The sequence below is a fragment of the Somniosus microcephalus genome, chromosome 7 (assembly GCF_052327205.1).
Source record: "Somniosus microcephalus isolate GS21.2 chromosome 7, FLI_Smic_1.0, whole genome shotgun sequence".
NCBI classification, from domain to species: domain Eukaryota; kingdom Metazoa; phylum Chordata; class Chondrichthyes; order Squaliformes; family Somniosidae; genus Somniosus; species Somniosus microcephalus.
In genome coordinates, this window is record NC_140993.1 from 221,851,713 (window position 1) to 221,923,801 (window position 72,089).

Sequence of the window (72,089 nt, forward strand, 5' to 3'; positions counted from 1 at the left end):
GCTTGTCTTCTTCCCCCGCCTACTAAAATGGCGGCTTCCCGCGCTTGGCGGTCTTTCCCGCACTCGTCTTCTTCCCCCGCCGACTACAATGGCGGATTCCCACGTTTGCCTTCTTCCCCCGCTGGCTGCAATGGCGATTGCCGTGCTGCTGCCACTCTCGCCTCCCCAGCGGTTCTCAATTCCCCGACGCTGCTTTTACTCCCCCGCGGTTCCCGTGGGCATTCACGCTTCCCCTGCTGTTGCGCCTCTCAGCCCCGCATGCAGCCCGGTCCTTTACACCGGCTGCGTTTGAGTTTTCCGCGGCTCTCGTGCCTTAAGCTGCCCCAGTCGCTGCGCCTCTTGGCCTCGATTGCAGCCCGGCCCTTTTCACCGGCCGTGGTCGAGTTCTCCGCCCTTTTTCCTCCGTTTTCCCTCCCCCACTCCACAGTCAACGCGGCCGACTTTCTGCTCGTGTCGCTGATCGGCTTACCCACCACTGTGGTAGAAGGGATGATCACTGCCTGTCGCTGATGGAGGGCTTCGTGGTCAGAATTTTTCTTTTTAACCCGGGTTCTCAATACCTCCTGTGCGATGGTGCTCAGCAGGATGATGAGGGCAGATGCCTCTTCTCGATGCCCGTTCTGAGGACGGAGCTGCCTTGGATGTAAAACTGCCGCAGGGTAAGATCGGACTCATCGCCACTGTTAAGTCTGTGTGTCCCAGTTATGCTTATTATAAATCACTGGACACAGACCACAAGAATAACTTTAACAGGTTTTTACTATTCGGAGGTCAGGGCTGAACTGCCCAGCAAATCCCTACACAACGTTTATATACCAGTGTGGTCACCACCGGTATAACAGTATACAGCAGCCAAGAGAAAGTAGTACATCTCTTAAAGTAGTTCTCTTAAGGTGGAACAGGTTACATACACCACAGGTGTGACCAGTACAAACTGGACGGTTTGCACCTGGGCAGGACCGGGACCAATATCCTAGAGGGATTGTTTCCTAGTGCTGTTGGGGAGGGTTAAAACTAAAATGGCAGGGGGTTGGGAATCTGTGCAGGGAGACAGAGGAATGGGGAACAAGGATAGAAGCAAAAGACATGAAGGAGGAAAGCAAAAGTGGCAGGCAGAGAAGACAAGGGTTTAAATCAAACATGGCCACAGTAAATAATAGTTCTAAAAGGTCTAAGAGTTTTAAATAAACAAGCCTGAAGGCTTTGTGTCTTAATGCGAGGAGCATTCGTAATAAGGTGGATGAATTAGCTGCGCAAATAGATGTAAATGGATATAATATGATTGGGATTACGGAAACATGGCTCCAGGGTGACCAAGTCTGGGAACTCAACGTCCAGGGGTATTCAATATTCAGGGAAGAGAGGCAAAAAGGAAAGGGAGGTGGGTAGCATTGCTGGTTAAAGAGGAGATTAACACAATAGTAAGGAAGGATATTAGCTCTGATGATGTGGAATCTGTATGGGTAGAGCTGAGAAATACCATGGGGCAGAAAACATTAGTGGGAATTGTATACAGACCCCAAAACAGTAATGCCGAGGTTGGGGATGGCATTAAACGGGAAATTAGAGATGCGTGCAATAAGGGCACAGCAGTTATCATGGGTGACTTTCATCTACATATAGATTGGGCTAACCAAATTAGTAACAATACTGTGGAGGAGGAATTCCTGGAGTGTATACGGGATGGTTTGCTGGACCAATATGTCAAAGAACCAACTAGAGATCAGGCCATCTTAGACTGGGTAGTATGTAATGAGAAAGGATTAATTTGCAATCTTGTTGTGCAAGGCCCCTTGGGGCAGAACGATCATAATATGATAGAATTCTTCATTAAGATGGAGAGTGAAGTACTTGACTGAGAGACTAGGGTCCTGAATTTAAATAAAGGAAACTACGATGGTATGAGGCGCAAGTTGGGTAGGATGGATTGGGGAATGTTATTAAAAGGATCGACGGTGGATAGGCAATGGCAAACTTTTAAAGATCGCATGGATGAACTACAGAATTTGTTCATCCATGTTTGGCACACAAATAAAACAAAAAAGGTGACTCAACCATGGCTAACAAGGGAAATTAGGAATAGCTTAAGATCCAAGGAGAGGACATATAAATTGGCCAGAAAAAGCAGCAATCCTGAGGATTGGGAGCAGTTTAGGATTCAGCAAAGGAGGACACAGGGTTTAATTAAGAGGGGGAAAATAGAGTATGAGAGTAAGCTTTCAGGGAACATAAAAACTGACTGTAAAAGCTTCTATAGACATGTGAAGAGAAAAAGATTGGTGAAGTCAAGCGTAGGTACCTTGCAGTCAGAATCAGGGGAATTTATAATGGGGAACAAAGAAATGGCAGACCAATTAAATACATACTTTGTTTCTGTCTTCACAAAGGAGGACACAAATAACCTCCCAGAGATGTCGGGGAACACAGGGTCAAATGAGAGGGAGAAACTGAATGAAATCAGTATTTGTAGGGAAATGGTGTAAAGGAAATTGATGGGATTGAAGGCCGATACATCCCCAGGGCCTGATAATCTACATCCTAGGGTACTTAAGGAAGTGGCCCTAGAAATACTAGATGCATTGCTGGGCATCTTCCAAAGTTCTATAGATTCTGGAACAGTTCCCATGGATTGGAGGGTAGCTAATGTTACCCCACTATTTAAAAAAGGTGGTAGAGAGAAAACAGGGAATTATTGACCGGTAAGCCTGACATCGGTAGTGGGGAAAATGCTAGAGTCCATTATAAAAGATGCAATAGCAGAGCACTTCGAAAACAGTGTCAGGATTGGACAAAGTTAACATGGATTTACAAAAGGTAATCATGCTTGACTAATCTACTTGAATTTTTTGAAGATGCAACTGGTAGAATAGATAAGGGAGAACCAGTGGATGTGGTGTATTTGGACTTTCAGAAGGCATTCAATAAGGTCCCGCCTAAGAGATTAGTGTGTAAATTTAAAGCACATGGGATTGGGGGCAAGGTACTGACTTGGATAGAGAACTGGCTGACAGACAGGAAGCAAAGAGTTAGAATAAACGGCTCTTTTTCTGAGTGGCAGGCAGTGACTAGTAGGGTACCGCAGGGATCGGTGCTAGGACCCAAGCTATTCACAATATATATTAATGATCTAGACAAGGGAACTAGATGTAATATCTCCAAGTTTGCAGACAACACAAAGCTGGGTAGGCGTGTGTGCTGTGAGGAGGATGCCGAGAAACTCCAGGATGATTTGGACAGGTTGGGTGATTGGGCAGATTTATGGCAGATGCAGTATAATGTGGATAAATGCGAGGTTACCCACTTTGGTGGCAAAAGCAGTAAGGCAGATTATTATCTGAACGGCAATAGATTGGGAGAGGGGGAAGTGCAACGAGACCTGGGTGTCCTTGTGCACCAGTCGCTGAAGGTAAGCATGCAGGTGCAGCAGGCGCTTAAGAAGGCAAATGGTATGTTGGCCTTCGTAGCGAGAGGATTCGAGTACAGGAACAAGGATGTCTTGCTGCAGTTGTACAGGGCCTTGGTGAGACCACACCTTGAGTATTGTGTGCAGTTTTGGTCGCCTTATCTGAGGAAGGATGTTCTTGCCATGGAGGGAGTGCAGCGAAGATTCACCAGACTGATACCTGGGATGGCAGGAATGACGTATGAGGAGAGATTGGGTCGATTGGGCTTATACTCGCTGGAGTTTAGAAGAATGAGAGGGGATTTCATTGAAATTTATAAAATTTTAACAGGACTAGATGCAGGAAGGATGTTCCCGATGGCGGGGGACTCCAGAATCAGGGGTCACAGTCTAAAGATAAGGGGTAAGCCATTTAGGACTGAGATGAGGAGGAATTTCTTCACCCAGAGAGTGGTGAACCTGTGGAATTCTGTACCACAAAAGGCAGTTGAGGCCAATTCATTAAATATATTCAAGAAGGAGTTAGATATATTTCTTAAGGCTAAAGGGATCAAGGGATATGGGGAGAAGGCAGGGACATGATACTGAGTTTGGATCATCAGCCATGATCTCATTGAATGGCGGAGCAGGCTCGAGGGGCCGAATGGCCTACTCCTGCTCTTATCTTCTATGTTTCTATTATGAGTACTTTTGAGATGCCCGTGATGTGTAACAATCATCCAAGACAATTATGGAACTCCCTGTGGGTAAAACAATTAGAGGGTCCACAGGGAAAATCTATCTTACAAAGACGTATGAAACGGGGAGTATTGGAAATGGCCAGAGCAGGGTATGCGGCCGGGTTAGCAACAGTTAATAGCTTGGACTTAGAAGGAGTAAATGAAGAAGTAGAAGAACTACAAGCAAAAATAGAGAAGTTACTAAAACAAGCCACTGGAAATAGCCAGCAAATGGCACTGGCAGGAAAACAAATGACGACACAATTGTTGGGGGTGGAAGGGATAGTAGACTCCCATGCAAAAACAATTAATACAATTATTGATCAGATCAGCAATGCTTCACACCAAACCCATAAGGAATTGGTATGTGCCACGTGTGGTTCATGGCTATTGTCGACTGCTCAGCATAACATGAAGCAAATAAATAATGGACAGATCCCTGATTGGATTACAAATGAGGATCTGGAACCTTGGATTGACACAAATAAAAGCCTATGCAAAGGGCGTAAAATGGGACAAGTATACTGGGCAGGCAATTGGCTGACCCCATGGACTAAGGTGATTGGTTTTGTACTGGTCATCCCACAACTCCCAGAAGAGAGACAGCCCCTATATGATGTGATTAATATAGGAGAGGTACAAAGGGAGAGTTGGGTTAAATATCATGATGTCCCTACCAAGGCAATGTGGGAAAGGGATGAAGATAATAACCAGAAGAATGGAACCTTAAGGGGGCTGGTAATGGACGGGTGCCACCACAAGGGAAGAACATGGGTGTGCACACACCCCCCCACCAAGGGAGACACAGCCGAGTGTGGATTCACAAAATCCACCAATTGCACCCTTGAGGTATACCCAAAGGGGATGCACCAGACAAGGGTAGCACCGAAGAACAACGGGACATTTTTTGTCACCACAACTGAACAGAAATATGAATATCAAGATCTGACTTGTCGCATTCCCCAACCAAACTTTTGTTTTTATCCAAAGATATGTACACAAATAGGGCACCAATATATACATCCACCAAGACCACGGGAAGAGAAAACCTGGTCACTTAATAATATGAGACTTAATAAAGAGGTTGAAGCTTATGTCATACCAGAGCCCAAGGCAATTCCTAAGTTAGAGGAAGAAAAGCTTGGAAGAAATTACAACAGGAAACAAAGGAAATTTTAAAGTATTATCATAGAATAGAAGAAGACATAAAGAAACAACAAAAATACATTAGTAAAACATTAGCAGAAACTCCTTGGTACAATAAGGTCTGGAACTGGGGGCTAAATGTTGATATACATCCCTGGATGAGGATCATATCACACATATTGGTAGTTGTGCGAGGCGCCATATTAATGATCCTGGTGTTATTACTTTGTGGATATTGCCAGTGGCGAAAGAACCGAAACCAAGCACAAGCCGTAACCAAACAAATAACGAAGGAAGGAGAGAAAGAAAGACTGTTACTAACCACTAACAAACAAGGGGTAGGGCGTGGGAAGAATTATTATGAAAACTGTGTTTAGGATTGTGGAAGTATGAGTACTAGACACCCTGGGCTGGTACCACCAGGGCGACGGGAACTCATAGCAAACAATCTTAAACTGTAGCATATTGGCCATATTGGGTCAAGGTGACCAATGGGCCATAAGGGAGGACTGTAGTAACCAAATTAATGTCATACTTTAGTTTATGTTAGAATATGTATAATGTTGCACCAGAGTACAGGGTGGAGGTAGTGAATTAATTCATACCCTGAGTTAAATAGTAGATAGGTCTGTATTTATTGTATTTATCCAACTAAACTCTAAAGACGAGTACTGAGATGATGGGAAATTAAACTTCGAAGCCAGCTCGTGGGAAGATTGGGGAGGATGCCTATTTGGCCAGGCAGGATAGCACGCATACAAGATAACATACATAAGAATTAAGTGATGAGTTGGCCTTCGCTTGTTTGTGAAGCTACAACATGGTTGTTTAAAAGGCAAAATGGCTTACTTACAATATGCTTGCCTTGCAGAAGTAACATGAGCAGGTTACAAGGTCAGAATCTGTGCTTTGCAGATAGTTCGGACTAGTAGGCCGATTGAACAAGAGCTGTTATCTTATGAAAACATATTACTGAGCAGGCTACAAGAATAGATAAGAAGAAGGGCACGATGATAGAGGAGTTGGAATAAGTCAAACAAGCAAAAAACATGATTAACTGCAGAATATGGGGAAAAGCATAAAAATGTCACGCGGTAGAAGCAATGGATATAATGGAATATTAGAGACTATGATTGATAGATTTGTACCCGCCCCTAGGGCACGATATGATTGATAAGATTATGTATAAGAATGTAACTCACTAAACTTTCGGTGGAGTCGGATCCGAGAGCGGTCTCGGAAGGTACTCCCCAGGCCTGTGAATAAAGACCGTATTCAACCTCCAATCGAAGTCTGTCATCCATACGTAGCTGAGCATCGACTTTGTATATCACTTAGTACGCTCCGCAGGGGAAAGGCTTAAGTATCGACTTGGCATATCACCAGGTCCACTTTTTGGGGTACATCACTCAACTTCTGTCCTGTAACAGTTTGAACTGACTCCCTCCACTCTCTGTCCAGTGAAAGTTTGAACTGACTCTCTTCACTCTCTGTCCTGTGATAGTTTGTACTGTCTCGCTCCACTCTCTGCCCTGTGACAGTTTGAACTGACTCTCCCATTCTCTGTCCAATGACAGTTTGAACTGACTCTCTCCACTCTCTGTCCTGACAAAGTTTGAACTGACTCTCTCCACTCTCTGTCCTGGCACAGTTTGAACTGACTCTCTGCACTCTCTGTCCAGTGACAGTTTGAACTGACTCTCTCCACTCTCGGTCCTGACACAGTTTGAACTGACTCTCTCCACTCTCTGTCCTGACACAGTTTGAACTGACTCTCTCCAATCTCTGTCCAGTGACAGTTTGAACTGTCTCTCTCCACTCTCTGTCCCATGACAGTTTGAACTGACTCTCTCCACTCTCTGTCCAGTGACAGTTTGAACTGACTCCCTCCACTCTCTGTCCTGGCACAGTTTGAACTGACTCTCTCCACTCTCTGTCCTGACAAAGTTTGAACGGACTCTGTCCACTCTCTGTCCAGTGACAGTTTGAACTGACTCTCTCCACTCTCTGTCCTGGCACAGTTTGAACTGACTCTCTCCACTCTCTGTCCTGTGACTGTTTGAACTGACTCTCTCCACTCTCTGTCCAATGACAGTTTGAACTGACTCTCTCCACTCTCTGTCCTGTGACTGTTTGAACTGACTCTCTCCACTCTCTGTCCTGTGACTGTTTGAACTGACTCTCTCCACTCTCTGTCCTGTGACTGTTTGAACTGACTCTCTCCACTCTCTGTCCAATGACAGTTTGAACTGACTCTCTCCACTCTCTGTCCAATGACAGTTTGAACTGACTCTCTCCACTCTCTGTCCTGTGACTGTTTGAACTGACTCTCTCCACTCTCTGTCCAGTGACAGTTTGAACTGTCTCTCTCCACTCTCTGTCCTGTGACTGTTTGAACTGACTCTCTCCACTCTGTCCTGTGACTGTTTTGAACTGACTCTCTCAACTCTCTGTCCTGACACAGTTTGAACTGACTCTCTCCACTTTCTGCCCTGTGACTGTTTGAACTGACTCTCTCAACTCTCGGTCCTGACACAGTTTGAACTGACACTCTCCACTCTCTGTCCTGTGACTGTTTGAACTGACTCTCTCCACTCTCTGTCCAGTGACAGTTTGAACTGACTCTCTCCACTCTGTCCAATGACAGTTTGAACTGACTCTCTCCACTCATTGTCCTGTGACACTTTGAACTGACTCTCTCCACTCTCTGTCCAGTGACAGTTTGAACTGTCTCTCTCCACTCTCTGTCCAGTTACAGTTGGGAAACTGTGCAGGGCGACAGATTAAATGAAATCTAGGATAGAAGCAAAAGACAGAAAGGAGAAAAGCAAAAGTGGCAGTCACAGTAATGAAGGGTTTAAATCAAACATGGCCACAATAAATAATAATTCTAAAATGTCTAAAAGTGTTAAATAAAACAAGCCTGAATGCTTTGTATCTTAATGCAAGGAGGATGATTTAGCTGCGCAAATAGAGGTAAACGGATATGATATGATTGTGATTATGGAAACATGGCTCCAGGGTGACCATGGCTGGGAACTCAACATCCAGGGGTATTCAAAATTCAGGAAAGACAGGCAAAAATTAAAAGGAGGTGGGGTAGGATTGCTGGTTAAAAGTACATTAACAGAAAATCTGTATGGATAGAGCTGAGAAATACCAAGGGACAGAAAACGTTAGTGGGAGTTGTATACTGACCCCCAAACAGTAAAGCGAAGGTTGGGGATGGCATTAAATGGGAAATTTGAGACGCGTGTAATAAGGGCACAGCCTTTATCATGGGTGACTTTAATCTACATATAGATTGGGCTAACCAAATTACTAACAATACTGTGGAGGAGGAATACCTGGAGTTTATACGGGATGGTTTCCTGGACCAATATGTCGAGGAACCAACTAGAGATCAGACCATTTTAGACTGGGTATTATGTAATGAGAAAGGAATAATTAGCAAGCTTTTTATGCGAGGCCCCTTGGGACCGAACAATCATAATATGATTGAATTCTTCATTAAGGTGGAGAATGAAGTATTTGACTCAGAGACTAGGGTCCTGAATTTAAATAAAGGAAACTACAATGGTATGAGGCACAAGTTGGGTAGGATGGATTGGGGAATGTTACTCAAAGGGTTGCCGGTGGATAGTGTCAGGGGTGGTCAGCTTTGCCTCTGACTCCCTGAGCGGTTCGAATCGTTCCCACTACCTTGGTTCTAGACTTTGGACTTATTTGGGGGTTGTCATGAAATTGCAACAGACAACTGAGTTGGTGAATAAACTTGGATTTTTATTTGAGACAGGAAAATATACAATACAATAACCTTATCACTCTAAAAGGGGAGAACACTTCGGAATATACGAGGGAGAATGACAATAGACAAAATACTTTAATCCTCCCAATCCCACTACACTAACTAGGTTGGATTCCAGAGGCCCAGGAAAATGCTCACCAAACGACTTTCTTGACAATTGTAGAGGTTCGCGATTTCAGGGTTCTCTTTAGGTGTGGCGGTTGGGGCCTGCCGTACCCCGGATGTGGTGGAAGACTTCACCTGCATTGGGTTTGCAGTCTTCGCGTGTCCGCTGATGTGGTCAGGTGCGTATTGCACCTATCGGGTAAGTACACAATTTCCTTTGGTTAGGTATAGGGTTTAGAGTCTTATTCATCAAATCTTACCCAGGGGTAAGTCAGGATAGCTTGTAGAGTGGAAACAAACTTGCGAATCTTCTGATTCTTCCAGGTTGGTTTCTTGTTGGTCACGGTGGCCCAATATTACCTAGTTGTTGGTAATATTGTTAGTTGTTGGTTTATTAGGGCCCTTGGTTGCCGTGGTTCCTTTATCCTTCCATTCCGTTTTCCTTTCCTCAAGTCTTCAATTCTCCGACTGCATGATGGTGAGGATGAATGTAACGATGCTGCCTGTTCTGAATGACCTGTTGAACTGACAAAGCAGGCCTCAATTATACCATTTGAGGCCTTGCTTATCTGCCCGCCAAATCTTCTCTGGCCCATTGTTAAATTTTGGGCGGGCTCGTTAACTTTAATAGTTATAAATTCTTTATCAAGTTTCGGGCTGTTCCCATCTACTTTTAATTGATTTTAAACTAGTTTTGGGATTGCTTCGAAATTGTTTTAAGTGTGTGAAGTGGTTTTGGATGTCTCTCTGAGTGGTTAAACTGTTGTGCGATTGTCTTCTCCTGCTGGGGTCAGGGTCCCTTTTGTTGATTAGTGGCATGTACTGTAGTATTCATATTCTTGATAGCTCTGTAATTTTGGAGGGGACTATCCTTCTGTAGGCCTATTGTCTTCATGTATGAATGCCTGAGACAGTCCAGAACATTCCCAGACAATCTGGCCTATGCCAATACTCAAACTGTTTGTTTTACAGGGGTCCATCCCAACTACTTTGTCGCTGCCTTCCACAGGCCTGGACATGCCTTTTTTAAATAGCCAAAATCCTGGGGTTTTGTCTTTAAGCCCCTTTTCATCCAACATTCTTTTAAGCAGTCCAAAAATGTCTTTTCTTCTTGGTTTGGGGGACTCTGTAGAATTTTGCAAACCTTACACACCCCCCTGTGATACTTTATACACTATAGTATCATCCTGGGTGAGCAAATTTCTGATACCTGAGAGCCAACCTTCTCCTGTATTATCTAAACTAACAACCCAAAAATAACAACACTCTCCCGTTCCCCTTTAGGTGAAGTGTTACACAGATATACAAGGTATGAAAAATTCGATTACATTCACATCCAAGCACGGAGGGGGTCCAACACCCCTGCACCACTTGGAAAATTACACACACGTAAAAAAAAATAACGACACACAAACTCATCAAACTTTATTTTTAATAACGGTCAAGGTTTGTTTTATACCTGTTTGTAGACTTTATTTTTATTTTTGTCCCATGCTCCCTCATGTTGAGAGTGGAGCATCCTGTCCCTTCCCTTGCACTTTGTGCACAACAAGTAGAAAACTATACCGAGCTGGCAAACCACTAAAATGTGTGAAGCCATTCGAATCCAAGAAGGGACCTGTATATTTTCGAAGATCTTGGTCCCTATCTCGACTGTCTTCTGCTCTAATGTATAGAAATGTTTCTGTGAGATGACCACTGCTTTCAATAGGGTGGTAAAATGTTTGGGTAGAGGGGGAATTTCATAGCTGAAATGTGTTACGTAATTTTGCAGGTTGGTAATGTTTTCCCTGACAGTGAGGTGAACAGTTGAGGGTTCAGGGATGGGTACAATCCGTTCCTGGGCCAATTGAACTTCTGCCTCGGGTTTAAAACAGAAACTGCCATCACTCACTGGACACCAGATGTGCTGTCCATGCTGGTAGTGAGGCGGACTTGTGGTGACACAATATGTCCCACCCCCTATGAATGCTACCTGTGGGGAAACATGGCCTTGTGCCATTACCTCCATGGTACAGTTCACAGGTTGTGCGCCAGCAGCTTTAAACCCGCACTGTAGTCTCGAATAGGCATTCAAGTGCTGGGGACACAGTATTATGTGTGCACCCCAGCTCCCACTTTATGACATAAGGTGGGACCTCTGCGAAATGGACGTGTGCACCCCCTTGAATGATCCCAATGTTCTCCACCCTGTATACCGGTGCAGGTCGGGCTGTCCCACTCATGACCGGCATCCTCACTGCTATCCCTATGATAGTATGGTTGGAACGTCCACAATCCACTGGGACAGGGTAGGCTTCAGAGGCTAGACGGAGCTGACATGGGTTCAGCGAATTACTAAATGGGTGGAAGATTGCGAGGTGCTTGTTGCTAATCCAGGAGGGGACTAAACCTTGCTTTAAATCCACCAGGTTGCTGCGGCCCTTGCCCAGCAACCATGCCCTGTATAGCATGCACACCTCATTCTGTGCAGCTTGATCCGAAACATTCCTGTCCTCCCGTATGAGTGCATTTACTGTTTTGGCATGTCTCTCCAGCTCAGCAAATATCTTTTTTAAATGGACCATCATAGCTTGCTCCTCATGTAGCTCTGAGCCTACCACTGTGTTCTCCTCTGTTAGGATTTTTCGTAATTGGGTCTTTAAACCATTTATTTGGGTTTGTAGCTCTATATTGTCTAGGCTGTTTATTACTGAGGATCCTGTACTATAAGCAGTGAAAATATCATTCCAGGTCCCCCTTCTTTGTCTCCCCGTGCTCATAGTATGCTCAGGGTTTAATCTGTGCAGTTTCACTTTGTCCACACTGGCAAAGTCAAATTCATAAAATTTCTTAAACATTTCCTTCAGCAGGGCTTGGTACAACTGTTCTGTCTCCTTAGGGCACCTCTCAGGTAAGTGTACCTCAATCAGGTTCAGGATCACTGAGGCCACTGCATAGTGTACCCCCTGGTACAATAACTTCTCAGTTGGCACTAGGACTAAGCCATTCCCTAGTCCCTTGGTGGTGGCAGGACACCTCTGTATTATAGTCCGTGATGTTGTGGTTGTGGGCAGGGGCTTTCGGGGGCGGGTTACAAGTTTGGTGGCATTGACTGGAATCGGAGAGTGTGGGATCGCGCACGTATGCAGGCTGGAATCCCACTCCATCCCCTCCCCGGCATCTTGCCATTGTCTGTGGAAGATGATGGATATGCCTGTGGGGCAGACTTTCTCTGACCCCCACATACAAACATAAACTCCCTGATCCGGCTCCTACCACTTGTCCCAGCACACACTCACTCCCCGTCGGGTCCCTGTAATCGTCCAATGGGTATTGTTCCCCAATCGTTCCCAATCAACTGCGGGGTTTCCTATATCCTTGCTCAGCTTTCTGAGCCACCACCGCCTATCCAAAGGAATCTGTCCCTTACATTTCAAACACAAACGTTTCCCCTCGGTGACACTGACCCTTGTAGCAATGACCTGTACCCTGGGGCACGGGATGGGGGCCTCCCCGTATGTAAACCCAGTCTGGCTGGAGTACTGAGTCGAGTTAGACCCCAGCCACCCTGGCCACCTTCCCTCGTGGAAGTAGATAGCGAGCTCCTCCACACCCCATCCGCCACCCCCTGTTGTAACGATCGGTGCTCTCTCCCCCGAGCACCCATAGATGTGCGAGTTCTCCACGTCTCCTCGGTCACCAATGCTCACTCCTACCAGGGTGAGCAGGAGCAGAACATTTCTCATGCTGATTTCCTTTCTGTAGGGGCACACATTCAAAATAGCCATGTCCCGAGAAGTTTCTCTGGCCTGACACAGTTACCAAAATTTTCAAAACTTAAACTTATAATAAACTAAAATTATCCGATTAAAATGCCAAACCCTAAAAAACTGTAAAACACTCTTAAACTAAAAGCTATATACATCCGCCGCCCGTCTCCGGACGGCCAGGCTAATTCCTGTTAGGCCTCTGCCTTTTATGGAATCTGGGCAGCTTGTACGCCTGGGCGTAAGGTGACCTGTGCCACCAGACCCAGAGAGTCCTTCTTAAAAGACCTGGGAGTTTTCCTGAGTCCCAGCTGACTGGAGGAGTGTGCCCTCCTGTGCTGCAGCACACTACCCCTTTCTGTGTGGCTGCCGAGTCCCTATCCTGTCCTGTGGGTTCCCCGCAGCCTGATGCCGCAGGCTGGGGACACTTGTCTCTCTCTCTACCCAATGCTACCTCTCCTGTGAGTCCCTCACCTTTGGAGGCGGCAAGCTGGGGATCTGACCTTGGTTTTTCCCTTTCTGTTAAGGGTTCTCCTGGGGCTGGACCATTTAAAATGATACTCAGGTGACCACGGTAGTTTGGCTGTGGTATGCGAGGAGACCTTCTTAAGTCTCCGGCTACTGGGGGTGTACCTGAGTCCCACTTAATTGGTGGGAGGGCCTCTCCAGTCACACACGTCACTGCCCCCACCTTTGCGGTCTGTGAGTCTGCCACAGCTGCAGGCTGATGCTCTCTAGTTTTGATATGATTCGCCCTTGCTGGCCGTTCCCGACTCTCAGTTGTGAACAGCTTGCACTGATTAACATACGAACATAAGAAATAGGAGCAGGAGTAGGCCAATCGGCCCCTCGAGCCTGCTCCGCCATTCAATAAGATCATGGCTGATCTGATCCTAACCTCAAATCTACTTTCACTCTCCATCCCACCTGAACCCATGTGATCTCCCGGGAGAGGCGAAAAACCAGATAAAAAACCCAATGGCCAATTTGGGAGAAAAAATCTGGGAAATTCCTCTCCGACCCATCTAAGCGATCGAAACTCATCCAGGAGATCACTGTCCCTGTATTTCCTGCAGTACTTACCTTTTGTAAGAGGCGATCTCCACCCCAGCCAGGAACAGGCCCAATTTAATCTTGAAGGACTCCTAGCTGGCAGCCTGTTCCCGAGGTCTCCACTAATCCCGAGGTCTCCACTAATCCCTGTGAATAGAACCATCTCCTGAAATCTAAAACAGAATTAGAACACAAGAGGTAGGAGCAGAACCAGGCTACACGGCCCCTGGGCCCGCTCCGCCACCCACAGGCTCATGACCAATCCGAACCTAGACTCATGTCCGATTTCCTGCCCGCTCCCCGCAACCACTAATTCCCTTTACTTCTAGGAAACTGTCTATTTCTGTTTTAAATTTATTTAATGATGTAGCTTCCACAGCTCTCTGGGGCAGCAAATTCCACAGACCTACCACCCGCTGAGTGAAGAAGTTACTCCTCATCTCAGTTTTGAAAGAGCAGCCCCTTATTCTAAGGTTCTAGTTTCACCCATCATTGGGAACATCCTCACCGCATCCACCCGATCAAGCCCCTTCACAATCTCAAATGTTTAAATAAGATTGCCTCTCATTCTTCTGAACTCCAATGAGTAGAGTCCCAATCTACTCAACCTCTCCTCATATGTCAACCCCCTTATCCCCGGGATTAACCGAGTCAACCTTCTTTGTACTGACTCGAGAGCAAGTATGTATTTTCTTAAGTATGCACACCAAAACTGTATGCAGTATTCCAGGTGTGGTCTCACCAATACCTTGTACAACTGCAGCAATACCTCCCTGTTTTTATATTCCATCCCCCTAGCAATAAAAGCCAACATTCCATTGGCCTTCTTGATCACCTGCTGCACCTGCATACTAACCTTTTGTGTTTCGTGCACCAGGACCCCCAGATCCCTTTGTACTGCAGTACTTTCCAGTTTCTTGCCATTAAGAAAATAACTTGCTCTATGATTTTTCCTGCCAAAGTGCATAACCTCACACTTTCCAGTATTATATTCCATCTGCCAAATCTCTGCCCACTTACTTAGCCTGTCTATGTCCCTTTGCACGTTTTTTATGTCCTCCTCACTCACTACTTTCCCTCCCATCTTTGTATCATCTGCAAAATTGGATATTTTACACTCGGTCCCTTCCTCCAAATCGTTAAAATAGATTGTAAAGATTTGGGGTCCCAGCACTGACCCCTGCAGAACACCACTAGTTACTGATTGCTAGTCTGAGAATGAACCATTTATCCCAACTCTCTGCTTTCTGTTAGATAGCCAATCCTCCACCAATGCCAGAATATTACTCCCAATCCCGTGATTTTTTATCTTGAGCAATAATCTTTTGTGTGGCACCTTGTCAAATGCCTTTTGGAAGTCTAAATACACTACGTCCACTGGTTCCCCTTTATCCACCCTGTATGTTACGTCCTCAAAGAACTCAAGCAAATTTGTCAAACAAGACTTCCCCTTCGTAAAACCATGCTGACTTTGTCCTATTAAATTATGTTTATCCAAATGTCCTGTTACTGTCTCCTTAATAATGGACTCTAAAATTTTACCAGCCGCAGATGTTAGTCTAACTGGTCTATAGTTTCCAGCCTTCTGTCTACTACCCTTTTTAAATAAGGGTGTTACATTAGCAGTTTTCCAATCTGCTGGGACCTTTGCTGAGTCCAGAGAGTTTTGGAAAATTATTACCAATTCATCCACAATCCCTACCGCCAATTCCCTCAAGACCCTAGGATGTAAGCCATCAGGTCCAGAGGAATTATCCGCCTTAAGTCCCATTATTTTACCGAGTACCACTTCCTTAGTGATTTTAATCGTATTTAGCTCCTCCCCCCCCTAGAGCCCCCTGTTTGTTCAGTGTTGGGATATTCTTAGTGTCCTCTACTGTAAAGACTGATACAAAATATTTGTTCAGCGTTTTTGCCATCTCCATGTTTCCCAGCATTAATTTCCCGGTCTCATCCTCTCACCATCCTTTTTCTTTTTATATAACTATAGAAACCCTTGCTATCTGTTTATATATTTTTTGCTAATTTACTTTCTTAATATATCTTCCCTTTCTTAATCAATCTTTTAGTTATTTTTTGCTGTCTTTTAAAGACATCCCAATCTTCTATCCTCCCACTAGATTTGGCTACCTTATATGCCCTTGGTTTTAGTCGGATACTATCCTCTATTACTTTACTTAGCCACGGATGGCTGTCTTTTCTTTTACACCCTTTTTTCCTCAGTGGAATATGTTTTTTTGAAAGTTGTAAAATAACTCCTTGAATGTACACCACTGATCATGTACCGTCTTACACTTTAATCTATTTTCCCAGTCCACTCTAATCAATTCCGCTCTCATACCATCATAGTCTCCTTTATTCAAGCTCAGTACATTTGTTTGAGATCCAACCTTCTCACCCCCTAATTGAATATGGAAGTCAACCATGTTATGGTCACTCATTCCAAGGGGATCCTTTACTAGGACATTTTTAATTAATCCTGTCTCATTACACAGGACCAGATCTGAGGTTTCTTGCTCCCTGGTCGGTTCAGTTACATACTGCTCAAGAAACCCATCCCTAATACACTCAATGAACTCTTCATCAAGGCTGCCCTGCCCAATTTGATTTGTCCTGTTAATATGAAAGTTACAGTACCCCATCATTATAGCTGTTCCCTTATTACAAGCCCCAACTATTTCCTGATTAATACTCTGTCCAACAGAGTTGCAACTGTTAGGAGGCCTATAGACTATGCCCACCAGTGTTTTTTCCCCCTTATTATTCCTTATCTCCACCCAAACTGTTTCACTATCCTGATCCTTTGACCCAATATCATTTCTCTGTATTGCAGTGATTCCTTCCTTTATTAACATAGCCACCCCACCTCCCCTTCCTTCCTGCCTGTCCTTCCTGATTGTTAAATACCCTCGTATGTTTAATTCCCAGTCATGGTCACCCTGCAGCCATGTTTCTGTAATGGCCAGAAGATCATACCCATATGTAGTTATTTGTGCCGTCAACTCGTCCATTTTGTTACGAATGCTACACGCATTCAGATAAAGAACTTTCAAATATGTTTTGTGACACTTAGTTCCTGCTTTTTCCCCTTTTACTACTTTAACTTTTACTCCATACATTCTGTCCCTTCCTGACACTCCCTGGTTTTTAATTCCCCCACTGCTACCCAGGTCTGTGACCTTCTCTGTTGTCATTTTTATTATTTGCTCTCTAGAAGCCTCCCCCCCACTAATTATTTTAAAGCCCTCTCTTCAGCCCTAGTTATATGATTAACCAGGATTCTAGTCCCAGCACTGGCCAAGTGAAGTCTGTCCCAACAGAACAGCTCTCTCCTGTCCCAGTACTGGTGCCAGTGTCCCAAGAAGCAAAACCCATTTCTCCCACACCAGTCTTTGAGCCACGCATTTAACACTCTAATTTTATTTATCCTAGCCAAATTCGCTCGTGGCTCAGGTAATAAGCCAAAGATTATTACCCTTGAGGTTCTGTTTTTTAATTTAACCCCTAGCTGCTCATACTCCTTTAACAGAACCTTCTTCCTTGTCCTATCTGCATCGTTGGTACCAACATGAACCATGACGACTGGATCCTCCCCCTCCAAGTTTCTCTCCAGCCCAGAAGAGATGTCCTTAACCCTGGCACCGGGCAGGCAACACAGACTTCGGGACTCCCGCTCTCGACTGCAGAGAACCCTATATATCCCCCTAATGATACTATCCCCTACCACTACAGCATTTCTAGTTACTCCCCCCTCTTGAATGGCCCCCCATTCCACGGTGCTGTGGCCAGATTGCTCATCCTCCCTGCAGTCCCTGCTCCCGCCCCCACAGGGAGTAAGAACCTCGAACCTGTTTGACAAGAGCAAGGGCTGTGGCTCCTCCAACACTACCTCCTGGATCCCCGCACCTGCCTCACTCATTAATGTGAAACCACTTTGTGCGTCGGAGCTTCTTTATCTCATAGACGATGGGGCTTGCCTTATCCACAATGCTGTACGGCCCCATATACAATGGTTTGAAACTTCCCAACCGGGCAAAGTTCCTCACCATGACCTGATCCCTTATCTCCCACTTGTGGTGCTTGTTGGGTTCTAGCAGCAATCGGTTACTCCGATGCTGCTTTCCCATGTTGCTAGCAGCCTGCCAGTGAATCTGTTTAAGGTGCTCAAACAGATTCCTGACGAAGCTGTAGTGTATGTACCTTTAAGAGAGAACTACTTTTACAGCTCCTGTATACTGTAGTACCAGCAGTGACCACACCTGTATATAAGCCTTGAGCAGGCTGTACTGTTAGTCTTTAGACTACCCTCCTCCAGTAAACACCTGTTGATTGTTAATCTACAGCCTTCGTCTAGTTATTGACGAACACCATACCTTAGGATTTACGGATTCAACAGTGGCGACGAGGTCGATTCGAATCTACCTGCAACTCTGCATTTCCTTCCACGGATTCGCTCCGGGAGGACGGTGGAAGAAAGTTGAGGCCAGAAGCACGGGCATCGACCACGAGCAACTGCCCAGTCATCCGGCAGAGAGAGTGAACATCGCAGGGGAGGCTGTTGAGAGCTGGGTTTGGTTCTCCAGCCACGACGATCCAGCAACAGACTGGCAACAGGTACAGCGCAGACCCTTCCCGGACAGCGGCGACTGGAGCCGACCGACGGCACAGAAAAGGCCGAGCAGCGTCGACGGGGTAAGAGAGATGGTAGAGCGCACAGGGCGCAGCCGGGGGTTGAAGACCGAGTGGCGTCGATGGAAAACAAAAAGAGAGAGAGGGTAAAGCACAGCCGGGGTTCAGGACCGAGCGGCGGCAATGAGAGAGGCGCACAGGAGAACGCGCAGAGCACAGCCAGGGCTCAAGGGTGGAGCAGCATCCACGGGGAATGAAAGGGAGCACGGGAGATGCCATTTGAGCCGTGGAGAAGAAGGGAGAGCGCGCCATTTGAGCTGCGGAGAAGAAGGGAGAGCGCGGGAGACGCCATTTTTGAAGCCGCAGCGGAGAAGAAGGGCGAGCGCGGGAAGAAAGGAAATTGCCGAAGACGCCATTTTGAGCCAGCGGAGAAGAAGGGAGAGAGCGGGAGACGCCATTTTAGAAAGTCTAACCACACCCAGGGATGCCGAAGAGTGGCAGTGTCACTGCGTTCGACAATGAAGTTGAAGATTGGGCGACATATGTGGAACACATGGAGGTGTACTGCAAGGCAAATGAAGTGCCAGATGCCAGGAAAGCACTGGTTTTGTTGAATTCCATGGGTGCAAAAACGTATGGCTTACTGCGAAACCTAATAACCCCAGAGAAGCCAGTGGATAAGGATTTCAAAAGCATAGTGGAAATCCTACAGGACCACTTAAACCCCACACCACTGCTGATAGCAGAAAGATTTAGGTTCCACAAAAGGAGCCAGCAGAAAGACGAAAGTAATGCTGAGTATTTAACGGAACTGCGCAAGCTATCAAAACACTGCCAGTTTGGAATGGGACTAGCAGATACGTTAAGGGACAAGTTTGTGTGTGGGCTTCAAAGTGAAGGAACCCAGAAGCGGCTTCTATCAGAAAAGGATCTGACGCTGGACAAGGCTTTCTGCATGGCAGTATCACATGAAGCAGCTGCACGGGGCGCTGCAGAGATACAATGGAGACCGCAAGAATATGGCACCAATGAAATGTCATATGGAGCAGGGAAGTGTTATCGCTGCGGCAGAACAACACACAACCAGAAGGATTGTTGGTTCAAAGGCCAAGTGTGCAGACAGTGTGGAAAAGCAGGGCACATAGCAAGAGTCTGCAGGTCAGGGAAGAAAACCAGCAGCAAGAAATCTCCACAGGAGAAGTACAAGAAGGTACATAATGTGACGGAGAGTAGTTCAGACGACCAGAAAAGTGATACAGACTCCGGAAGCAAGGAGCTGGGTTGTCTGAAACTACATAATGTAATCAAAATGGAGGATCACCAGACTATCTGGGTCACGCTCAAGATAGACGGAGTCCAAGTGAAAATGGAATTGGACACAGGATCAGCCCTAACAGTCATAAACCGAAGGGACTACAAGCAGCTATTCTCACATATAACCTTGAAAGCTACAGAGATTGTCTTGAAGATGTACACGGGGCAAAAAGTCTACCCCAAAGGAAAAATAAGGGTGAACGTGATATACAAAGGCCAGGAAATACCAAAAATGGACCTATATGTATTGCCAGATGGAGGACCACCACTACTAGGACGTGAATGGATCCGGAAGATACAATTAGATTGGCATTCCATACAGGCACTGAAGGTTGAGGCCAAAAAGGATGACGACGTCACACCTGGACGACTGTCGAAAATGCTAACTGATGCACAAGAAGTGTTCCAGGAGGGACTCGGAACACTAAAAGGCATAACAGCGACGATTAAAATAGAGGAAAATGCAAGCCCAAAGTTTTTTAAGGCCAGACCGGTGCCTTATGCGATCCGACCAGCCGTCGAAGCAGAGCTGGAAGGTTTGGAATGTTCAGGAGTACTGTCCAAAGTGGACTGGAGCGAGTGGGCTACACCCATCGTTCCTGTAATGAAGAGGTCATTGAGTAATATGCTTGGGGAACCAAAGAAGGTCCGCATCTGTGGGGATTTTAAGGTGACAGTGAACCCAGTCCTTCACACGGTACAATATCCGCTTCCACGGATTGAAGATATTTTTGCCTCGCTATCTGGAGGTAAACGCTTCACTAAGATTAATCTGGCCCAGGCGTACCTGCAAATGGAGGTAGAAGAAGCCTCGAAACAATACCTCACGATCAACACTCATAAAGGTCTCTACCAATACAACCGGCTGGTGTTCAGGGTAGCATCGGCTCCAGCTATTTGGCAAAGGGCAATGGATCAAGTCCTGCAAGGGATTTCAGGGACCCAGTGTTATTTGGATGACATCCTGCTCATGGGTGAAAATGACAGTGATCACCTCGCCAACTTGGAGAAGGTGCTCACTAGATTAAAGGAATATGGGCTACGAGCTAATCGCCACAAGTGCGAGTTTTTCCAGAAGCCGATCTCGTATTGTTGCCACGTTATTGATGAAGAGGGGTTACATAAGTTCCCTGAAAAGATTGAGGCAGTAGTCAAGGCTCCAGCACCGGAAAATGTGTCACAACTGAGGTCATTCCTTGGGCTGATGAACTACAACCATAAGTTCTTACCAAATTTGTCTACAGTATTACACCCACTGAACACCCTACTGCAACAGGGGGTACCATGGAAGTGGAATGACGAATGTAAACGAGCTTTCCAGAAGTGCAAAGAATTGATCACATCAAAAGAGGTGTTGGCCCATTTCAACCCAGCACTACCAATTCGGTTGGCGTGTGATGCATCACCCTATGGTATTGGAGCGGTGCTGTCGCACAAATTCCCAGATGGGTTGGAGAGGCCAGCAGCCTTTGCATCTCGGTCATTTACCTCAGCCGAGCGCAACTATGCCCAGATTGACAGGGAGGCCCTCAGCCTAGTATGGGGAGTAAAAAAATTCAACCACTATCTGCATGGGCAGAAGTTCACCTTGCTGACTGACCACCAACCACTTGTCTCCATCTTTAAGCCAAGGAAGGACGTTCCGGTAATGACTGCACAACGGCTACAAAGATGGTCCCTTTTTCTCGGGGCGAACCAATATGAAATCGAGTATAAGGGCATGAAACAGCATGGAAACGCTGATGGGCTATCACGCCTGCCACTGCCTACTGTGGAGGAAGCACCAGCAGTGGACCTTATCGAAATATTTTATTCGTCGATAATTGAACGCTTGCCAGTAACTAATGCGGATATAGAGAAGGAGATCCGAAATGATCTGACACTGTCTCGGGTATATGATTTGACGGTGAAGGGATGGCCAACACATGGCGACTCATTGTTGCCAGCATTCTCATCCAGAAGAGAACAGCTGTCAGTATGCCAGGGGACAGTGATGTGTGGATCCCGAGTGGTAATTCCACCCAAGTTAAGGGAGAGAATGCTCAATGAGCTTCACGAAGGCCATCTGGGAGGGTTGAAAATGAAAAGCCTTGCTAGGGCTTATGTGTGGTGGCCGGGGATCGATCAACAAATCGAGGACCGAACAAAGAGCTGCTCAGGATGCCAGAAGGTCCAAAATGCACCACCACATGCCCTTCTACACCCATGGAAGTGGCCCTCCTCTCCATGGCAATGGGTACATATTGATTTTGCTGGTCCATTCATGGACTCAATGTTCTTAATAGCAGTGGATGTGCACTCAAAATGGCCTGAGGTGATCAAAATGTCCTCCACCACTACAGAGAAAACGATTGCAGTCCTACGGACCATATTTGCCAGGAACGGCTTGCCAGAGCAGATTTGCTCTGATAACGGACCACAGTTTGTGTCCGAAGAGTTTCGGAAATTTATGAGATGGAATGGGGTAAGGCATTACACATCCGCCCCGTATCATCCAGCCACAAATGGATTGGCTGAGAGGTTCGTACAAACCTTTAAAAAGGCAATAAGGGCCATGTGCGATGATGACATTCCACTACAGCATAAGGTGGACGATTTCCTGTTAGCCTACAGAAATGCGACACATGCAGTTACCAACCAGACCCCGGCCATGATGTTCTTTAACCGAAGGATTTGCTCAGACCAAATGTGCGAAGAAATGTTGAGGATAAGCAATTCCAGCACATCAATGAGAAGCCGACAAGAAGCTTCAATGTAGGACAACCAGTCTTGGCCCGCGACTACCGAACAGAGAAATGGCAACCCGGAACGATATGCACACGGCAGGGGCCACTAATGTACACAGTGGATGTCGGGGAGAACATTGTGAGATGCCACGTCAACCAGATCCTCGCGTCACAGGAACGAGTCAACCCCATGTCTCGCGTACCTGGGGATGAACCCGACATACCGGTAGCATCTACCCCAGAAACAGTAGCAGCGGAAACTGATGAACTAACCGACGAAAGGGGGCCAGAATCGCCTCCGCACCAAGAACAAGACACTCAGGAAAGGCGCTATCCAGAAAGGATCAGGAAGCCGCCCCAAAGACTGAATCTATAAATGGACTATTTCAGTTAAATGTGCATGTTAAAGTGTTAACTGTTATTTGAATGTTATGGGTACTGTTAATCTAAAAGGGGAGGAATTGTAGTGTATGTACCTTTAAGAGAGAACTACTTTTACAGCTCCTGTATACTGTAGTACCGGCAGTGACCACACCTGTATATAAACCTTGAGCAGGCATCTGTACTGTTAGTCTTTAGACTACCCTCCTCCAGTAAACACCTGTTCATTGTTAATCTACAGCCTCCGTCTAGTTATTGAAGAACACCATACCTTAAGATTTACGGATTCAACAGAAGCTGTCCCAGTTCAACTCTCTGAGCTGACCTTCCATGAGCACCGGGGCTAGTACATCGGTGGGGACCGCATAACCCTGCAAGTCATGAGCTTGTGTGGGGAAAACCCCGTGCTTTTTGACTTGCTGGCTCGGGTCCTCATTAGGATCAATGGGAGGACTTCTATCCACTTCTTGGGTGAGTCTCCCGTCTCCTTGCGCAGCCTTTCTTTTATGGTGCGGTTTAAACGCTCTACAGGACCCGACAACTGTGGCTTGTAGGCGACGTGCCATTTCCCCTCAATGCCGAGTACCATGAGGGTCTCTTGCATGACCTGTCCGGTAAAGTGACTCCCTTGGTGAGACTCCATATACTGTGGCAGTCCCCATCATGAGAACACTTCCCTGACCAGGATCTTAGCTGTACCCAATGCAGTAGCTGTTCAGCAGGGAAAAGCTTCCACCCACTTTGAAAACACATCCACCAGGACTAGGCAGTACTTGTAGCCTCCCTGGGCGGTGGGTAGGGGCCCGATATAATCGATCTGGATTGACTGCCATGTTCCCACTACCCTCCTGGTGTGTTCCAAAGATACCTTCTGTTCTGGGGGTCAGGGTTATTGGCAGCACACACCAGACAGCCGGCACAGAACTTGCGGACCTGTTCCCTCAGTCCTGGCCATCATCCTGCCTGTTCCACCCACTGCCAGGTAGCCTAAGGCCCAGGAAGCCCCGCTCCTGGACCCTCATGGGCCAGTTGGAGGAATTCCCTTTGATGCTGCTGCGGCACTACCCATTGCTCCCCACTGAACAGCATGCCTTCCTTGATGGTGATGGCTGCTGTACCGTACGGGCCCTCTACTTTCTCCCCTTTTTGAGCGCGTTCAGGATGCCTCTGAGCACGGGATTCCGTACCTTTGCCTGCTTTAGGTCCGGAACCAAAGCTATCCCTTGTGTACCTCCCTTGTCCCGGATTGCAGCTACTGGACCTGTCTGGTAGGGGTCCCAAAACTCTCCTTCTCTAGCTCCCTGCTTGGCCAATTCATCTGCCCTTTGGTTACCCTCTCTCATGAGTTCTGTCTTCGAATGGGCCTTAACCTTATGGATATAGACCTTCCCTTCTTTCCCTACGTCTGTCATGATTTTCTCCAGCAGAGGCTTGATTGCCAGGGGTCTCCCGTCGGTGGAGGTGTATCCCCGACGAGGCCAGATGGCCAGGTACTCCGTACACGAATTGCATGTGAACATGCTGTCCGAGCAAATCGTGTACGGGTTTTGGAATTTCTCTGGGTGTGTAACCACGTACACTACCGCGGACAGCTCAGCCTGCTGGGCGATCATGGTGCTGTGGAGTTTAATTGCCAGGGCAATGTCTGCCCCGGGTCATGAACTCCACACCCTGTGAGTCGTTCTCCAGCAGATACTGTGCTTGAACCGTCCACATAGATTTCGCGGCCTGTGGGGTATATCCCAGCACGAAAACCTATGTTGACTTCCCATACTCCTTCAACGGAACACCGGTGGGTCATCCCTGGATAAATCATGTTGGCTGCGAGCTTCAGCTGGCAGAGACGTTTCATCCTTAGGTTCATCTGGGAGAGAAGCAGGGTCCAGCGAGCAATGCGGGCACTGCTCACTTTCCCATCTTTAATTCTCCGATCTAGGAGCTTTTGGGTAGGTGTCTGATGGGTGAGGAGTGTGATGGGCGAGTTGCCTGTGAAGATCAATGATCTTTTCACAGCCCAGTGAGTGGCGAGGAAGTGCCTCTCACAGTTGTAATAGCCTTCTCCACATCCGTGAGTATCCTGGAGGAGTAAACGACCAGTCTCAGCTGTCTGTGCTGCTCCTGGAGCAGCACTGCACTCAGACTGTCCCCGCTGGATGCTACCTCCAAGAAAAACATCTGTTCCCCATCAATGGCCCCTAGAGCCGGCGCGGTCTGCAGATTTTGCTTGAGTTTTACAAATGATGCCTCGCAACCCTCTTCCCAATCCCACTCCACTCCCTTGTGTATGAGTCAGAGCAGAGGGGCTGCTGTGGCCGCGTAATCCTCAATAAAATCTCGGCAGTACCCGGTTAGCCCTAGAAAAGATCTCAGTCCTGCCACTGTATTGGGGGCTGGTATCTCCTGCACTGCTTCCCTTCTGGCTTTATCGATGGCCCTTTCCCCTGTGCGCCCAGCCAGCCCTAGGAATTTTACATCCTGTTGGCCGATCTGCACCTTCTTGGGGTTTACTTTAAAGGCTTCCTGCCTGAGCAACTCCAGCAGTTCAGCCAGTAGTGGACTGTGTTCCTCTCCTTCATCGGTGAATAGGAGCAGGTCATCCACATACTGAACTAACTGTCGGGGCCGGCTAAAGCCTTTTAAACAATCTGCCATACACTGGTGGAAAATGCTGGGGCTATTGTGGAACCCCTGTGGTAGGCAGCTCCAGGTGTACTGTTGGCCTTTAAACGTGAAGGCGAACTTGTACTGGTCCTCTCTCCATAGAGGGATGGACCAAAACCCGTTGGAAATATCCAGCTCCATGAAGGTGGTCGCGGAAGCTGGAATACTTTCAATGAGGTCGGCGACAGCTGCGACCGTGGTTGCACAGACGGAGATGTTTCTATTGAGTACCCGATAGTCCAATGTGGCTCTCCAGGAGTTGTCAGGTTTCTTAACCGGCCACAGTGGAGAGTTTACGTGGGTGGCTATTGGTCTCAATATCCCCTGTTTGACCAGAGAGGTCATGGCTGTTTCCATGTCCTTCTCTGCCTCTTTGGGGAAATTATACTGCTTTGGTGGTTAGGTCATGGGGTCCCCATCTACACTCACTTCTACGCCGTTCACCCTCCCACAATCATGCTTGTGAGTGGCAAATGCGTCGAGATGTGCTCGCACAAATGCCTGGTACTCCACTGGAGTTTTACTGACCATTTGTTTGAGGTCGTAACCCTCCTTGGGTTTTAGGGTACTCAAGGTCCCCTTGCCCTGTTTCTCTGGGATAACTGCCACTTCACTTTCTTTGTCGGTGCATGCTCCCCACAGACAGTGGTTCCTAAGATCCACTAGAATCCTGTGGCCTATAATAAAATTAGCCCCCAGGATCCCTTTCCCTTCCTGCTCCCACTTCATTAAAACACAAGTCCACTTGGTATGGAATGCTCCTAAATGAATGGACAGCGGGATAGAGAACGAGCCAGCCTGCTCGTTACCTGTAAACCCCACTAAGCTCTACGGGACCCCGTTAGACAGAGGTGAAGCAGCGGGTTTATCTGAATAGGCTATGGTGCTCGATGCTCCCATGTCCAACAGATAGGATCCTTTCACCTTTTCCACCTCCATCTTAACAAGCGGTCTCTTACATACATCGTACTCAAGGGGACACAGATAGGCAGGCTGTGCTGGCTCTAGTCATAAGGCTGTGTTAGCTGGTGTAAGGGGTTTTCGATCACCGAGGTTTCTCTCACTCTCTCGCTCTAGAGGCCTCGCTCTCTTGCACAGTAATTTACTGAGTGGTTCGACCCACTCACCCCTTAGGTTCTATACACTGGACTTTGAAGCAGGAACTGCAATGCAGAGAATACTCTATAGACCAAGTATAATGAAACAAAATTAAATTTTATTACATAAAGGAAAAATTGAATATAAGCCAATAAGGTACATGGGAGGGAAAAACAAATCATAATATAGTACTAACCAACATATCTACAGGCATATTATGCTTTACAAGGTTCATCATGAAATAGGGAAACACACGGAACATCGAGGGACAACAACTCATTGTTACTTATCCCCAAAATGCCCACCCCTAAGCCTAACTAGATTAGATTATGAGGGGCCAGAAACATGCTCACCAATCCAAACTGCGGTTGGGTTGGGGTTCTTTACTTGGTGCTCTCTCTCTCGGGCCTGCCGTCGTCACGTGGTCATTGGGCTGTAGGCGCAGCGGGCTGCCCAGGCTAATGGCGTCTCGGCCACCTTAATTCAGCAGGACTCGCCGTCCATCGTTTCGCCCACCGGCTGTCTTCTCGGTGCTCCTGCATACAACGATGGTGATCACAGTCTCGATTTTTCCGTGCTCCTGCATACAACACTGGCTACCCATTCTGTAGGGCGTTTCGTCTCCTCTTCTTCTCGTCAACTTTCTTCTCGTCTCGTCAACGGCCCGGGGTTTTTGGCAATGACCTCCCGATAACTACCCCGGGTCTCGTCTTCTTCTTCCGAGTCCGAAAAGGCCTTCTTCGGACCCCCGAGCAATCTCTCGAAATGATCTGCACTGGTCTCTCCCTTTGCTGAGGCTCCTCAAAAAGCCACCAAGCTACCGATGGCTACCCCGGGACTCCAGTTATACTTTTCCATGGAGGCCCTTATCTCCCGCCAAATCAAGGTTAGTCTTTGTTTAACTTTTGGTGGGCTTGTAGCACAGCGGGGTAGCCTTTGTGTTTGAAGTATCTTCTGGATGGTCGGTAACTGCCATCTCTGGTCTGGAATGACCTTGTATTGTCTTTAATGTCCCCCTTCGAACTTGAATCTGTTCCCATTTGTCTGGGTAAACATTTAGATGGCCTTTATCTACAGGCCGATCTGATCGGATCTGCATCCAATCTATATGTATGGGGCTCTGTCTGGTTTCGTTTTCTCCGAAACTGCCTTCCAGAACTTACTGTGGGCTGAATCCACAAAAGCTGTCTGGGGACTGCAGGAACCATTTTAAAATGTCCCAAAATCTGGTCACAGGGTCTGGCGGCCATTTTGTGTGCCCCTTTCCCTGGGCTTCTTTTAAAACAGTCTATAAAATCAAGGCCTTTTCTGCCAATAGACCCTTATAGGACAATGTTCAAATTTTGCGAATCTTACACTGGGGCAGATGGAGTTAAAGCACCCGTGGCGGTGGCTACACTCCCTGGGCCAGCCAACAAAACTAGAAGTGCAGCTACTAATGAATCAACTGTGGGGGGAGCGGTCGGTGTTTCTGTCTTTGGGGCAGGAGCTGGGGAGTTTTTCCCTACACTTTCCTTCCAAGGATTTCTACAGTCCCTTCTCCAATGCCCAATCTTCCTGTACCCAAAGCAGTTAAGCCTCATATCGGAAGGGTTACCCCCTTCCTGGTGCCATTCCTTCTTACTTTGGTTTGGTTATAACTCTTGAACCTTTCCTTTAGTGTGTGGTTCTTCTACCCCTCTACCGTTGCGGTAAGCCAGGGTCAGTTGTCTGACCACTGTCTCCTCGGTGACTTGGGGGCCCTTTGGGTCGAACCACAGCTCGGCCTTGGCTCTGATCCGTGGCAAGCTGTTTGCCACCAGACTTCGGAGCCAGTGAGCCAGCTCGTCCTGGTTCAAGGTAGTCTGATTGAGATCCCCATTACAGGCACTCCTGTACACAGGCCACAGCCAATCTGCGAAAGCCTGTGGGTTCTCCCCTGCTAACTGTGTAGTCTTCTCCACCCGGGAGAAAGGACTACTATTGTTAATCCCCATCGCCTCCAGAACGTACTCCCGGATGGCAGCGTACCCGCCCTGTCCCTTTTTGCTCTCAGCAGAGAGGGACTGGTACAGCTTATCATCCAGGGAGAACAGAAGCATTTTGGCCATTTCTGAGTCATCGCACTCATTAATGCCTGCTGCTTGTTCCACTTCCATGAAGTGGACTGAAAGGTTTCCCTTTTGGGTGAGTTTGTTCAGTTGGCTTACCATAGCCCTAAGCTGTTGGGTACTGTGTGGAATCAGGAATTGGCTTTCAAGGGGCCCCTGTCCCCCACCATCCCCGGGTGGGCCAATCATTTGCTGCCGAGCCAGGCACATCGGCCCCGGCTCTGACCTTTCCTGCATTGGCTTGCCCCCTGCAGCCTGCTGCCAAACCGAGTCAAAACCCGGCACCACAGGTGGTGGTGGTGTGCACTCCTCCCTGCCCTCCCTACAGATTGCTTGACCCTCCTGCTGCCCAACCGGGTTATTTCCCGGCACCACAGGAGATGTCTGAACAGTTTCCCCTTCTACTTCCAGGTCCACCTGGGCCACACCCGGGCTCACTAGGCATACCATGCCTTTTGCCCTGGACAGAGCAAGTTCGATCTGCTTTTGGCAGGGGCCGTGACCTCCTGCTTCAAAATCCCCAGTGCCTGCTACTTTATAAGCTGCCTGCATGTCTCTTAACCTTTCCTCCTGTTCTTTTAACCATCTGGTTAGGCGAGCGTTCTCCTCTCTTAACACTAACTCAATGCTTTTGTGCTCGGTGAATTGACACCGAAAATACTCATGTCGGTTCCTGTGTTTCTCCGCTATCTGTAGCTTCTCCTGACATTGGGCCTGTAATTCCTGCAGTAATCCCTCCCCTGCTGTAGCTCTTGCTTGAGACAGTTTGGCTGCCTCCTGCAGCTCTTCTGTTAACATTTTGATGTGCTGATCTAGAAGCTGGATCTGTCGCAGGGCACAGACCAACCAGATGGCCATTTCCACCGACTTCTTTTGATCCTTGCTCTCAGTCCATTTGGCTGCAGCGTCCATGGGACGCTCAGCACATAACAGACTGATCACCCATTTCTTTGGGTATTCAAACACATAAGAGGAAATCCTCTCTTCCATCTTCGTTCTTTCATCAAACACAGGGTCTATTGCATTACATCCCTTTTGCCAAAGTCCTGCCATGGTCGCCATTTTCTGTAAGGGGTGGTGTGTGTGGTCAGCTTTGCCTCTGACTTCCTGAGCGGTTCGAATCGCTCCCACTCCCTTGGTTCTAGACTTTGGACTTATTTCAGGGGTTGTAATGCAATTGCAACAGACAACTGAGTTGGTGAAATAAGTTGGATTTTTATTTGAGACAGGAAAATATACAATACAATAATCTTATCACTCTAAAAGGGGGAACACTTCAGAATATATGAGGGAGAATGACAATAGATAAAATACTTTACCCCTCCCAATCCCACTACACTAACTAGGTTGGATTTCAGAGGACCAGGGAAATGCTCATCCAACGACGTTCTTGACAGTTGTAGAGGTTCGCGATTTCAGGGTTCTCTTTAGGTGTGGTGGTTGGGGCCTGCCGTACCCTGGATGTGGTGGAAGACTTCACCTGCGTTGGTTTTTCAGTCTTTGCGTGTCTGCTGATGCGGTCGGGTGCGTATTGGATCTATCGGGTAAGTACCCAATTTCCTTTGGTTAGGTATAACGTTTTGAGTCTTTTTCATCAAATCTTACCCAGGGGTAAGTCAGGATAGCTTGTAGAGTGGAAACAAATTGCGAATCTTCAGTTTCTTCCAGGTTGGTTTCTTGTTGGTCGCGGTGGCCCAATATTTCCTAGTTGTTGGTAATATTGTTAGTTGTTGGTTTCTTGGGGGGGCCCTTGGTTGCCGCGGTTCCTTTCTCCTTCCATTCCATTCTGCTTTCCTCAAGTCTCCAATTCTCTGACTGCGTGATGATGAGGATGAATGTAACGATGCTGCCTGTTCCGAATGACATGTTGAACTGACAAAGCAGGCCTCAATTATACCGTTTGAGGCCTTGCTTACCTGCCCGCCAAATCTTCTCTGGCCCATTGGTAAATTTTGGGCGGGCTCGTTAACTTTAACAATTTTAAATTCTTTATCGAGTTTCGGGCTGGTCCCATCTACTGTTAATTGATTTTAAACTAGTTTTGGGATTGCTTCGAAATTGTTTTAAGTGTGTGAAGTGGATTTTGATGTCTCTCTCAGTGGTTAAACTGTTGTGCGATTGTCTTCTCCTGCTGGGGTGAGCGTCCCTTTTGTTGATTAGTGGCATGTACTGTATTATTCATATTCTTGATAGCTCTGTAATTTTGGCAGGGACTGTCCTTCTGTAGGCCTATTGCCTTCACGTATGAACGCCTGAGACAGTCCAGAACATTCCCAGAAAATCTGGCCTATGCCAATACTCAAACTGTTTGTTTTACAGGGGGTTTACAGTGAGAGGGTTCGAATGCAGGAATAAGGATATCTTGCGGCAGTTGTACAGGGCCTTGGTGAGACCACACCTTGAGTATTGTGTGCACTTTTGGTCGCCTTATCTGAGGAAGGATTTTCTTGCCATGGAGGGAGTGCAGCGAAGATTCACCAGACTGACACCTGGAATGGCAGGAATGACGTATGAGGAGAGATTGGGTCAATTAGGCTTATACTCGCTGGAGTTTAGAAGAATGAGAGGGGATCTCATTGAAACATTTAAAATTCATCAGGATTAGACAGACTAGATGCAGGAAGGATGTTCCCGATGGTTGGGGAGTCCAGAACCAGGGGTCACAGTCTAAGGATAAGGGGTAAGCCATTTAGGAAAGAGATGAGGAGGAATTGCTTCACCCAAAGATTGGTGAACCTGTGGAATTCTCTACCACAGAAGGCAGTTGAGGCCAATTCATTAAATATATTCAAGAAGGAGTTAGATATATTTCTTAAGGCTAAAGGGATCAAGGGATATGGGGAGAAGGCAGGGACAGGGTGCTGAATTTGGATGATGAGCCATGATCTCGTTGAATGGCGGAGCAGGCTCGAGGGGCCGAATGGCCTACTCCTGCTCCTATCTTCTATGTTACTATGTTTCTCCACTCTCTGTCCTGTGACAGTTTGAACTGACTCTCTCCACTCTCTGTACTGTGACAGTTTGAACTGACTCTCTCCACTTTCTGTCTAGTGACAGTTTGAACTGTCTCTCTACACTCTCTGTCCAGTGACAGTTTGAACTGTCTCTCTCCATTCTCTGTCCAGTGACAGTTTGAACTAACTTTCTCCACCTCTGTCCTGTGACAGTTTGAACTGTCTCTCTCCACTTTCTGTCTAGTGACAGTTTGAACTGTCTCTCTCCACTCTCTGTCCAGTGACAATTTGAACTAACTCTCTCCACTCTCTGTCCAGTGACAATTTGAACTAACTCTCTCCACTCTCTCTCCTGTGACAGTTTGAACTGACTCTCTCCACTCTCTATCCTGTGACAGTTTGAACTTACTCTCTCAACTTCTGTCCAGTGACAGTTTGAAATGACTCTCTCCACTCTCTGTCCTGTAACAGTTTTAACTGACTCTCTGCACTCTCTGTCCTGTGACAGTTTGAACTGACTCTCTCATCTCTCTGTCCTGTGACAGTTTGAACTCTCTGGCCCCTATTTTCGGCTTGTGTGGGAAATGGTCGGGTTTCCCCAAATATGGGGTTTCTGACACACATAAAAAAGTGTCAGCCAGCTCCACGCAATTTTCCCTCAAGTGGCCAATTAATTCCCAGCATGTGGGAAGCCTTGCTAATTGTCCAATTCGAGTCAGAAATCCCCACAGTATGATTTCATCATTCGTGGTGCTTTCAAGGTCCACAGCAAGCACTGCATCCTCTGAAGGCATCCAAACGAACCATGCAGGATGGCAGAGGAGCCTGCAGCAGCTGTGGCTAGTGCCAGACCCCGAGCTGCCTTCAAATTCGACGAGGCTTCACTGCAGGCATTATTGGATGGGGTTAGGGCCCACAGGGAGGTCCTCTTCCCTAGGTCAGGGAGGAAGAGGCCTCCCACTGAGACCAATGCTGCATGGATGCAGGTGTCAGCAGATGCCAACTCGCTGGGAGTCACGAGAAGAACCTTCGCATTACATCTCTAACTCCTTCCTTAACTCCCCCGCAGTACCATCCAGAGCCCCCGTCCTCACTGTGGAGGAGGAAGAGGCTGTGCAGCCAGACTCCTCAGAGGAAGCTCCAATCTCTGAGGGTGCAGCATCAGCACCCAGCACCAGCGCAGACACTCACACCTCAGGGGGACCTTCGGGACATAGAATAGTGTTGTCACCTGGTGTTTCACAGCTCACAAGTGAGCCTCAGCATATTCTGGAGACAGGGACAGCAGTGCAGAGTCCTTGTCGGAGGGCGCAGGACTCTGCCAGCTCAGCTCAGCTGCGCTGCATGTCGACCCTTTGCCTTTGGGTCCATCCGCAAGAGAAGAGGTGATGGATCTCCATGCACAGATGCAGGAGTCTCTGGCAGGTTTTGTCACCAGGGTCGCTGCAAGTGTGGAGTGAATGGAGGAGTCTATAGCGACCATGAGCAGAGCATTTGTGGAGTCATTGGCGCATGAACGCATCACCATGGAAAGGTTGGCAACCTCCACGGAGGAGATAACTCGCCAGGGTACGGAAAACATGGTGAGTGCTCATAAGAGAATGACATCTCTTGAGGAGCGTTGGCCATCAGTTGAACAGAGAAACCAGATCTTCATGGAAGTCCTTCTGAGTAGGACTACCAGTGCAGAAACGGGTCCCCATGGCCCCCTAAAGCGCAGCAAGGTGCTCTCAAGCCACTTCCAAGCGCTGGCCCCTTCTGGCCTGCGCAGCTCCAGGTGAGTGAGCAGCAGCCTGGTGCTCCTGGTGCTCATCCTGCTGTTCCTGGTTCTGCTGCTGCCGCCTCTGCTGCTGGAGATCCTCTAATGGCAAGAAGGGAAGGAAAAAAAGGCGTCCCATGATTCTCGTAGATGCCGCCGCTGAGGAAGCGCTGAGTGAGGGTGGCGAGAGGGACTTCCCAGGAGATCACATTGGAGAAGTGTGTGAGGCTCCAACCATCCACAGCTGTGCCTAAGCCTTGAGGAAGTAGACCCAAGCCTTCAGCAACAAGGCTCTTCAACATACAAATGCTGTCCCTTTAAATTGCAGCTTCTCCGTTGGCCTGCAGCTGACAGCTAACAAGCCGGCAAGCTTCACGCCAGCTCTCAGCAGCGGGGTTCCCCGCAGGCGGGTTTGATGTGGGGAAAGCCCAAAAGTCGCAACGGCCCCGGAAAATCTACCTCAACGAGGTAATTATTGGTAATTAGTGTGCCGATGACCAGACATGCCAGCGACGGCCGAGACTGAAGCGGGATGCGGGGAAATGGCGGTCCGAAAGTCGGACAGGGCGGGGAATCAGGCAGGGGGGTTCCCGACCCACTTTTTCACCGATCTTCGGCCCCCAGCTGCATGAAAAGCCGCCTGACGGTGGCCAGAAAATCGGGGCCTCTCTCTGCACTTTCTGTCCTGTAACAGTCATGGCAGCACAGCTCGGCCCCGTGACATGCTCCTCCTGCACTATGTGGGAAATCTTTTACACTTCCTGTGTCCCTGACGACCATGTATGCGGGAAGTGTATCCAGCTGCAGCTACTGGCAGACCGCATTACGGTGCTGGAGCTGCGATTGGATACATACTGGAGCATTCGCGATGCTGAGGACGTCGTGGATAGCACGCTAATGAGTTGGTCACACCGCTGGTAAAGTCTGCACAGGGAGGAAGGGAATGGGTGACCACCAGGCAGAGTAGGCACAGGCAGGTAATTCAGTGGTCCCCTGTGGCCATCCCCCTCTCAAACAGATATACCGCTTTGGATATTGTTGAGGGAGATGGCTTATTGGGGGAAGGCAACAGCAGCCAACTTCCTGGCACCATGGATCGTTCTGCTGCACAGGACAGGAGAGCTATAGTGATAGGGGATTCTATTGTAAGGGGAATAGATAGGCTTTTCTGTGGCCGCAAACAAGACTCCAGGATGGTATGTTGCCTCCCTGTTGCAAGGGTCAAGGATGTCTCGAAGTGGCTGCAGGGCATTCTGGAGGGGGAGGGTGAACAGCCAGTTGCCGTGGTGCATATGGGTACCAACAATATAGGTAAAAAACAGGATGAGGTCCTAAAAGCTGAATATAGGAAGTTAGGAGGTAAATTAAAAAATAGGACATCAAAGGTAGTAATCGCAGGATTGCTACCAGTGTCACATGCTAGTCAGAGTAGAAATAGAAGGATATTTCAGATGAATACATAGCTAGAGGAATGGTGCAAGGGGGAGGGATTCAAATTCCTGGGACATTGGAACCGGTTCTAGGGGAGGTGGGACCAGTAAAAACTGAAAGGTTTGCACCTGGGCAGGACCGGTACCAATGTCCTAGGGAGCGTGTTTGTTAGTGCTATTGGGGAGGGTTTAAACTAAAATGGCAGGGGGTTGGCAACTTGTGCAGGGAGACAGAGGAAAGGGAAACAAGGATAGAAGCAAAAGACAGGAAGGAGAAAAGCAAAAGTGTCAGTCAGAGAAATCAAGTGTGTAAATCAAACATGGTCACCGTAAGTATTAATTCTAAAAGGTCTACAAGCCTGAAGGCTTGTGTCTTAATGCAAGGAGCATTTGTAATATGGTGGATGAATTAGCTGCGCAAATAGATGTAAACAGCTATAACATAATTGGGATTATGGAGACATGGCTCCAGGGTGACCAAGGCTGGGAATTCAACATGCAGGGATATTCAATATTCATGAAAGGCAGGCAAAAAGGAAAAGGAGGTGGGGTAGCATTGCTGGTTAAAGAGGAGATTAACACAATAGTAAGGAAGGATATTAGCTCTGATGATGTGGAATCTGTATGGGTAGAGCTGAGAAATACCAAGGAACAGAAAACATTAGTAGGCATTGTATACAGACCCTCAAACAGTACTGCAGAGGTTGGGGATGGCATTAAATGGGAAATTAGAGACGCGTGCAATAAGGGCACAGCAGTTATCATGGGTGACTTTAATCTACATATAGATTGAGCTAACCAAATTAGTAACAATACGGTGGAGGAGGAATTCCTAGAGTGTATACGGGATGGTTTCCTGGACCAATATGTCGAGGAACCAACTAGAGATCAGGTCATCTTAGACTGGGTATTACGTAAGGAGAAAGGATTAAATAACAATTGTTTTGTGCGAGGCCCCTTGGGGAGGAGCGATCATAATATGATAGAATTCTTCATTAAGATGGAGAGTGAAGTATTTGAATCAGAGACTAGGGTCCTGAATTTAAATAAAGGAAACTATGATGGTATGAGGAGCGAGTTGGCTAGGATGGATTGGGGAACATTACTTAAAGGGTTGACGGCGGATAGGCAATGGCAAACATTTAAAGATCGCATGGATGAACTACAGAATTTGTTCATTCCTGTTTGGCATAAAAATAAAACAAAAAAGGTGACTCAACCATGGCTAACAAGGGAAATTGGATAGCATAAGATCCAAGGAGAGGACATATAAATTGCCCAGAAAAAGCAGCAAACCTGAGGATTGGGAGCAGTTTAGGATACAGCAAAGGAGGAAAAAGGTATTAATTAAGAGGGGGTAAATAGAGTATGAGAGTAAGCTTTCAGGGAACATAAAAACTGATTGTAAAAGCTTCTATAGATATGTGAAGAGAAAAACATTGGTGAAGTCAAGCGCAGGTCCCTTGCAGTCAGAATCAGGGGTATTTATAATGGGGAACAAATAAATGGCAGACCAATTAAATACATACTTTGGTTCTGTCTTCACAAAGGAGGACACAAATAACCTCCCAGAGATGTTGGGGAACATAGGGTCTAATGAGAGGGAGGAACTGAATGAAATCAGTATTTGTAGAGAAATGGAGTTAGGGAAATTGACGGGATTGAATGCCGATAAATCCCCAGGGTCTGCTAATCTACATCCTAGGGTACCTAAGGAAGTGGCCCTAGAAATAATAGATGCATTGCTGGCCATCTTCCAAAATTCTATAGACTCTGGAACAGTTCCCATGGATTGGAGGGTAGCTAATGTAAACCCACTATTTCAAAAAGGTGGTAGAGAGAAAACAGGGAATTATAGGCCGGTAAGCCTGACATCGGTAGTGGGGGAAATCCATTATAAAAGATGTAATAGCAGAGCACTTGGAAAACAGTGACAGGATCGGACAAAGTCAACATGGATTTATAAAAGGTAAATCATGCTTGCCTAATATACTTGAATTTTTTGAACATGTAACTTGTAGAACAGATCAGAGAGAACTAGTGGGTGTGGTGTATTTGGACTTTGAGAAGGTCCCGCATAAGAGATTAGCATGCAAAGTTAAAGCACGTGGGATTGGGAGTAAGGTACTGACTTAGATAGAGAACTGTTTGGCAGACAGGAAGCAAAGAGTTGGGATAAAAGGGTCTTTTTCCAAGTGGCAGATAGTGACTAGTGGGGTACCGCAGAGATCGGTGCTAGTACCCCAGTTATTCACATCATATATTAATGATCAAGATGAGGGAACTAGATGTAATATCTCCAAGTTTGCAGACGACACAAAGCTGGGTGGGCGTGTGTGCTGTGAGGAGGATGATTTGGACAGGTTGGGTGATTGGGCAGATGCATGGCAGATGCAGTATAATATGGATAAATGCAAGGTTATTCACTTTGGTGGCAAAAACAGGAAGGCAGATTATTATCTGAATTGCAATAGATTGGGAAAAAGGGAAGTGCAACGAGACCTGAGTGTCCTTGTGCACCAGTCGCTGAAGGTCAGCATGCAGGTGCAGCAGGCGGTTAAGAAGGCAAATGGTATGTTGGGCTTCATAGCGAGAGGATTCGCGTACAGGAGCAAGGATGTCTTGCTGCAGTTGTACAGGGCCTTGGTGAGACTACACCTTGAGTATTGTGTGCAGTTTTGGTCGCCTTATCAGAGGAAGAATGTTCTTGCCATGGAGGGAGTGCAGCGAAGATTCACCAGACTGATACCTGGGATGGCAGGAATAACGTATGAAGAGAGATTGGGTTGAATGGGCTTGTATTCGCTAAAGTTTAGAAGAATGAGAGGGGATTTCAATTAAACTTATAAAATTCTAACTGGACTAGTGTAGGATTCGCAAAATTGAACTTTATATTATAAAGGGTCGAATGGCAGAAGAGGCCATGATTTTTAAAGATGGTTTTAAAGGAAGCCTAGGAAAAAGGGGCATTCAAAATGGCCACCAGACCCTATGACCAACTTATTGGGACACTTTAAAATGGTTCCTGCAGTCCTCAGACAGCTTTGTAGATTCAGCCCACAGTAAGTTCTGGAAGCCGTTTCTGAGAGAACGAAACCAGACACCCACATATACATATAGATTGGATGCAGATCCAGTCAAGATCGACCTGTAGATAAAGGCCATCTAAATGTTTACCCAGACAAAAAGGAACAGTTTCATATTCATGAGAAGAGCATCAAGGACCCGTTAAGGACATCACCAGGACATTAAAAACAATGAAGGTCATTCCAGACCAGAAATGGCCTGTTACCGGCCATCCAAGAACAGTTTAAAATATAATAACTACCCCGTTGTGCTCCCAGCCCGCCAAAATTAAAACAAAAGACTAACCTGATTTGGCGCGAGATAAGTGCTTCTGATGAGAAGTATATCTGGGAACCCAGGGGTAGAAAGGAAAGCGGTCATCGTGGTGCTACCATCGTATCGGTGGCATCATCGCTAGAAGAAGGAGAAGACGACGGTTCAAGCCGGCGTCCCGCCCCAGGGTAAAACATCGGGAGATCATCGACCAACCCCGGGCTGTTGACAAAATGGGAGGCCATCGACCCACTCCGGCTCGGGAGAAGAGACAATAAAAAATGACAGAAGAAACGATGGGTGCCAGCCCGAGGCTCCTCTGACCGGGGTCGAGCAGACGATCCCCGACCCTGCCGACATCCAGACCAGCCGGTGTCCAGTCATCCCCGACCCCCACCTCAGGAGAGAGGTGTGGCGCAGCTCGCTGGGGCTCCACCAACCACGTGGAGACAGGACGCCTGAAAGGATCAAACACAGACCTGTTTCAAAACCTTACACTTCCTAGTTGGATTGGTGAGCATGTTTCTGGCCCTTCATAATCAGATCTAGATAGGTTTAAGGGGGTGGACATTTAAGGGTATAATTAACATGAGTTGTTCTCCCTCGATGTTCCATGTGTTTTCCCCATTTCATGATGATTTTTGTAGAGTATAATATGCCTGTATTTGCCTTAGTTAGTATTGTGTCGTTATGATTTGTTTGTGTTTTTCCCTCCCATGTACCCTCTTATTTGCTTGCATTTGATTTGTTCTACATTATGCACTAAAATTTCATTTTGTTTCATCAAACTTGATCTATAAGAGTTTTCTCTACATTGTAGTTCCTGCCCCAAGGTCCAGAGTACAGAATCTAAGGGGCGAGTGGGTCGAACCACTCACGGTTTTACTGTGCAAGAGAGAGAGGCCTCTAGAGAGAGAAACCTCTGCGATCTAAAACCCCTTACACTAGACAGGCAGGAAGGATGTTCCCGATGCTGGGGAAGTCCAGAACCAGAGGTCAAAGCCTAAGGATAAGAGGTACGCCATTTAGGACTGAGATGAGGAGGAATTTCTTCTCCCAGAGAGTGGTGAACCTATGGAATTCTCTACCACAGAAGGCAGTTGAGGCCAATTCATTAAATATATTCAAGAAGGAGTTAGATATATTTCTTAAGGCTAAAGGGATCAAGGAATATGGGGAGAAAGCAGGGACAGGGTACTGAATTTGGATGATCAGCCATGATCTCATTAAATGGCCTACTCCTGCTCCTATCTTCTATATTTCTATGTTTCACTGTAAACAATTAGTTGCACAAAACTGATGTTAAATATACCTCCCAGAATCGCCTCTCGATCCTTGTGCTTTGAGGACCATATTTGCCAGCAGTAAGACTTCTTTGTACTGGATAAGAAATATGTAATTGGTGGACAAAGGACTACCCAGTAGAAAAATAATGGCATAGAAATTGGACAATGCCCAAAAGCAGAAGGGGGCACTGGCCAACATTATTTGCCTGCACCCATTCTAAGTAGTGCAGGCAGCATGCAAAATTTGTGCTGGCTGCTCATTAACATGATTGTAGCGCTGATCTCAACGCTAAACACGCTGCTGGTTAGTTTAGCGCTCAACGGGGGGGGGGGCAATATCAGGTGTAGTCCAATGGCCAGTAAAATTTGGCCGAGGCACTCTGCACTACTTATAGGGGAGGTGCTTTGTTGCAGAAGCACCTCATTGTCAGGTGAGAAGAAACAATGGCCAAGAGCAAGGGCCAGACGTTTTTTCGATGCTATGCTGGAGGCCTTGGTCCTGGGGGTGGAACAACAGTGGGCTATCCTTTACCCACAGGGAAGAAAGAAGCCATCGAAGCTCATCACCAGAAGGATTTGGGAGTAGATCGCACAATCCATCACGGCCACCAATGTTGCCCCAAGGACATGGATCCAGTGCCGCAAAAAGTTTAATGACCTCACACGGCTGGTCAAGGTGAGTAAAGGCTTCAGCAAATGCCATATCCCATCATCTGCACCACTATTCTCACATACTGCTCAATGCACCATACCCCATCACTCACCTACCAGCAATCTCTAGCTATCACCACTCATACCTCACAATCATGGATTCACTTCACCTTAACACACTTACCACCGCTGCAACACTCACACCCACATCTCACACCTTGCACACACTGACAGCTGTACAACCATGACAGGTACATCGCCCAAACACATTGCACCACACTCACTGACACACTTCCCTTTCTCCTCCAGGCAAAGGTGGCACACAACAAATGTGAGCAACAACAGACCAGAGGCGACCAAGCCAGGATTGAGACACTGGTCGACCTCGAGGAATCCATCTTTGAAATTATTGGAGTGGGAGTAACAGAGTCCGTGGCCAGCGGAGAAGTTGGAACCGCTGCTGCTGATGATGGTATGGTCATATCTAATTCTTCTCATATTCCACTTCCCCCTCATCCCACAATCCCTTCTCACTTACAAGCAGCTGATGGTGGATGCATGGATATCTTGCTTTCTTACCCCCTCACCTCATCACATCCCAACCCTTGTGCCTTTCTGCTTTCAGATACCCAAGAACTGCCACCAGCACAGCCAGTCCATCATCATCTTCAGCAAACTGACAGAGGACAAGAAGAAGAAGAGGAGGAAGAGGAGACACTAGCACTGCATCTGACACTCGCAGACACCAACTAAGAGAATGGCACTGTATGGACTTTAGAGGGTAGTATAGAGGCAGGGTCTGCACATAGTGACTCACCAAGCATGAGTGGGCTGCAGCCTGGCCAGGGGGAAAGGGTAGCTTGGGTGCTAGCTCCCTGGAGGGCGAGTTCGTGCTCGAGTTCTGCTGCACAGGACTCAGATGAGGACCTCGATGGGGCAACCTTCAGAAGAAGGGTGATGGGCATGCACACTGAAATGCAATGGCAAGCCTCTTGTCAGTATCAAGGAGCATGCAGGAGTCTGGCTCCAACATTGCACTGGGCTTTGCATAGAGCTTGGAGCCCATGATTTCCAGGATGGAAATCATGGACAACTCAAGGAGGTACCTTGTGGATCCACGATGATGCTGGGTGTGATGGCTGATATTGAAGCTTCTTGTACAGGTGGAAGCAACCCAAAGTTTCACTGCTGCAGTGGAGGCTCAGACTGCTGCCATCATCACTGGGTTTACGAGTCTCAAAAGGGGCTGGCAGGGTGTTGGAGCAGGCCAGCAATCTGTCCTCCAACAGAGTGCTAGGAATGTTGAGGCACCGCCCCAGTGGAGTGGCAGTGGTTCAGTGGAGCACGAATCTGCTCTCCTCTCTCAAAATGACAGCATTCCTACTCCCTCCACTGCCACTCAGCCAGGGCCCTTACTACTGTTGCCTGTCAGCCAGCCAACCCGGACTGCTGTCGCCCATTTCGAGGTGGTGCTGTCTACAGCCAGGCCTTCTCGGCCCAGAACTGCTTGAGGTCCTCCTGCAAGGTCATCTGTAGTTTCCTCCATGGAAACGCAGCAGCCTTCCTCCAGTCATGCTGCAGCCACTGGGGAAGCACTGTGGATGAGCATTAGAGTAGGTAAAGGAACATGAAAGACAGACACTAAGGGAATGCACAAGAGTGAATAGTTGAGATTGCCAGTGTGATTGGATTATGATAAAATTATAAATTTTGTTTGGAATGTGTGTTTTGTGGTGGCTCTCATTTCAGCTTTGTGCCCAGGAGGATGCTATGATATTCCGTGACAAAGGGATGGTATGATTGGAAAATGGTGAGCAACGGGGATCTGGGGTTTCATTCAGTTGCATCAGAGTCTGTAAAGACGCTCACAGACAGCTCATCCAGAATGGGATTTGCTGCCAGCCTCCTCCCTTCCTCCTCCTCCTCCTCCTACTCCTCTTCCTCTTTCTCCTCCTCTTCCTCCTCCTTCTCCTCCTGCTGAAGTGGCCCCGCAACCCCTGGCAGTAAGGGCTGCACCCTCATGATGGCCAAGTTGTGAAGTATGCAGCTGTCGAACACAAAATGGGACACCCACTCTGGTGTGTACTGGAGGGCTTCTCCCAAGCAGTCAAGGCAGTGGAACCATTGCTTGAGCACCCGATGGTCTGCTTGATGATGTTCCTGGTTCTCATTATGGCCATGAGTGGTGGAGTTGCACAGGAGAATCATCAGCCAGGTGCAGAGTGGGTAGCCCTTGTCTCTGAGCAGCCACCCTCGGGTTCGATGTGGTTGGGTGGAAGATTGCTGGCACACCAGACTGATAGAGGATGAAGGCACCATGACTGCTATTAGGATACCGGGCATTCTCCATTATGATGCATTGGGCATGTTCCCACAACAATTACACATTAAGTGAGTGGTATCCTTTGTGGTTACAGAACATCCAAGCATTGTTACATGGTGCTCGTAAAACCACGTGTGTGCAATCGATGGTGCCCTGCACCATGGGGAAGCCCGATATCCTAGCACAGCCATATGCGCACTCATCCTTCTTCTCTCTGTTCAGAGAGAAGAAAATGAAATCCCTTCTCCTGGAGTACAGAGCCTCCGTGATCTCCCAAATGCAGCGATGGACAGCAAACTGGGAGAGATTAGCTATGTCTCCTGATCCAGGCTGGAAGGATCCACTGGCGAAGAAATTGAGGGCCACGGTGACCTTGATAGCCACTGGGAGAGCCATGGTCGCCTTGCTCTGAAGCTGCAGGTCTGGTTGCAGGAGGTGGCAGAGTTCTGTGACCACCTCCTTAGTGAAGTGGAGCCTTCTAATACACTGCTCCTGGTTTAAGTGGAGGCAGGAGGAGTGCTCTCGGAAGACCTTAGGTGGGTAAGGCCTCCTGCTGAGAGCCCCCTTGCTCCTCCTCCCCCTCCCTCTGCGAGCATCTTGTCTTCTTCTTCGCTGCCTCTGCTCCCTCTCCCGAAGATACTCAGGCCTGAGGGGGACTGCCAGTAGAATCCCCATGACTGGGAGCAAGTGGTGTGAGCAGAAACCTTCAAATGAGAAGCAAGGCCTTCTCCACTTGTAGCAACACTCCCTCTGACCTCAGCAACTTTAACCAACTCTAGAAAGCTCCATGGGTTGGAGAAACTTAGACAGAGCCAGTAGAACTGAAAAAGCATGTCATCTGCAAGGTGCTGATGATGATCCCTTTAAATAGCACTGTTGGGGGCTCCTTCCTGCTGCTGAACACTTGCTTAGCTGCTCGTGATTAGGAGAGGGCGGTAGGTGGAGCGGCGACAGCGATAAAGACAGATTGTGCGTCAAATCAGTGTTGCATACGCATTGATGTCACGATCTGCTTCATTTCCATTTCTGCACCAGATGCAGGCAACAGCAACGCTGCCGACCTGTCCAAAATGGCGGCCGCTGCGGGACCTGCTAGAAATGGGCGGGAGCGAGTCAAACGCCATTTTTTCTTCAAAATGCACCTTACCGGCTGGCACTGAACCCCTGAATTTTGAGGCCAATGTTTGCTGTAATAACATTTTTTTTTAAAGATTTTGCAATAATGAAGCCACAATCTGTTCAGTATCGCTAATATTAACAACCTTCAAAACAATAAGTGCACACGCAAAGGCAGGTGACCCAAACCCAGGACCAGGCATTCTCCAGGCCCTAAACAGTAATATTCTTTGATAATGTGAGGCATCAACAGTGATCACAACCTCCATATTTACAAACAAGGGTGAGGGTAGCTTGCGTTACCGGGGCAACCTTTGGGAGGGATGAGGGAGACATATTTTTGCATGGGTTATGGGCCCTTTTACCTTTTTTAAATCCCAAAATACATCTAATGCCTCTCTCAGTTCTTGATATGTGGTGGTGCCTCTGGCTGGAGTCTATGTATTATGGGTGAACGTTCCACCACATACAATAAGGTGGCAGATATAATGGTGCCTGGGCTTTGGGTATGCCCAACCTCTGCATATCGGATCATTGAGATTCATTACATACACAGAACAAGCTCCCAGTGTAAATGGAGCCTATTGCTGGGAGCTTTGACAGTGGAGAGAGGGAGGGGTAAGTGTTAAGTCTGTGTGTCCCAGTTATGCTTATTATAAATCACTGGACACAGACCACAAGAATAACTTTAACAGGTCTTTACTATTCGGAGGTCGGGGCTGAATTGCCCAGCAAATCCCTACATAACGTTTATATACCGGTGTGGTCACCACCGGTATTACAGTATACAGCAGCCAAGAGAAAATAGTACATCTCTTAAGGTAGTTCTCTTAAGGTGGAACAGGTTACATACACCACAGTAAGGATTTGTTTTGCACTGTTAAGCTGCAATTTAAAGGGCTGCAGCAAGCAATTACAGGTAAGTAAACTTTAACCAGAAATTAAGGTGAAAATCAAGCTGAAATTGTGATGGAGCAAAGGCAAAAAATATGCTCAATTTTTAAACTCAGATGTGGAGCTGCTGCTGCATAAATGGCACCAAAAGATGATTTGTCACTTGTTTATTACTGCAGGCCACCCTCCCACATGAAATGCAGAGTACCTCAGAGGAGCTGCCAACCAGAGTTAATGCCAACAGCATTGTACACTACACATAGAGCTAGATGAGTAAGAAGCTTTCAGGCATCAACAAATCTGCCCGGGCAAGGCTCCCAAACTTCTCTATATCAATCAGATGGCCAAAGTTTGCATGCCACAAAGAATTTCTTCTTTACCTGTTACAGTGACTGTGGCTGCATACAAAGCACTCAGATGACTTTGCAGTTCTTTCATTGCTCAGCAGTTATGCTCAAACTGTAGCAGGGTACAAATCAAAGCTGAAAATTACAAATGGAAACCCTGTTGCATTTACATTTTTAAAGTAGAGGAACATAGGAACAGGAGTAGGCCATTCAGCCCCTCGATCCTGACCCACCCTTCAATGAGATCATGGTTGATCTGCGACCTAACTCCATATACCTTTGCCGCACATCCCTTAATACCTTTGGTTAACAAAAATCTATCAATCTCCAATTTAAAATTAACAATTGATCTAGCATTAATTGCCATTTGCGGAAGAGAGTTCCAAACTTCTACCACCCTTTGTGTGTAGAAGTGTTTCCTAATTTCACTCCTGAAAGGTCTGGCTCTAATTTTTAGACTATGCCCCCTAGTCCTAGAATCCCCAACCAGCGGAAATACTTTCTCCCTATGTACCCTATCTGGTCCCCTTAATTGTAATGATATGAGCAAATAGTGATGATATTTGTCTGTGTTTGATTACTTATGCCTTACAGCATATTTGTCTGTGTTTTTGATTACTTGTGCCTGACCAGCAGAGGTCATGTGAGAGACAAGCAGTCCAGAGGAGTTTTACTTTCAGTTTCATTCTAGATGCATCACAGCATAGTGTGTTCTGTAAAAAGCTGTAGAAAGTCTTGAACAAGACTTTAGATTAAACAACATTCTCTTTCAGAAATGAGTCTTTATTGAACCCAAAAAGAAATCAAAACATGATGTCAGAAGTGGCTGAAAGAGAAAAAATCTGAAGTTAGCAACTTGATGGGACAGTGAAAGCAGTTGTGGCAAGTAAGCGAAATCAGCTCTCCACATATTAGCAAGCCAAAAGAGAACATCGTTGCTTACCATTAGAGAATAGCTAACGAAGTGAAAGAATGGAAGGTTTACACCCACCGGCGATGCTTCAATTGACAGGTAATGTGGCTGAAAATTGGAGGAGATTCAAACAACGTGTAGGGTTGTATTTATCAGCAATTGGAGCTGACGAGAAAAGTAATAAACAGAAATCGTCAGTGTTCTTACATGTCGTGGGTGATGAAGCGCTTGAGGTGTATAATAACTTCACATTTGATGTTGATGGAGACAAAATGAAGCTAGATAAAATAATGGAACAGTTTGAGGCCTACTGCATACCTAAATGCAACGTGACCTTTGAGAGGCACAAATTTTTCACATGTGTACAGAAAATCGGCGAGACTATTGATCAGTATGTGACTGAACTGAGAAACCGGAGCAAATTGTGTGAATTTGGGGGACTCAGAGACTCGCTGATAAAAGACAGACTGGTGTGTGGTATTCGAGATAATGGTCTAAGGGAAAGACTGCTAAGAGAGCAAGATCTAGACCTGGGAAAAGCCATAGCACTGTGTAGGGTTACAGAGACTGTGAAGTTGCAGGCAAAGGAGCTGTTCAGTGACAGTAGCTGCAACGTGGATGCAGTGAGAAAGAACGGATACAAACCGTTTAACAAAGAGAGCGCCAATGTGAAAAAAGAGATGTGGCCAGCAAACGAAAATGAAAGGGACAATCGGAAGTCATGTAGTCGATGCGGTACACAGCATCCACCAAGAAAGTGTCCAACATATGGTAAAACTTGCAATAGTTGCAACAAGAACAACGATTATGCCCGTTGCTGCAAGAACCAAGTGCAACAAAGCAAGGTCCATGCAGTAGATGAAAGCGACATAGAGGAATTCTATGTAGATGTTGTGTCTGAAAACAAAAGAGAAGAAAGAGACTGGATGTTGACACTAAAAGTGAACGACATACACATTCCATTTAAATTGGATACTGGAGCACAAGTTAATGTGATATCAGAGACCGATTTTAAGAGAATTAGACCCAGACCAAAGTTACATGGAATACAAGTGAAAGTGACCGGATACTCAGGTACTGATATACCAGTGAAAGGAAAATGCATTGTCAAAGTAACACACAAGGACAGAGAGCACACGCTAGCATTAATCGTGGTGCCAAAGGATGTGCAAGCCATACTAGGGGTAAAAGCCTGTGAGAGACTGAACCTGGTAAAGAGAGTCCTCGTTGTGGAAAGTGAAAGAGAGACAGTCTATGATGAACTGAATGTTGCGTACACACCGGGTAAGCTGATGTATACAGCAGACACGTTGTCCAGAGCTGTTGACCCAAGTGAGCCCGCAAACACCACAATGGATGACAAAGTGAACGCCTACGTGGACATGATCACAAGTGCACTGCCCATAGCAGATGCAAAAATGGAGCTCATAAAGACTGAGACAAACAAAGATGAAACAATGAGACGACTGAGAAAAAGCATCTTGGATGGATGGCCCAACATGAAGTAAGACTGCTCACCTGATATAGCAGAGTACTGGAACTGCAGGGCGGAACTATCAGTGGTCGAAGACATCATCTACAAAGGAAGTGAAATAGTTATCCCAAAGAGTCTGAGAAGAGAGATGCTAAAAAAGATCCATGGAGGACATCTGGGAATCGAAAAGTGTAAGAAAAGAGCACGAGAGGTGGTGTACTGGCCACGAATCAACCAAGATGTGACAAATGAGGTGTCAAACTGCACAATATGCCTGAAATATCGAGCAAGCAATCCGGTAGAACCACTAAAGCCACACCCAGCACCAGACAGACCTTACCAGAAGGTAGGCGCTGACCTATTCGTATGTCAAGGGAAGGACTATCTTGTCATCACAGACTATTACTCCCTGTATCCAGAGGTTTGTAGACTGTACACCACCACTGCAGAAGCTGTGATAAGAAGTATGAAAGCCATATTCTCCAGACATGGCGTGGCAAGCGAGGTCTTTACAGACAACGGACCCCAGTTTAACAATGCAAATTTCCGACACTTTGCCAAAGAGTGGGACTTTGTCCACACAACGTCCAGTCCTCACTATCCACAGTCCAATGGACTAGTGGAAAAATCGGTCCAGACAGTGAAAAGACTGATGTACAAGGCAAAAGACAGTGGAACCGACTTCTACCAAAGCATGCTTGTATACCGCACAATGCCGCTCGAGTGTGGTATGTCACCAGCCCAACTCCTGATGGGACGTCGGCTAAGGTCAAACCTACCCATCCCGGAGAACCTCCTGAAAACAAAAGAGGGGGAGAAAGTGAGGAAGTTCAAAGAGCAACAGAAAGAAAAGCAAAAGTACTATTATGACAGAGGAACACAAAACCTACCTGAACTCCACACTGGTGACCAAGTAAGGTTGAAAGACAAAACAAACACATGGACTCAGAAGGGAACTGTCCTGAGTGAAGTTCAACCAAGATCATACACCATTCAGACAGATGAGGGTGCTGTTCTGAGAAGAAATCGTCGAGATCTTCGCATGGGACCAGCCACAGCAGGTCAAGAGACTGATACTGGTGAACAACCTGATCACACAGCTGAGAACCAATCATCTGAGGCAACAACTCAGATTCAAGGACAATCAATCAGAAAATCCTCAAGACACGTGAAGCCTCCTGAGAGACTCATTGAGCAAATTTAAGGACTATTGTTAAAGAAGGAAGTAATGTTATCTTATTCTTTCTTCAAGTTCTAGTGTATTGACATATTTCACGTGAACACACAAAGCAAGGGTAAAAAACCTTGATCATGATAATGATAATGTAAGTTCATTAAATGTTGTTAGTTAAAAGTAAAATACTTTTGTTTTAAGAAAGGCAGATGTAATGATATCAGCAAATAGTGATGATATTTGTCTGTGTTTGATTACTTATGCCTTACAACATATTTGTCTGTGTTTTTGATTACTTGTGCCTGACCAGCAGAGGTCATGTGAGAGACAAGCAGTCCAGAGGAGTTTTACTTTCAGTTTCATTCTAGATGCATCACAGCATAGTGTGTTCTGTAAAAAGCTGTAGAAAGTCTTGAACAAGACTTTAGATTAAACAACATTCTCTTTCAGAAATGAGTCTTTATTGAACCCAAAAAGAAATCAAAACATTAATATCTTGACAATCTAGGGAATAAAACCCTAAATTCTAGGGAATGTGCCCTGAAAAATGCCTCCCAGCGGAAGCGATCTGTATGAAGCATGTGCTTTTACTCACACATGAGCAGGAGCACCCCTCCTCCCAGCTCCACATTGAGGTAAGTATTTTTTACAAACTTATCTTTTTAGTGCTGGCGTGCAGCTGTCCTTTTAAGGACTGCCTGTAGACCTGGTTTTCCTGAATGCAGCCAATGCCGACACCGGCTGCCTCAGGGCAAAGCAATATTGCAGAGGGAGGCACAAATAGGCATTAAGCTCCTTATTAGCATATGCAAAAGATCTAACGCCTGTTTCAGGTGCAGGCCCATAACGCTTTTTTTGCCTACACCAATATGGCAGGCGGCATACATCCAGCTCGTATTGTGTGTGCGCTTCCTGCACGCCACTATGGAGGCTTAGGCATCTGCTTGGCACCTGAAAATGGGCATGGACCATTTAATTTTATAGGCTCAGGAGTTTAACCAGATAAACTGTGCAGCTTACAAGTACAGGGCACTGGCAGGCTTTGCCTTGTTTGTCCAGCTAGGACCAAACATTAGGGCATTGACTTCCAGGGTTAACTTGGAGCCAAGTGGCAAGAATCCGGCCACCAGTAACAGGTCTACCTCCCCAATTAGCAACTGGTGAATCACCAAAGCTGCCATGAAGTGCTGTGGCCTGAAAAATGCCTCCCATGTTGGAGGTGGACTGCTCCATGCTCCTTGTGCGCAAACTTTCTGGCAGGCTTCCCAATGCATCAAGAATTTTATTGTGTATGTCCATCAACCATATTCTGATGAAAGGTCATCGACCTGAAACGTTAACTCTGTTTCTCTCTCTACAGATGCTGCCTGACCTGCTGAGTATTTCCAGTATTTTCTGTTAAGAAAAAATAAGAACAAGATTATATATCAGGTGAGAAACAATCTTAAGGCCAGCTTGCCTGTTTCTTCTCTAAGCTCTGCTGGTGTTACCAGCTGACCCGATCGGGAATTGGCTCCTATAAAAAAAAGAGACTAAAAATGTAATACATCTCAAAACCTAAACTTATGCTAACAGCAATATCAAATTACCAACAAAAATGCCAAGCCATGCAGTTCTGCAAAATGCAGTTATTAAGTTTAAATCACAAAGGATTACCCAGCAGTTTTATAAATTATTCTCATTCCTTGGTGACTCTTGGAAGAAACAATTGCTTGCAGATGCATGAATTGTAAACGAGAATGTTGCCAAAGAACTATATCGCTGCAGTTTGTCAAGATCTACTGCCAGTGATATCAAATTTGTCTTATTATTGATTACCTGACCTAACCAACATTCTCTGCTGCCAGACTAGAAAGGTAAGGTGAGAGAATGAGAGACAACGCATCAACAAGCTTTGACAGCACAGATGATGTGTGAGCAGTCCTAGTTAAACATAACATTTGCCTGGGACATCTGTGCCATGTAATTTCACAGGGCCGCTTATGCCGAGTTTGCGGCACTGAGCCAAGACTTGCATACACCGATGCTTTGCAATGCTGACCCCATCAGAATTACCGGGGTCACTTCCTATTGCTATCTGTTGGTGGTTCTCTAGCCTAAAGTTTGGTGTAAAATGAGAGTACTGTACTGGGAGTACTTGGAAATTAGAGTGCAGCCTTGAAAAAACCAAGCATGGGAAAGTGCTTGGCTTTAATGAGTTGACTGTCACGTTGCTGGACTGATAGCACATGTGTGATTTTGTGCCACTTTTAAAACATGTCTTCCCCTGGAGGATCAGGCAGAGGGGCAGCTGTAGAAGGATAAAGAGCATTGCAATGAGGCAGAACAGAAGAGTTTAGGCTTCTAGATGTATTACTTTTTTAGTCTGTTGTTGTATAGGAGACAATTCCTGAACGGTCAGCTGGTAGCACCTGGAGAAGAAATGGGCAAGCCGGCCTTAAGCTGGTTTATAAGAACATAAGAACATAAGAAATAGGAGCAGGAGTAGGCTAATCGGCCCCTCGGGCCTGCTCCGCCATTCAATAAGATCATGGCTGATCTGATCCTAACCGCCAATGTACTATCACAGAACCATCTCCTGAATCTAACAGAATTAGACACACGAAATAGAAGCAGGATCAGGCTACACGGCCCCTGGGCCCGCTCCGCTGCTCACAGGGCCATGTCCGATCCGAGCCTAGACTCATGTCCAAATTCCTGCCCGCTCCCCGTAACCCTTAATTCCCTTTACTTCTAGGAAACTGTCTATTTCTGTTTTAAATTTATGGAATGATGTAGCTTCTACAGCTTTTTGGGGCAGCATATTCCATGGACCTACCACTCTCTGAGTGAAGTAGTTCCTCCTCATCTCAGTTTTGAAAGAGCAGCCCCTTATTCTAAGACTATGCCCCTTAATTCTAGTTTCACCCATCATCGGGAACATCCTTCCCGCATCCACCCGATCCAACCCCTTCACAATCTTATATGTTTCAATAAGATCGCCTCTCATTCTTCTGAACTCCAATGAGTAGAGTCCCAATCTACTCAACCTCTCCTCATATGTCCATCCCCTCATCCCTGGGATTAACCGAGTGAACCTTCTTTGTACTGACTCGAGAGCAAGTATGTCTTTTCTTAAGTATGGACACCAAAACTGAATGCAGTATTCCAGGTGCGGTCTCACCAATACCTTGTACAACTGAAGCAATACCTCCCTATTTTTATATTCTATCCCCCAGCAATGAAAGCCAACACTCCATTGGCCTTCTTAATCACTTGCTGCACCTGCATACTAACCTTTTGAGTTTCGTGCACCAGGACCCCCAGATCCCTTTGTACTTCAGTACTTTCAAGTTTCTTGCCATTAAGATAATAACTTGCTCGACGATTTTTCCTGCCAAAGTGCATAACCTCACACTTTCCAGTATTGTATTCCATCTGCCAAATCTCTGCCCATTTATTTAGCCTGTCTATGTCCCCTTGCAGGTTTTTTATGTCCTCCTCACTCACTACTTTCCCTCCCATCTTAGTATCATCTGCAAACTTTGATATGTTACACTCGGTCCCCTCCTCCAAATCGTTAACATAGATTGTAAAGAGTTGGGGACCCAGCACTGACCCCTGCGGAACACCACTAGTTACTGATTGCCAGTCTGAGAATGAACCATTTATCCCAACTCTCTGCCTTCTGTTAGATAGCCAATCCTCTATCCATGCCAGAATATTACCCCCAATCCTGTGATTTTTTATCTTAAGCAATAATCATTTGTGTGGCACCTTGTCAAATGCCTTTTGTAAGTCTAAATACACTACGTCCACTGGTTCCCCTTTATCCACCCTATATGTTACTTCCTCAAAGAACTCCAGCAAATTTGTCAAACATGACTTCCCCTTCATAAAACCATGCTGACTTTGTCCTATTAAATTATGATTATCCAAATGTCCTGTTACTGTCTCCTTAACAATGGACTCCAACATTTTACCTACCACAGATGTTAGGCTAACCGGTCTATAGTTTCCAGCCTTCTGTCTACTGCCATTTTTAAATAAGGGTGTTACATTAGCAGTTTTCCAGTCTGCCGGGACCTTTGCTGAGTCCAGGGAGTTTTGGAAAATTATTACCAATGCATCCACAATCCCTATCGCCACTTCCCTCAAGACCCTAGGATGTAAGCCATCAGGTCCAGGTGATTTATCTGCCTTGAGTCCCATTATTTTACTGAGTACCACTTCCTTAGTGAATTTGATCGTGTTTAGCTCCTCCCCCCCTATAGCCCCCTGTTTGTCCAGTGTTGGGATATTCTTAGTGTCCTCTACTGTAAAGACTGATACAAAATATTCATTCAGTGTTTTTGCCATCTCCATATTTCCCACCATTAATTTCCTGGTCTCATCCTCTAAGGGATCAACATTTACTTTAGCCACCCTTTTTTGTTTTATATAACTATAAAAACTCTTAATATCTGTTTTTATATTTTTTGCTAATTTACTTTCATAATCTATCTTCCCTTTCTTAATCAATCTTTTTGTTATTTTTTGCTGTCTTTTAAAGTTTTCCCAATCCTCTATCCTCCCACTAGATTTCGGGGGAGAGCAGCAGCGGAGGAGGAGCCCAGCTTGAAAACCGGCAGCAGCTACAAGGCCCGACCCGTTCGGGGGAGAGCAGCAGCGGAGGAGGAGCACGGCTTGAAAACCAACGGCAGCTACAAGGCCCGACCAGTTCGGGGGAGAGCAGCAGCGGAGGAGGAGCCCGGCTTGAAAACCGGTGGCAGCTACAAGGCCCGACCAGTTCGGGGGAGAGCAGCAGCGGTGGAGGAGCCCGGCTTGAAAACCGGCGGCAGCTACAAGGCCCGACCAGTTCGGGGGAGAGCAGCAGCGGAGGAGGAGCCCGGCTTGAAAACCGACGGCAGCTACAAGGCATACCAACTCAGCAGCGGGGAGAGAGGTATGATGTGCCTCAATAAATCCGAGACTCGATGTTAGCGAAACAAAACAAGGCTTTTATTGACTTAGAAGGTAACACACAGAGGAGAATGTATCTTCCATCCAGAGGTCTGCCGTACTGGATGTGCTGCAGGCTGGGCCAGCTTACATAGAAGCCAGGTATGGGTGGAGCCCTACACACAGTACAATACAATGGAAATGAAACTGAAACCAACCACAGTCACAGGCAGAGAAATACTGATGAGTGATGAATGGGATATTTCATCACAAGGTAAAAAGTAATCAGTTTGTGACGTCACCAGGGAGCAGGTAAGTGATTGGTTGGTGAGTATTTCTCTTTTTTAAACTTTAACTCTGTAGTTTATAGTTACTAGGGTCTTTTCTGGTGTAGCAGGGACTGTGGTAGACTATACAAGCGCCTTAGAGATATCTTAAATTGGTGATCGTAAATTAATTTAAATTAATTAAAGGGTAAGTCGTGCCAGGAGAGCCCAGCCCCGTGATGTGCTCCTCTTGCTCCATGTGGGAATTCAGGGACACTGCCCCTGATGACCATGTGTGCAGGAAATGCATCCATCTGCAGCTACTAGCAGACCGCATTGAGGCGTTGGAGATGCGGGTGGATGGGTTGTGGAGCATTCACGATGCTGAGAAGTTCGTGGATAGCACGTTTAGTGAGTTGGTCACACCACAGGGAAGGGTTGCACAGGAAGAAAGGAAAGGGGTGACCATCAGGCGGAGCAATAGAAGTAGGCAGGTAGTGCAGAAAACCCCTGTGACCATTCCCCTCTCAAACAGGTATACCGATTTGGATACTGTTGAGGGGGATGACTCACCAGGGGAAGGCAGCAGCAGCCAGCTTCCTGGCACTGGGGGTGCTCCTGCTGCCCAGGAAGGGAGGAAAAAGAGTGGGAGAGCAATAGTGGTAGGGGATTCTATAGTCAGGGGAACAGATAGGCGTTTCTGTGGCCGTAGACGTGAATCCCGGATGGTTTGTTGCCTCCCTGGTGCCAGGGTCAAGGATGTCACTGAGCGGCTGCAGGGCATTCTGGAGGGGGAGGGTGAACAGCCAGAGGTCGTGGTCCACATTGGTACCAACGACATAGGTAAAAAGAGGGATGAGGTCCTGCAGCAAGAATTTAGGGGGCTAGGGGCAAGATTAAGGAGCAGGACCTCAAAGGTTGTAATCTCTGGATTACTCCCGGTGCCACGTGCTAGTGAGTATAGGAATAGGAGGATAGAACAGATGAATGCGTGGCTAAAGGGATGGTGCAGGAGGGAGGGCTTTAGTTTCCTGGATCACTGGGTCTGCTTCTGGGAAAGGTGGGACTTGTACAAGTCGGACGGTTTACACCTGAAGCAGAGGGGAACCAATATCCTTGCGGGGAGGTTTGCTAGCACTGCTGGGGGGGGTTTAAACTAACTCGGCAGGGGGATGGGATACAGAGTGGAGCTATAGTAGGGGGTGATGTAAAGCCAACTACGGAGGTTAAAACAAGTCAGCAGGGAAGGCAGAGCAAATATGTGAAGGCAAAAGGGAATATGGCAGGGCTGGAAGGCATTTATTTTAATGCAAGGAGTCTTGCAAATAAGGTGGATGAACTGAAGTTGTTGTTGAACACATGGGAGTACGATATTGTTGCTATCACGGAGACATGGTTGAGGGAGGGTCAGGACTGGCAGCTCAATATTCCGGGGTATAGAATCTTCAGGCGAGACAGAGGGGGGTGTAAAAGGGGAGGGGGTGTTGCAATATTAATTAAGGAGTCAATTACTGCTGTAAGGAGGGATGATATATTAGCGGGTTCCTCTAATGAGGCCATATGGGTAGAACTTAAAAACAAAAAGGGGGCAAGCACTTTGCTGGGAGTGTACTATAGGCCCCCAAACAGTCAGGGGGAGATAGAGGAACAGATATGTAGGCAAATCTCAGAAAAGTGTGAAAATAATAGGGTAATAATAGTGGGGGATTTCAACTTCCCCAATATAAATTGGGATAGTCAGAGTGTGAAAGGCTTAGAGGGTGCAAAATTCTTAAAGTGCATCCAGGAGAGCTTTTTGAGCCAACATGTAGAAAGTCCTACAAGAGAGGGGGCGGTACTGGACCTAATTCTAGGGAATGTAGCCGGGCGGGTGGTGGAAGTGTCTGTAGGAGAGCATTTTGGCGATAGTGACCATAATTCGGTGAGATTTAAGGTGGTCATGGAAAAAGACAAAGACGGCCCGGAAATAAGGGTTCTAAATTGGGGGAAGGCCGATTTTAATAAGATAAGGCAGGATCTGGCCAAAGTGGACTGGGAGCAGCTACTTATAGGAAAATCCACATCAAAACAGTGGGAGGCTTTCAGAAGGGAAATAGAGAGAGTACAACACCAACATGTTCCTGTAAAGGTCAAGGGTGGGACCAACAAGCAAAGGGAACCTTGGATGACAAGGGATATACAAAAATGCATTAGGAAAAAAAGGGGGGCTTTTGGCAGTTACAAAAGACAAAAGACGGAGGAAGCCCTAGAGGAGTATAAAAGGTGCAGGGGCATACTTAAAAAGGAAATTAGGAGGGCGAGGAGGGGCCATGAAATAACACTGGCGAGCAAAATAAAGGAAAATCCTAAGATGTTTTATAAGTATGTTAAGGGCAAGAGGATAACCAGGGAAAGGGTAGAGCCCATTAGGGACCAAAGTGGCAAGCTGTGTGTAGAGCCAGATGAAGTAGGTGGGGTTTTAAATGAATTTTTTGCCTCTGTGTTCACTATGGAGAAAGACGATGTAGACATAGAAGTCGGGCAAGGGGACTGTGACATACTTGAACATATTAGCATCAAGAGGGAGGAGGTACTAGCAGTTTTAGCAGGCCAAAAAGTGGATAAATCCCCAGGCCCGGACGAGATGTATCCCAGGCTGTTGTGTGAGGCAAAGGAGGAGATTGCAGGGGCTCTGACACAAATTTTCAGAACCTCTCTGGCCACAGGGGATGTACCAGAGGACTGGAGAACAGCTAACGTAGTACCATTATTCAAGAAGGGTAGCAGGGATAAACCAGGGAATTACAGGCCAGTGAGCCTAACATCTGTGGTAGGGAAATTATTGGAAAAAATTCTGAGGGACAAAATTAGTCTCCACTTGGAGAGGCAAGGATTAATCGGGAATAGTCAGCATGGCTTTGTCAAGGGCAAATCATGTCTGACCAATCTGATTGAATTTTTCGAGGGGGTGACTAGGTGTGTAGATGAGGGAAATGCTGTGGATGTGGTTTACATGGACTTCAGTAAAGCTTTTGACAAAGTCCCGCATAGGAGACTGGTCAAGAAGGTAAGAGCCCATGGGATCCAGGGGGCCTTGGCGCGTTGTATCCTAAACTGACTGAGTGGCAGGAGGCAGAGGGTGATGGTCGAAGGTTGCTTTTGTGACTGGAAGCCTGTGTCCAGTGGGGTACCTCAGGGATCGGTGCTGGGTCCCTTGCTGTTTGTGATCTACATTAATGATTTGGATGAGAATGTAAAAGGTATGATCAGTAAGTTCGCGGATGACACGAAAATTGGTGGGGTGGTAAATTGCGAGGAGGAAAGCCTCAGGCTACAGGACGATATTAACGGGTTGGTCAGATGGGCGGAAAAGTGGCAAATGGAATTTAACCCTGAAAAGTGCGAGGTGATGCATTTTGGACGGACAAATAAGGCAAGGGAATACACAATGAGTGGTAGGACCCTAGGAAGTACAGAGGGTCAGAGGGACCTTGGTGTACATGTACCTAGGTCCCTGAAGGCAGCGGAACAGGTAGATAAGGTGGCTAAAAAGCCATATGGGATACTTGCCTTCATTAGCAGAGGCATAGAATATAAGAGCAGGGAGGTTATGATGGAGCCGTACAAAACGCTGGTGAGGCCACAGCTGGAGTGCTGTGTGCAGTTCCGGTCGCCTCACTATAGGAAGGATGTGATTGCTTTGGAGAGGGTGCAGAGAAGATTCACCAGGATGTTACCTGGGATGGAGCACCTCAGCTATGAAGAAAGACTAAACAGGCTGGGGTTGTTTTCCTTGGAGCAAAGGAGGCTGAGGGGGGACCTGATTGAGGTGTACAAAATGATGAGGGGCATAGATAGGGTAGATAAAGAGGAACTTTTCCCCTTAGTCGGGGAGTCAATAACAAGGGGGCATAGATTCAGGGTAAGGGGCAGGAGATTTAGAGGGGATTTGAGGAGGAACTTTTTCACCCAGAGGGTGGTTGGAAGCTGGAACTCACTGCCTGAAAGGGTGGTAGAGGCAGGAACCCTCACAACATTCAAGAAGCATTTGGATGGGCACTTGAAATGCCATTGCATACAAGGCTATGGACCAAATGCTGGAAAATGGGATTAGACTGGACAGGGATTGATGGACGGCGCAGACACGATGGGCCGAAGGGCCTCTTTCTGCGCTGTAACACTCTATGACTCTATGACTCTATTTGGCTACCTTATATGCCCTTGTTTTTAGTCAAATACTATCCTTAATTTCTTTACTTAGCCACGCATGGCTGTCTTTTCTTTTACACCCTTTTCTTCTCAGTGGAATATATATTTTTTGGAAGTTGTAAAATACCTCCTTAAATGTACACCACTGATCATGTATCGTCTTACCCTTTAATCTATTTTCCCAATCCACTCTACTCAATTCCACTCTCATACCTTCATAGTCTCCTTTATTCAAGCTTAGCACGCTTGTTTGAGCTCCAACCTTCTCACCGTCTAATTGAATATGGAATTCAACCATGTTATGGTCACTCATTCCAAGGGGATCCTTTACAAGGACATTTTTAATCAATCCTGTCTCGTTACACAGGACCAGATCTAAGCTTGCTTGCCCCCTGGTCGGTTCTGTTACATACTGCTCAAGAAACCCATCCCTAATACACTCAATGAACTCATCCTCAAGGCAGCCCTGCCCAATTTGATTTGTCCAATTAATATGATAGTTAAAATCCCCCATAATTATAGATGTTCCCTTATTACAAGCCTCAACTATTTCCTGATTGATACTCTGTCCAACAGAGTTGCAACTGTTCGGAGGCCTATAGACTACGCCCACTAGTGTTTTTTTCCCCTTATTATTCCTTACCTCCACCCAAACTGTTTCATTATCCTGATCTTTTGACCCAATATCATTTCTCTGTATTACAGTGATTCCTTCCTTTATTAACATAGCCACCCCACCTCCCCGTCCTTCCTGCCTGTCCTTCCTGATCGTTAAATAACCTGGTATGTTTAATTCCCAGGCATTGTCACCCTGCAGCCATGTTTCTGTAATGGTCACAAAATCATACCCATATGTAGTTATTTGTGCCATTAACTCGTCTATTTTGTTACGAATGCTACGTGCATTCAGATAGAGAACTTTCAAATATGTTTTGTGACACTTAGTTCCTGCTTTTGCCCTTTTTATTACTTTACCTTTTACTCCATACCTTCTGCCCCTTCCTGACACGCTCTGGTTTTTAATTTCCCCACTGCTACCACTGCTACCCACTTCTCGTGTGATGTACAGAGAAAGTGCCTTTTTACACCCAGGCCCTGCTTTATTGTAGGAAATTAGCTCACGTCATTAAGGCCCAGGAACTATTCTACTGCATGTACAAAATTTGGTTTCATCATTTCTCAGGCTTTTCTGTGGAAATGCACTGAAGTCAGTGAGCATCCATTGCTGCTTGATTCTTTGAAGCAGCAGTAGGGGATATGTGCCAAATATTAAAAACTGGGCACTGGAAAGGACAGCGCAGCCATTTTGAACAGTGCACATTTATAGGTGAGTGCCTTTCGCACCTTCAGATGTTCGTTTTCCTTAAGTCATTGGATTTGTATTGCAGATGTTTCATTTCATGGAGATCTGGGTTAGCATTAAATCTAATTTGCATTTTTCCAATTTTTGGGGGTAATCGTGTATTTGAGATTTGTTGGCAGCTACAATTAAGAAGTGGCTGCAACCACAGTTAAGAATGTAGGAAACCTACCGCTAGTGTTCTGCCTGTGTACTTGCTCATTCTGGAAGAAAGGAGGGCTGTGTGTTTGCACCTGAGGCGGACTGCCTGCACTTGTCCTTACTCAATCACCCACGTCTACACAGTACGACAAAGACATGTCTAATAATGAGAACCACCTTCAGGGCCTACACTTCACCAAGGTAGCAATCACAGAATTACACTGTCTCTTTGAGTCAGACCTTCCTGCTAGTTCCATGATGGGGTTGGGTTTACAGGTGGCTGTCAAAGTGATTACTGCCTTGAACTTTTATGCTGCTGGATTTTCCCTAGAAGCAGCAGGGGATATATCTATCTATCTATATCTATATATATAAACGGATCGTTCTTTCTGTCTGTCTGTCTATCTGTCTGTCCTTCTGTCTGTCTGTCTGTCCTCACATGTGCATCTGTCCGGCTATGCGCTCGAAAGTTACAGAGCGTACATACGCGTGCGTTACGTCGAAAGAAAGCTCACCGTTCCAAAACGATGGTAAGCGTATTTACGTTTCAGCCGGACAAAAATTGCACCCGCGGTATCCGAAAAACCTTCAACATTCCGCTCATTATCCACTCATTACCATAGAGTGACATTGAGGTCGACCAATCGTACGGTCGAGCAACCCAATGGTCGACCAATCAATGCGTGGCGGGGGCGGGTTCGTCGCATGTGCGGCCGGGCCCTCCTAGAGTCGAGTGACAGGACGATTGACCAATCCTACGCTTCGGTGACATGACGATCGACCAATCAGTGCTTGTGTGGGCGGGCCTTATCATTCTGAACTGAGGTGAGTGGCCGCCATCTTTATTCTCAGCTTCTGTGTGTTTATTGTCTGGGTGGGGCCTAATCCTTCAGAGACTATAAATACATTAGCTTAGCCTTCTTTCATCAACAAAGAGACGGACACTGGCCTGAGTACACGTGAGTCACTTGGAGGATGAGAAGTGAGTTAAATTTCTGTTCTTTTGTTAGGAGCGATTCTTTTTTTTAAAAATTGTGTAAAACGTTAAAACACAATCAAAACACAATGAAGATGGTGTCCCATCTTCTTCACAGCCGTTTAAAAAAAAAACTTTTGGTCTTTTCAGCAAGAATGCACGTTCTCTCTCCGTGGCAGCTTTTTAAAAACTTAAAAAAACATTCAAAATAGCCTCCCATCTTCTTAACACCCGTTTTAAAAAATATTAAAAATAATTTTTTTTGGTTTTTTTCACAAAGACTACATGCGCGTTCGTTCTCCGTGGCAGCTTTTTAAAAACTTTAAAAAACTTTCAAGATGGCCTCCCATCTTCTTAACACCTGTTTTTAAATATAAAAAAACATTTGGTGTTTTCATTCTCCGTGTTTTTGTTCTCTGTGGCAGCTTTTAAAAAACTTTCAAGATGGCCTCCCACCTTCTTAACACCCATTTAGAAAAAAATTTAAAACATTTTTTTTCCTTTTTTTCACAAACACTGGTTCCTTCTCCGTGGCAGGTTTTTAAAAACTTTAAAAAACTTTCAAAATAGCCTCCCATCTTCTTAACACCCGTTTTTAAATATAAAAAAATTTTTGGTATTTTCATTCTCTGTGTTTTCGTTCTCCGTGGCAGCTTTTTAAAAACTTTCAAGATGGCCTCCCATCTTCTTAACACCCATTTTTAAATATAAAAAAAACATTTGGTGTTTTTATTCTCCGTGTTTTCGTTCTCCGTGGCAGCTTTTTAATAACTTAAAAACACATTCCAGATCGCCTCCCATCTTCTCAACACCCATTTAAAAAAAATTTTTTTTTAGTCTTTTCACAAAGTTCTCCATGGCACCTTTTTAAAAACTTAAAAAAACATTCAAAATAGCCTCCCATCTTCTTAACACCCATTAATTTTTTTTTTTTCGGTGTTTCCCTTACCCCCTCAAAACACTCCTCCCCTCCTCCCTCTCCCTTCTCCCCCCCCACTCTACCTCCTCCCCCTCCCTGACCCCCCCTCCCTGATCCTCCTCTCCCTGACTCCCACTCCCCTCTCCCTCCCCCCCACCCCCTCTCTCTCCCTCCCCCCTACCCCCTCTCTCTCCCTCCCCCCCTACCCCCTCTCTCTCCCTCCCCCCTCCCCGCTCTCTCTCCCTGCCTCCCTCCCCCCTCTCTCTCCCTGCCCTCCCCCTCTCCCTGCTCCCCCTCTCTCCCTGCCCCCCTCTCCCTGCCCCCTCCTCTCTCCCTGCCCCCCTCTACCCCTGCCCCCTCTCTCCCTGCCCCCCCTCTCTACCTGCCCCCCCTCTCCCTGCCTCACTCTCTCCCTGCCCCCCCTCCCTGCCCCCCCTCTCTCCCTGCCCCCCTCTCTCCCTGCCCCCCATCTCCCTGCCCCCCCCCACTCTCCCTGCCCCTCTCTCTCCCTGCCCCCCTCTCCCTGCCCCCCTCTCTCCCTGCCACCCCTTCTCTCCCTGTCACCCCCTCTCTCCCTGCCACCCACTCTCTCCCTGCCAACCCCCTCTCTCCCTGCCATCCCCCTCTCTCCCTGCCACCCCCCTCTCTCCCTGCCACCCCCTCTCTCCCTGCCACCCCCTCTCTCCCTGCCACCCCCTCTCTCCCTGCCACCCCTCTCTCCCTGCCACCCCCTCTCTCCCTGCCCCACCTCTCTCCCTGCCACCCCCTCTCTCCCTGCCACCCCCCTCTCACCCTGCCCCCCCTCTCTCCCTGCCCCCCTCTCTCCCTGCCCCCCTCTCTCCCTGCCCCCCCTCTCTCCCTGCCACCCCCTCTCCCCCTGCCACCCCCTCTCTCCCTGCCACCCCCTCTCTCCCTGCCACCCCCTCTCTCCCTGCCACCCCCCTCTCTCCCTGCCACCCCCCTCTCTCCCTGCCACCCACCTCTCTACCTGCCACCCCCTCTCTCCCTGCCACACCCCTCTCTCCCTGCCACCCCCTCTCTCCCTGCCACCCCCTCTCTCCCTGCCACCCCCTCTCTCCCTGCCACCCCCTCTCTCCCTGCCACCCACCTCTCTACCTGCCACCACCCTCTCTCCCTGCCACACCCCTCTCTCCCTGCCACCCCCCTCTCTCCCTGCCACCCCGTCTCTCCCTGCCACCCCTCTCTCCCTGCCACCCCTCTCTCCCTGCCACCCCCTCTCTCCCTGCCACCCCCTCTCTCCCTGCCACCCCCTCTCTCCCTGCCACCCCCTCTCTCCCTGCCACCCACTCTCTCCCTGCCACCCCCTCTCTCCCTGCCACCCCCCTCCTGCCTTCCCCTCCTTCCTCTCCCCCTCTCCCCCTCCCTCCCTCCCCCCTCTCTGTCTCCCCCCTCCCTCCCCCAGCCCTCCCTCTCCCCCCTCACTCCTCCCCTCCCCCCTCTACCCCCCTCCCCGCTCTCTCTCCCTGCCTCCCTCTCTCCCTGCCACCCCCCCTCCTGCCTTCCCCTCCTTCCTTTCCACCCCTCCCCCCATCTCTCTCCCCCCCATCTCTCTCCCCCATCTCTCTTCCCCCTCCTCTCTCCCCCCTCCTCTCTCCCCCTCCCCCCCTGAAGCCCCCTCCCTGATCCTCCTCTCCCTGACTCCCACTCCCCTCTCCCTCCCCCCTCCCCACTCTCTCTCCCTGCCCCCCTCCCCCCCTCCCCCCCTCTCTGCCCCCCTCCTCTTTCCCCCTCCCCCTCCCTGACCCCCCCTCCCTGATCCTCCTCTCCCTGACTCCCACTCCCCTCCTCCCCCCCTCTCTGCCCCCCTCCTCTTTCCCCCTCCCCCTCCCTGACCCCCCCTCCCTGATCCTCCTCTCCCTGACTCCCACTCCCCTCCTCCCCCCTCCCTGCTCTCTCTCCCTGCCTCGCTCCCCACTCTCTCCCCCTGCCACCCTCTCTCCCTGCCACCCCCCCTCCTGCATTCCCCTCCTTCCTCTCCACCTCCCTCCCCCCCTCTCCCCACCCCCACTCCTCTCCCCCCTCCTCTCTCCCCCCTCCTCTACCCCCCTCCTCTCTCCCCCTCCTCTCTCCCCCCTCCTCTCTCCCCCCCTCCTCTCTCCCCCCTCCTCTCTCCCCCCCTCCTTTCTCCTCCCCCTCCTCTCTCCCCACCCCTCCTCCTCCTCTCCCCCCCTCCCCCTCCTCTCTCCCCCCTCCTCTTTCCCCCCCTCTCTCCCCCCCCTCCTCTCTCCCCCCCTCCTCTCTCCCCCCCTCCTCCCCCCCCCTCTCCCCCTCCTCTCTCCCCCCTCCTCTCTCCCCCCCTCCTCTCTCCCCCCCTCCTCTCTCTCCCCCCTCCTCTCTCCCCCCTCTCTCCCCCCTCCTCTCTTCCCCCCTCTTCCCCCTCCTCTCTCCCCCCTCCTCTCTCTCTCCCCCCCTCCTCCCTCCCCCCCACCTCCTCCCTCCCCCTCTCCCCCCACCGCCCCCCCCCAGGTCTCTCCCTTTCTCCCACCCCCCCACAGACAGACACACACACACACTCATTTCTATATAGAAAACTTATTTTTTCTTTTTTCATAACAGAATGCCCCCAAGAAAACGTATAAGACTTGGATGCAAACCTTCCGATGCTTCCTGGAAAACGGAACAGAGAGCTGCTGAAACTGAGCAGCAGACACAGGCTCGCCTTCACGCTGATCAGGCCAGACATGCTGCTGCTAGATCAGCTGAGACTTCTGAACATTCTGAGGGATGCCTTACTGCTGACAGACAAAGACATGCTGAAGCCACTGCCTCCGAGACTCCTCAGCAGAGTCAGGCATGTCAAGCTACTAATCGGGCAGCCCATGCCCGAGCCAGAGCCTCCGAGAGTCCTCAGCAGAGTCAGGGACGCCAAGATTCTGATCAGGCCGCCCATACCCGAGCCAGAGCCTCTGAGAGTCCTCAGCAGAGTCAGGCACGTCAACATTCTGATCGGGCGGCCCCTACCCGAGCCAGAGCCTCTGAGACTCCTCAGCAGAGTCAGGCACATCAAGCTGCTAATCGGGCGGCCCATACCCGAGCCAGAGCCTCCAAGACTCCTCAGCAGAGTCAGGCACGTCAACATTCTGATCGGGCAGCCCATACCCAAGCCAGAGCCTCCGAGACTCCTCAGCAGAGTCAGGCACGTCAACATTCTGATCGGGCAGCCCGTACCCAAGCCAGAGCCTCCGAGACTCCTCAGCAGAGTCAGGCACATCAACATTCTGATCGGGCGGCCCATACCCAAGCCAGAGCCTCCGAGACTCCTCAGCAGAGTCAGGCACGTCAACATTCTGATCGGGCAGCCCGTACCCAAGCCAGAGCCTCCGAGACTCCTCAGCAGAGTCAGGCACGCCGCCAATCCGATAGTAGATGCAGGGCTATTGCCACATCTGACATTTGGAATCATTGGGTTGAAGCAGCCTTCTCCTATACACCCACCATCGATTATGAAGCAGACCACACAGTCATCATTGGCAACATGAGCGTCATTTGCCGTCACTGTGGCGCTCTGAAGTGGGAAGGAGAAATTGCTGGGATATGCTGCAATGGAGGAAAGGTTAAACTTCCAACACTAACAGCTCCGCCTGAACCCCTACACTCACTTCTGTTCGGCCGAAATCCAGCTTCAACACATTTCCTCACTCACGTCAGAAAGTACAACAACTGCTTTGCAATGAACTCTTTTGTTGCAAACAGAGTGCGTGAAGCAGGATTTTCCCCAACTTTTAAAGTTCATGGACAGGTGTACCATACAGTTGGCTCACTACTTCCTCTCCCAAACGAAAGACCTCAGTTTCTGCAAATCTACTTCTTGGGTGACGACGAAGAGCAAGCCAATCGCTGCAGGGAAGCTGCTGTTCTCCCCGCACAACAACACCAAATCAAGCTTGAAACTTTGATTGAGTTACAGCACATGCTTCATGACCAAAACCCATATGTTAAGACTTTCAAAACAGCCATCGAAGAAACAGCAAATGAAGACCTTAAAGTTGTCATCAAAGCTGACAAGACTCCTGCAGGTGAACATGAGCGGCGCTTCAATGCTCCGACCACCAATGAGGTAGCCATTATCATTGTGAGCCATGAATTTGACCAACGGGACATTGTCTTGCATATTAGGGGTGGTCCACTCAAGAGAATTTCTGAGCTTCACAGGTCATATGATCCTCTGCAATACCCGCTTTTGTTTTGCCATGGGGAAGATGGATACGATGTCTATAACAAGATCCCACATGTTGACCCCAAAACTGGTGTGCCACCTACAGCCCAAAGGCAAAAGATGGTTTCTGCCATGGAATTCTATTCATACAGGCTGATGGAATGACAAACTGCTTCAAACCACCTGCTTCAGTGTGGACGACTTCTGCAGCAGTTCCTCACTGACATGTATGCGAAAATAGGAGAGCGGCTCAATTGGTTCCGGCATAACCAAAATCATTTGAGAGTCACAGACTATATACACTTACGAGATGCTGTGGCCAATGATGGCAACACTGAGGACATTGGTCAACTGGTCATCCTACCATCCACCTTCGTTGGAGGTCCTAGGTACATGCATGAGCACACGCAAGATGCCATGACCTATGTCAGAAGCTATGGCAGACCTGACCTCTTCATCACCATGACTTGCAATCCCCAATGGCAGGAGTTCCCACCCAAAGCTGGTACTGAAAGGCATGACCTCACAGCACGGGTCTTCAACCTCAAAGTTAAAAAACTGCTCAAACTGCTGACTGCGGCCAAACTTTTTGGTGCACACAATTGCTACATTTACAGCATTGAGTGGCAGAAGAGAGGACTTCCTCATATTCATCTGTTACTCTGGCTTCAGGCAAAGATTCACCCCAATCAAGTTGATTCCTTTATTTCTGCAGAGCTACCCGATAAGGACCAGGATCCAGTCCTGTTTGATGTTGTTGTAAAACATATGATTCACGGTCCTTGTGGGCGACACAACCCTTTTTCTCCCTGCATGAAAAACAATGCATGTACAAAACGGTACCCAAAGCCACTCCGCGAAGAAACGCAGCATGGGGATGATGGCTATCCTTTGTACAGGAGAAGGGGCAAAGAGAGTGGAGGTTTCAGCACTGAGATAAGAATGCAAACTAAAAAATCTAGCCACTTGAGTCAACCTGGTCGATCAACTCAGACAACACAGCAAAGACAGACATTAGAAGTTGACAAACGTTGGATTGTTCCTTACTGTCCACTCCTATCCAGGCTCTTCAAATGTCACATCAATTTGGAGTACTGCCACTCAGTTAAGTCTATCAAATATGTGTGCAAGTACCTCCATAAGGGCAGTGACCAAACTGTCTTTGATCTTGAAGTGGCTGGACAGCAGAATCAAAATGATGAGATCACCACACATCTGATGGGCCGTTACATCTGCAGCAATGAGGCAGCCTGGCGAACTTTTGGATTTGACATCCACAACCGTTACCCCACTGTCACTAAATTGGATGTTCACTTGGAAAATGGAGAAAGGGTTTTATTCCGACCTGAAAATGCCAGCCAACGTGCTGAGCAACCTCCAAAGACAAAACTTACAGCATTCTTTCAGTTGTGCCAAACGAATGACTTTGCTAAGACACTTCTCTATCATCAGGTGCTGAAGTACTACACATGGCAGACAAACAAAACATGGCGGCCTCGGCGCCCTGGAGCAGGTCAGAAGGAAGTTCCTGGTCATACAGGGGTGTACTCATCAGATGCACTTGGCAGAGTCTACACGGTGCATCCAAACAACACAGAGTGCTTTCACCTTCGTCTACTCCTCCATCAGGTTGCTGGCCCCACTTCATTTGATGACCTCAAGACTGTCGATGGCCATGTCTGTGAGTCTTTTCAAGAAGCTTGCCACATGAGAGGACTCATTGAGGGTGACAGTCATTGGGATGCGACGATGAAAGAAGCTGCTCTGTGTTACCCCGCCAATCGCCTACGGAAACTCTTTGCCCTTATAATTGCCTTCTGCACACCTTCTAACCCAAAGCAATTGTGGGCAGATCACAAAGACTGCCTCACAGAAGACATCTTATGCCAACTCGCCAGAGCTAACCCCACAATGGCACTCAACTACACTGTTGCGATGTACAATCAGGCATTGATCCTTTTGGAGGACCAGACTTTGAAATTGGCTGGCAAGTCTCTGACTCAGTTGAACCTTCCAGCTCCCAATAGGAATGATTCTCCAGGTCTCAGCAGAGAGGTCCTCAGAGAAACCACCTACAATGTTGAGGAACTGACTTCCTTTGTTACAGTCACTGAGCCTAAATTGCTTCCAGAGCAGAAACAGACTTACAGGTTGCTCCTCGATATGGTGCAAAACAACACTCCTGGCATTATCTTCCTCGATGCACCTGGTGGAACAGGAAAGACATTCCTGATCAATCTTTTGCTGGCCACGGTTCGCTCTAAGGGATTCATTGCACTGGCTGTTGCCTCATCAGGAATCGCTGCAACTCTTCTGCAAGGAGGTCGCACTGCCCACTCAACCTTTGCTCTGCCTCTGGATCTGACAAGACAAGAAGAACCAGTGTGTCACATTAGCAAAGGAACTGGTGCTGCTGAGATGCTTCAAAAGTCTCGATTGATTGTGTGGGATGAGTGTACAATGGCCCACAAGAGGGCACTTGAAGCACTCAACAGAACTCTTAAAGATCTGAGAGGCAACGATATCCTGATGGGTGGCATCACCTTGTTGCTGGCAGGTGATTTCCGCCAAATCCTGCCAGTTGTCCCCAGAGGAACAGCAGCGGATGAAATCAATGCATGTCTCAAGAAATCCCATCTGTGGCAATATGTGCAAACCGTCCATTTGACGACAAACATGCGTGTTCATATGCATGGTGATGAGATGTCAGAATTGTTTGCGCGACTTCTACTACAATTGGGAGAAGGAAAGTTGCCCATTCACGGCAGTGGACAAATCACAATTCCTCCAGACTTTGGCACTCAAGTAAAAACAGTTGATGACTTGATATCAAACGTGTATCCAAACCTCGTGAATCACTTCAAAGATCACAACTGGCTGTGTGAATGCTCAATACTTGCACCCAGGAATTATATTGTCAACGAGATAAACAAGATCCTTCTTCAAAAACTCCCTGGCCAAGAGCACATTTACAAAAGCATTGATACTGTTTGTGATATTGATGATGCGGTAAATTACCCCATTGAGTTCCTCAATGACTTGGAGCCTTCAGGAACGCCTCCTCACAAACTGGTACTGAAGGAAGGCACCCCCATCATGTTCCTAAGAAACTTATATCCACCAAAGTTGTGTAATGGAACCAGACTGGCAGTCAAAAAGCTCATGGATCATTGCATTGAGGCTACCATCATGTCAGGCTGTGCCAGGGGGGAGGATGTTCTCCTTCCTCCAATTCCTATGATACCAACTGACTTACACTTTCAATTCAGAAGGCAACAGTTCCCTGTGAAAATTTCTTTTGCTATGTCCATCAACAAGGCCCAGGGGCAGACTTTGAAGGTTGCTGGCATCCACTTACTCACGCCCTGCTTTTCACATGGCCAGTTGTACGTGGCATGTTCCAGAGTTGGTGCATCCAAGAATTTGTTCATTTTAACCCCGTCAGGAAAAACAGACAATGTTGTCTATCCACGGGCTCTCCAATAACAGAGTGCTCCCACCTTCATCTACTCCCCCCATGAGGTTGCTGACTGAACCTCATTTAATTACCTCAAAACTCTCACTAGCCATCTCTGTGCCTGCTTTGTAAAAGCTTGCAGCAACAGAGCACTCCTTCAGGATCACATTCGTTGGCATCCAACGATCACAGAAGCTGCTCTGTCTTACTCCCCCAAAAGGCTACGACATCTCTTTGTGGCGATCCTTTGCTCTAAGGGATTCATTCCACTCGCTGTTGCCTCATCAGGAATCGCTGCAACTCTTCTGGAAGGAGGTCGCACTGCCCACTGAAACTTTCCTGTCCCTCTGGATCTGAATAGACAACAACACCCAGTGTGTAAGATTAGCACAGCAACTGCTGAGCTGCTTCCAAAGTCTAAAGTCATTGTGTAGGATCAGTGTACAAAGACCCACAAGAGGTCACTTGAAGAACTCAACAGCACTCTACAAGATATGAGAGGCTGCATACCTACTACAAGATCACACATTTAACAGTGTAATGTTGAATACTTTTATATTGATTATAAAATCACTCTGTATAATACCAAACCCATTGGGTTTGCAAAACTTTACCAGAACAAGTATTCACTCAGTCTTTGGTTGTAACTCCACCATTTTGTAAAATGTTCTATTGTTCTGCATTATTATTGGCATAAATGTTCACTGTTGATTTATAAACTGACCTCTAAATGACTGAGATAGTACCTTTTATTTTGCTATTCAACTCCGACACTGAAACTTTGTGATATCACTCCTGGGTCACCCACAATCACCTCTCTCCCCTCCCTCGGTCCCGTCCTCCCCCTCCCTCCCCCCCAATCGCGCTCTCTCTCTCTTTCCTCCCCCCCAGTCGCTCTCTCTCTCTCTCTCTCTTTCCCCACCCCCCCCAGTCACGCTCTCTCTCTTCCCCCCCGCCCCCAGTCGCTCGCTCTCTTCCCCCCCCAGTCGCTCTCTCTCTCCCCCCCCCCTCCCAGTTGCTCTCTCTCTCTCTCTTCCAACAACAACATGCCCTCAAAAGACCCTCGGCACCGCCGGGCACTTCAGCTAGTATCTATGTATATAAACGGATACTTCTGTCTATCTGTCTGTCCTTCTGTCTGTCCTTCTGTCTGTCCTTCTGTCTGTCCTCGGGTGTGCGTCTGTCCGGCTATGCGCTCGAAAGTTACAGAGCGTACCTACGCGTGCATTACGTCGAAACAAAGCTTACCTTTCCAAAATGGTCTTAAGCGTATTTACGTTTCGGCCGGGCTAAAATCACGCCCGCGGTATCCGAAAAACCTTCAACATTCCGCTCATTATCCACTCATTACCATAGAGTGACATTGAGGTCAACCAATCGTACGGTCGACCAACCCGATGGTCGACCAATCAATGCGTGGCGGGGGCAGGTTCATCGCATGTGCAGCTGGGCCCTCCTACAGTCGAGTGACAGGACGATTGACCAATCCTATGCTTCGGTAACATGATGATCGACCAATCAGTGCGTGTGTGGGCGGGCCTTATCGTTCTGAACTGAGATGAGTGGCCGCCATCTTTATTCTCACCTTCTGTGTGTTTATTTGTTAGGACCGATTTTTTTTTCATGTGTAAAATGTAAAAACACAATGTCTAAAACGTTAAAACACAATGAAGATGGTGTCCCATCTTCTTAACAGGCGTTTAAAAAAAAATAACTTTTGGTGTTTTCAGCAAGAATGCGCGTTCCTTCTCCGTGGCAGCTTTTAAAAACATTAAAAAACTTTCAAGATGGCCTCCCAACTTCTTAACACCCGTTTATTAAAAAAATTTAAAAAAAAATTCTGTTGGTTTCACAGACTGCGCGTTCCTTCTCTGTGGCAGCTTTTTAAAAAAAAAATTAAAAATTTCTGTTCGTTTCAGACTGCGCGTTCCTTCTCCGTGGCAGCTTTAAAAAAACATTTCTGTTGGTTTCACAGACTGCGCGTTCCTTCTCCGTGGCAGCTTTTTAAAAACATTAAAACACTTTCAACATGGCCTCCCATCTTCTTAAAACCAGTTTTGAAAAAATTTTTTTTTTGCTCTTTTGCTGACCCCCTCAAAACACTCCTCCCCTCCTCCCACTCTCCCTCCTTCTCCACCCCCTTCTCACTCTCTCCCCCCCTTCTCTCTCTCTCTCTCTCTCTCCCCCCGGTGCAACCCCCCTCCCTCCCTCGCCCCCCCCCCTCCCTCACCCCCCTCCCTCCTTCGCCGCCCCCTCCCTCGCCCCCCCTCTCCCTCGCCGCCCCCTCTCCCTCACCCTCTCCCTCGCCCCCCTCTCCCTCGCCCCCCCCCTCGTGCCCCCCCTCTCTCGCCCCCCCTCTCCCTCGCCCCCCCTTCTCCCTCGCCCCCCTCCCTCGCCCCCCTCACCCTCTCCCTCGCCCCCTCTCCCTCCCCCCCTCGCGCCCACCCCCTCCCTCGCCCCCCCTCTCCCCCCTCCTCGCCCCCCCTCTCCCTCGACCCCCCTCCCTCGCCCCCCTCTCCCTCGCCCTCCCTCTCCCTCGCCCCCCCCTCGCCCCCCCTCTCCCTCGCCACCCCTCTCCCTCGCCCCCTCTTCCTCGCCCCCTCTCTCCTCGCCCCCCCTCCCTCGCCCCCCCCTCCCGCGCTCACCCCTCTCTCCCTTAACCCCTCTCCCTCACCCCCTTCTCTTCCTCCCCCCCTCTCCCTCCCCCCCTCTCCCTCACGCCCACACCCTCCCTCACCCCCCTCCCTCACCCCCCCTCTCCCTCACCCCCCTCCCTCGCCCCCCCTCTCCCTCGCCCCCCCTCTCCCTCGCCACCCCTCTCCCTCGCCCCCCCTCTCCCTCACCCCCCTCTCCCTCGCCCCCCCTCTCCCTCGCCCCCCTCTCCCGCGCTCCCCCCTCTCCCTCGCCCCCCTCTCCCTCACCCCCCCTCTCTCCCTCGCCCCCCCTCTCTCCCTCGCCCCCCTCTCTCCCTCGCCCCCTCTCTCCCTCGCCCCCCTCTCTCCCCTCACCCCCCCCTCTCTCCCTCGCTCCCCCCTCTCTCCCTCGCTCCCCCCTCTCTCCCTCGCTCTCTTCACCCCCCTCTCTCCCTCGCTCTCTTCCCCCCCTCGCTCTCTTCCCCCCCACAGTCGCTCGCTCTCTTCCCC